General features: G+C 37.0%; 2 protein-coding genes and 1 pseudogene across 2 annotated transcripts in view; 1 reads left to right on the top strand and 2 right to left on the bottom strand.

The window, feature by feature from the left end:
* Positions 1-23922: 23922 nt before the first annotated feature.
* On the bottom strand, positions 23923-34057 carry LOC149239187 (strigolactones hydrolase CXE15-like; annotated as a pseudogene).
* Positions 34058-37765: 3708 nt separating this feature from the next.
* Positions 37766-39301, bottom strand: LOC149239186 (putative carboxylesterase 6). The gene has a single exon (XM_089367086.1). The coding sequence runs from the start codon at positions 39187-39189 to the stop codon at positions 38158-38160; it is 1032 nt and encodes a 343-aa protein (XP_089223212.1). The 5' UTR covers positions 39190-39301; the 3' UTR covers positions 37766-38157.
* Positions 39302-67457: 28156 nt separating this feature from the next.
* LOC149239185 (uncharacterized) overlaps positions 67458-72089 on the top strand; it is a 12021-nt gene continuing 7389 nt past the window's right edge. Inside the window, exons 1-2 of the mRNA XM_089373336.1 lie at positions 67458-67591; positions 67688-67757. Of these exons, the coding sequence (XP_089229462.1) occupies positions 67573-67591; positions 67688-67757 (89 nt within the window). The 5' untranslated portion in view covers positions 67458-67572. The remainder of the gene's footprint in view (positions 67592-67687; positions 67758-72089) is intronic.

Below are 72089 nucleotides of genomic sequence, written 5' to 3'. Positions count from 1 at the left end.
TTTCTCTAACATATTTGGGTTTTTGGCAATGGTTGTTGTTATATCAGCTTCTTGCTCAAGATTTAAAGATTCTAAATGAGATGGAGAAGTCGGGGGAGATGGTGAGGGAAATTTACTCTCAGAATGGTATTTAGATTTAGATTTACTTGCCATTCATAGTTCGGGGCCCTCCTTGTAGTGCCAAATATGTTGAAGCCCCGAAAATCGGGTCTACAACAAGGGGGATACCCACCCGGTTCAGACCTTGGTTAGCAGCTCCTTTTCTGTTTGGTGTAGTGGGTCCAACTAGGGATATGGGACCAGCTTGCCAATTTATGTGTGTGTGTGTTGAGAATTGATATTTCCTTTCTAATAACTTCTAAGTAAAATGCTTTTATTCTAAATCTAGTTTAATGACATGCAATTGTATTCTGATAAACAAAAATATCTAATTCTAAAACTACCCCAGGATTTGATCTTTCAATTATGCGATCTAAAATAGTTTCTACAGCGATTGGTAATAAAGATCATTCAATCACTATAAGAAAAGAATTCAATAAAGATGAACTTTTTCGTATAAAAAGTTAGCCGAACAGTTGTGAAAAGCATATCACATAATAAGTCACTCATATATTAAGCATAAATAAATAGCTATCACCGTACAAAAGTGCCAAATGATAACTCAAGAATTCAGGCATTCATACATAAATAACTGAACATGAATATCACCATAACACATAAGCAGAATTTGTTCAACATCTACTAAGAGTACAAAAGTAAAACATCAGTAGTAGATATTAAATGTAGATATCAATAAATCATGTTCCATTCATTCATCAAAACCTCCTCGGAGGGTGCAAAAGTGCATGTTCTAAGGACAAGTTTTTGATAAATTTCAGGACCCTTCTCTAAATGCATGAGAAGGGTTTAAATACTACTAACTAAATATAAAAATAATTTATTACAAAAATATAGGATATGGTTTAAATGTCCGTCATCATTTTAGGCAAAAATAAATAAAAACTAAAACTAAATCTAAAACTAAAACTAATAACTAACTATCTATGTATCTATTCCTTGTAGTCGAAATCGTTCAAGATTTGCTTGAGGAGAGTTGGCAGGCCGAATTTCGACTTTAGCTGTCCTGCGAAAACGGAATTAGTAAGAGCTGGTGCCATCTTCTCGGCAAAATTAATGATACATTTTAGAGTGATGCACTGGCTGTGTGGTTTTACCAAGTACGTCCAGTAAGAATCCCAATTCAATTTGGTTAACCTTTTGATGGACTCTACTTTTTCTTGAGCCTTCTGTCTCCAGCTTGTCTGTAGATGTTGTACATTTGGTAGGTATTCTGGAGTGGTTTCTGATATTATATTTTCCCTGTGCAAATTTTCATCGATGCAGTCAATGATATTATTCTTTGTTGTGGCTACTTCTTCTGTCGATTGTTCTACTTTCCTTATCTGTGCATCCCACTTGTTAAAGAGCATTTGGTGCGCCTACCTTTTTTCCTTCTTCTAATTCCTGCCAAGCCAAATATTCAGTAACTCTTTTATCAATTAAATCATAATCATGTCGCAAGTCCACGACTTGATTAGTAATTCTATCACTTATTTCGCAATAAGAGCTCCATTTTGATATTCTTTGGCACAATGTTTCTTGCTGCTATAGTAGTTGATCATTTAAGGAAATGGATTCTGTGATGAATTCTGTAATCTTAGGATCATGCTTGTGCATCTCTTGTATAACCTGCAACTGTTTTTCTCTTTTGGCCAAACTGTTCTGGTATCCTAGGTGCATCTATTGAATGTCCTGTTGTAGTTTTTCAAGTTGTTTCTATGCTTCGCTGTTGGCACTAGCTTGTTGTAGCTGTTGTTGCAAAACCTGTATTTGATCTTCTTTTTCTTTCAATATTTGTTGTACCTCAGATGCTTTATCAATGGTCGCAGAAGCATATGCTCTTGCGATCTGAGATAATTTAGTGAGAATTTTAGTAGGATCAGTGGTGGGATCTTGCCAAAGGATGTCTAATTGCTCTGCATCATGAGAGAGAACGTTTTCCAATTTCCTCTTCTTTCTTTGTCTTCTCACCACCGCCTTATGTTGCAGACTGTAAAATACATCAAGAGGAGGAATTTCCTCTATTTTGAGCATAAGTTCAGAAGAAGGGGTAATGGGAATATGTTCCATTTTTGGGACATTGTTGATTGTCTCCATGACTATATCATTCATTGTCTGTACATTTCTTTTAGGTGTCTTTGTGCTCTGTCCTTCAGTATTGATTAAGTCATTGAATGTCTCCCAATCTTTACCTAGCTCAGTTCTGATTTTTGGTGGCTGAACGATGAGAGGGGGAAGATTTACTTGTGGAGAGGTCAAAATCTATTATTCTAAGTGCTCCTTAGACTGGGCAGTATCTCTTACTGACCCTTCATTTTTATTATGGTCACTTTCGGACTTCTTGGAGTGTTCTAACATTTCTCTCCCAAACTTAGATTTATACCTGTTTGTGCTTAAATTTCCACTGAGACTGATACTGGGAGTTGTTTCCCTCATGGGTTCCAAGCGTAATTTATCCAGAGGGATATTAGCAAACCTCCTTTCCCTGTACATTTTGAACTCTTGAAATTCTGCTGGAGGAAATCGCATTTGGGCCAAATGCAAAATTTCTTTAAGTGTACTTTTCTATTGAAACATATCATCAAAAAGATCATCTTCTTTAGAAAAAACTTTTATTTTGACTGCAGTAGTGAAATTCTTAACGATATCAGAACGGTCGAACGGTCTTCCTGGAAATTTGAACAATCATAAACATAACATGTTGTTTACTTCTTTGAATGCATGGCCTAAATCAAATAGTGAAAAGGCCCCACATGCCATAGGAAATTGTGGCCAAATAGCCTTTTTCTTGTCCTTCAAATCTTTACTCATACCTCCTTCTCCGCAGGTCTGATAAGCAATCTCTCGTGCCAGTAGTTTATCAGGAACATATAAAGGTAGGACATGAGGGGAAGTGAGACTTCCGAATACCCTGACATATGTGAAAAGTTCTTCTACAAACTGTTAGCGCTTGAAATTTCACCTCAGGCTGAGAAAGGTAAACCTCAAGGCAACATCAAACCACTTAGCCTCTTAGCTAGCCCTACGGGGCAGGAGAGGGCTCTCTCCGGTCTATCTCGATAAAGATCTTCAATGGGCAAGATAACCAATAGGGTAACACTGATTTTAGGCTAGTAAACTGATCAAAAGGGTTGATTTGGGATTTTTAGGGTTTTTGGTGGAAAATTGGGGAAATGGCAATTTTAGGTGTGGGGATTGGACACAGTTTTCGCAGGGGGTTCTTTGGGGCGAGGTAGGAAACAGTATTGATGCCTTTAATAGAGATGGATGGATGAGAATGACCGGTGAGGAGTTAAAGAGAGCAAGCAATAACCTTGAATTCCCTTTAAACAGTCGAAAACATTGATATTAAGCAAACTTAAAAGCAGAGCATGACAGTCATGAGTTCTACTTTAAAACTTCATTTGCCTAATGTGCAGAAGGAAAAGTAAGGAAAAGTACAAAGAGAAACACATCATCAATACATGTGACCACAAGAATCCCAAAAAGGACTGCAAAACCCTGGTCTTCCTTTGCCAAAAATTGTAGAGATACAGTGAGTAATACAATAAGAGCTTCTCCCTCAAGAGTCCAACCATGAAAATGAGCAAGAGTGTACATAATATAGATCATCTAACATCTTTCCCTGCCTCTAGGGGTCGAGCTCACTATCCTAGGAGCTGTTTCAACCAATTCTAAACTAAGCACTGAAAACTAGGCAGTCAAAACAACTTGCCTCTATAAACTAGGAAACCAATTCATTCATTTAATTTTCACCTATCTCATGAATGAATCTTCCAGAAGAGATACATAAGTGTAAAAGTGTCATAAATTTACATCATTTACAACAAGAAGGATAAAAATCAACTCCAAAAATTCAAACACAGTCAAAACTGCGTTTTGCTGAGCTGTAGGCTGAAATCCTGAGCAATTTGCCTGACGGGTCGTGCGCCTTTGAGAGCACTTTTGGGGCACTTTCAGGTGTCCAAATGAGGCAAGAGTAGGCTTGTTGGAAAGGACTATGAGTCGACTTTCCAACCCAACTGGAATTTCTGAATTTGGTTGTCATTTTCCCCTCCAAAATTGCAATCTCCCAAGACTGCTTTCTGTGTGTCAAAAATGTGGCAGAAAGTCATTTTTTGCTTGTTTTTTGACTTTCAGGAGGCCCAAAACTTCATAAAATCTCTTGGAAATGGGTGAGCATGTGTAACTTTTCATGCCAAATCCAGAAATGCTGATTTTTTGAAAATAGAGTTGCCAAGTGAAAGGGTCGCGCGGGGGGTGAGACCCGTCAAGCGAAAAAACCTGTTTTTTGCCTTAAAAACCAAAAATCACCCAAAATGCTCAAAATTTCTTGGAATTTGTGCTGGGGCTGAGCTATTTAGTGCCATGCTCCTTCAAGGAAGCCTCGGCCAAGATGTGGAGGGGGTTGGACCTTTTTCTTTGTTTTTATGCTTTGACCAACTGCCTTTGGAGCACCTTCATCTTTGCCTTGCACACGTGCATCTGTGCCCAATAATGATTCTTCATGTTTCTCAACAATTTCTTATCTCGGTTGGCCTTAGCCAACAGCCTCTCTAAATGAGCATTGAGCCGGATAAGCATAGCCTCTCGCTCAACTTGCACTAAATCACCGGGTCTTCTTCGATTCAAGTTGCGGTCACTACGAATCCTCCACAACTCATCAAGAGTTTGCTCATCCTCCAACTGCTTGTTGCGTTGTTCTAGATATAAGATTGTCCATTGTGCTCCTTCTAATCTCTTCTGCAATGCATCATTTTCAGCTCTAAGGTGCTGAATGATCTCCTTTGACTCTAGGCTAGGAGAACTGATATCAAGATCAACAACCTCTATATCTGGAACACCTGATGACCCCTCATCAATCCTGGGCTGTTTGCCCCTCTCTGATACCTGTGCTGCTGTCGGAGACGAGGCCCCTTCCACCTGGTGTGGGGATAACACTCGTGGTGCTGATGAAGAAGGCGAGACCCCTTCAACCTGGTGTGGAGAAAATACTCGCCTAGCTGCTGCAAATAAGGCCCTGTGGCCTCTCTGATAAGTGACCAATGGAGAAGAGCTGACATGGCTAGTCCCGGGGATATCATGCTGCTGTGATGGTCCTCCCTCCTCATGAACAATCTCCGGATGTGGTGGTGGTGCTGTAAAGAACTCACGAGAAATGAACTCCTCCCATGTGATGCCTTGCTGAGCCAACTGATGTCTGACCACAAGCTGAATCAAACCGTAATGATAGAGGCTCCTATACTGCTATGCTGGGCTCTTCCTCTACATCAAGGGCACCATCCTCTCAATGTTCTGGAACATGAAAACAGGGATGTTCATCATCCGTACCCGTGTGAAATGCATCATCAGGCGAATATGGTACGAATATATCTGTGAAAATCTGCCCTCACAGGTGAAAAAGAGCATGATAAACCTCATCATGGGAGCATACTCACTCCTCAAAAATCTGAAGGGAAATACACCCGTCAAATGTCTCATGAATGCAGGTCTAATGAAAGGCTCAAACTGAACACTGTCCAACATCCTGCGCTTGTTCCACACCTCTCCGACATTCGGTATCCCTGTGGCTTGAGCAATCATCTCGGGTGTCAATGTAATATCCACCCCAGCAAGGTTCACATGTCCATCATGAAAATGCAAAACAAATAAGCGAGCCAACTCCCTGTGATGCTGAATCCGAGAGATCCTCTCGCAAAACTCATAACAAGACATATAACGGAAACATGATACTGCCATTGGACAAGCCTGCAAATCGGTCAAAGAGGTGGGCTCCTCTCTCCTATGATGACCGCCCTTTCCACCCTTGTGAGGCCTCCTCTGTTCCTCAAACTCTGAAGCTGATGCATGGTCATCACTCTGCTCATAATTGGTTTCGGTTTCTGTCATTGTTTTAGGAGCAAAGTGGCTGAAATGTACTGTTGTTTCTGCTCTGCAAACTGCTGATTAAAATGTTGTTTCAAGGGGACAAGGAGCACAAGGGAAATGTTAGGGAAGGGATATTTTAAAGGGAAACTGGGAATAATAATGAAACAGGGAGTTTAGGGAAAGGATTATTGCATATACATTATTTTCCAAATTTATTTACAATAATGATATGGGAGGAAGGGCTAGGGTTTAATTTTTCTTTTGATTTCTTGGGAAGAAGGGTAGGGTTTAGGGCTCTTTAACAAATTTGGAAGGGAAATTTACATAAAATGATAAGGAAAATGTAATGGGAGGTGGAAAAAAATGAGAACAATGGGATACCTCAAAACAGCATAATAAACCCTAGCAATTTTTACAACTTCAAGCCAAAGCATAATAGAGACTTCTACTTGCAAATGGAGACCTTTACAAATATAATCATGACCTTCTTGAACTGTAACAAGCAATATTTTTTTATGATGGAGGGCCTACCTTGCACAATTTAGCAATTTGTGGCTCCTTGGCAAATTTGCTGGCAGTTTTGCAGAGAGAGCGCTGATGGGTCGCGTGCCTCACCCAACGGGTCGCGCGCATTGTAAATTAACACTGGCGGAGGGTGCCTGACGGGTCGCGCGCCTGGTTCGACGGGTCGCGCGCCTTCCCAATTCACACAATTCGCTCAAACTCTCTTGGAAACAATTGCTCTATCACTTGAATGCACAATGAGGCTTGATAGAGGGAGATTAGGGCTTTTATAGCCTTGTTTGAATTAATTTCATGTCATAACCCACTTTATAATGTTTTTCCATGACACTTTATAAACTTGACTTTTTTTGTTTCCTTTTGTCCTGAAATTGATTGATTTGATGCTTTTCTTTGATAATTTTTACAGGGATAGCATCTGAGGGATCTTGACAAGGGAGCCAGGGTTACATGCTGTCCTTTGAATCATTTTGAATTTTTACAATTCTTACAAAATTTTGAGAAATGACCTTGGCTTTAAAAACAGGGTTTTTAAATCCAAGGTGAAAATTAACTGTACAAGATGAAATTTTTCGAAGAAACACTTTGAAAATCATCCCTCTGGCTTGCTGGGCACTTATTGACCTTCAGAGACATGACCTTGAAGACAAATTTGACCTAAACCCTAGACCTAGAAATTTTGACCTCAAGACAAGACAAATAACCTTGAAAAAGTTTAATGACTGAAACAACTTGATCCAGCAGTGCCAAGAGGGGAATAAAGACACCAGCTCCTCCATCAGGGTTATGGCATGCCTAATGGAATGCAATAAGATGACACTGATGAGACACCTACTTATGCAAATGCAAAGAGCTTTGATCGCTGATGGAAGGCTACTAGACCGACTCTAACATTGGCTCCAATGGGGATGGTAGCTCCTTGGAGGTACCAAGAACCTTAGACCTCTGGGAGAGCAGACCAGTGTTTTCAACCATTGGGTGATGGAGTCATTATTTTGGCAAATGACACAAGACTTTGACTCATTTATTGAATGAAACTTGACCAAAAACTGACTAAAACTTAACTGAAACTTGACTCAAACCGACTCGATGACAAATTGAAATGATGGAAAAAACTTGATTCTAACAAATTAACTCAAGACCTAAACTTAAAACTTGATGGCAGTACATATCCGCCTAGGTTACAAGACAACATACCATCAAACTATATCATAATGCCAATGTAACCAATCAAGCAGATGCCTTCTTGACTGATTCTCCCAATCAGATCTCATGATCAACAATAGACACTGGTAACTGGGCATCCAAAAACATAGCTGACCATGATCTCCTTCATTACTGAACCCAACAATAATCACTTTCACTGCCGACTGTAACAAATCTGCCATTGGATCCTGGAAAACATGAAGACTTGACATTGCCACCTCCTGCTGAAAGAACAAGGTATCCTTTGTTTCAAATTCTGATCTGCCTTCATCATGTGCTTCGGTAAGAGTATGTTCCTGGTCCTCAAAAAATTGTGAACAAGTAGATGAGCAGATCTCCTCTTGAAATAACATTTCAAAACATGAGACATATGAGGAAGAATCTGAAATGGAATCCTGAATGGTCTGATTTTTTGTAGTTTGAATATATGGTAAGTCATCCTCATATGATATGATAGCCAGATTCTCATTACATTCATCAATCATGAGAAAAGAAATTTCAGATGTTTCGTGAAACCCAACACTAACATTTCTATCAGCTATCATAGATTCATCCAGAGAAACCTTTTCACTTACTTGAACGAAGATCTTGTCTTGTTTTTCACAGAGGCAATGAACTACCTCCTCATGAAGATCTAGTGCTGGTGAGATGAGAGCATTTAGGTATGCTACTCCATTTTCTTCATTTGAGGCAGCCACGACAATACAACTCTTTTATATGAGATCCGGAACAACATGTTTTGCCTCATCACAATTTATTTCCCGATCTGATTTATCATCATCACTTTTGAGATTGGAACATTACTTTCCTGCGTTACCTGCATGCTGTCTTCTTCTATTGACAGATCTGAAACATCATTTTCTCTTTCCTCATTTTCAGCCATATGGAAATCTTCAGCCTGTTGATCTTGACAAGTATCCTCTAAGATTTCTGTGTGCTGCTGAAACGGACTTTCATACAGAGCCTCCATGATCTCAACATCCATAAAATTATCATCTTCATAATATTTCTCAAGGATTTCAATAAAAGTTGAAGCATGTTTGCAACAGTCATGAACTAAATTTAATGATGGATAAGATGCTTGATATCTTTCAATAAACAAGGCATGAAAATCCTTTAAACAGTAAATACAAGCAGGCGGCAAACTTTCATACCATGATTGGGCTTTACCTTCCAGAGTGGCCAAGAATATCTTCATCAAGCAATCTTCAGGAAAATCCACCTTCAATTTGCGAATATGCATATGAAATCTAACTAGATATAAAGCAGCATCCTTCTTACCATCATCATTAAATATAGGCAGATTCCTTAACCAATCTACCTTCGGAATTTTATTTGGAAAACTAGGGATGTGATCTCGACTCAAGGGAGCATATCTTTTTGCAATCCGATCCTTCTTGAAAAGCTCAAAGCTACTGATCTCTCTGCAGTGAAGTCACCATGAAGCACTGATCGCTGGATTCTTCAGTGAAAAGAGTCGCCAGGTGAATGATTTCAGCCTTGTCAGTGTCTGATCGTTGTCCACTATCAACAATCAGATCTGAACTTGATACATGTACTAGGGTAAAATGCAAATGAAGTGTTGTATTCACAAGCTCACGGAGATTGACTGAAGCAGCGTTTATCTACTTGCGCTGATGCAAAGCAAGAGCATTTTCGAAGGCTACCTGGCATAACTTCAGGCTCCATCTAAGACTTATGAAACAAACACATCAATCCACAAACAAGTTTTTTCTCCCCAGTATGGTCGCCAGTATGTTAGCGCTTGAAATTTCACCTCAGGCTGAGAAAGGTAAACCTCAAGGCAACATCAAACCACTTAGCCTCGTAGCTAGCCCTACGGGGCAGGAGAGGGCTCTCTCCGGTCTATCTCGATAAAGATCTTCAATGGGCAAGATAACCAATAGGGTAACACTGATTTTAGGCTAGTAAACTGATCAAAAGGTTTGATTTGGGATTTTTAGGGTTTTTGGTGGAAAATTGGGGAAATGGCAATTTTATGTGCGGGGATTGGACACAGTTTTCGCAGGGGGTTCTTTGGGGCGAGGTAGGAAACAGTATTGATGCCTTTAATAGAGATGGATGGATGAGAATGACCGGTGAGGAGTTAAAGAGAGCAAGCAATAACCTTGAATTCCCTTTAAACAGTCGAAAACATTGATATTAAGCAGACTTAAAAGCAGAGCATGACAGTCATGAGTTCTACTTTAACACTTCATTTGCCTAATGTGCAGAAGGAAAAGTAAGGAAATGATTCACATAACACACTTACAAGTACAAAGAGAAACACATCATCAATACATGTGACCACAAGAATCCCAAAAAGGACTGCAAAACCCTGGTCTTCCTTTGCCAAAAATTGCAGAGATACAGTGAGTAATACAATAAGAGCTTCTCCCTCAAGAGTCCAACCATGAAAATGAGCAAGAGAGTACATAATATAGATCATCTAACATCTTTCCCTGCCTCTAGGGGTCGAGCTCACTATCCTAGGAGCTGTTTCAACCAATTCTAAACTAAGCACTGAAAACTAGGCAGTCAAAACGACTTGCCTCTATAAACTAGGAAACCAATTCATTCATTTAATTTTCACCTATCTCATGAATGAATCTTCCAGAAGAGATACATAAGTGTAAAATTGTCATAAATTTACATCATTTACAACAAGAAGGATAAAAATCGACTCCAAAAAGTCAAACACAGTCAAAACTGCGTTTTGCTGAGCTGTAGGCTGAAATCCTGAGCAATTTGCCTGACGGGTCGCGCACCAAATCCTGACGGGTCGCGCGCCTTTGAGAGCACTTTTGGGGCACTTTTAGGTGTCCAAATGAGGCAAGAGTAGGCTTGTTGGAAAGGTCTATGAGTCTACTTTCCAACCCAACTGGAATTTATGAATTTGGTTGTCATTTTCCCCTCCAAAATTGCAATCTCCCAAGACTTCTTTTTGTGTGTCAAAAATGTGGTAGAAAGTCATTTTTTGCTTGTTTTTTGACTTTCAGGAGGCCCAAAACTTCATAAAATCTCTTGGCAATGGGTGAGCATGTGTAACTTTTCATGCCAAATCCAGAAATGCTGAGTTTTTTGAAAATAGAGTTTCCAAGTGAAAGGGTCGCGCGGGGGGTGAGACCCGTCAAGCGGAAAAACCTGTTTTTTGCCTTAAAAACCAAAAATCACCCAAAATGCTCAAAATTTCTTGGAATTTGTGCTGGGGATGAGATATTTAGTGCCATGCTCCTTCAAGGAAGCCTCAGCCAAGATGTGGAGGGGGTCGGACCTTTTTCTTCGTTTTTATGCTTTGACCAATCGCCTTTGGAGCACCTTCATCTTTGCCTTGCACACGTGCATATGTGCCCAATAATGATTCTTCATGTTTCTCAGCAATTTCTTATCTTGGTTGGACTTAGCCAACAGCCTCTCTAAATGAGCATTGAGCCAGATACGCATAGCCTCTCGCTCAACTGGCACTAAATCACCGGGTCTTCTTCGATTCAAGTTGCGGTCACTACGAATCCTCCACAACTCATCAAGAGTTTGCTCATCCTCCAACTGCTTGTTGCGTTGTTCTAGATATGAGATTGTCCATTGTGCCCCTTCTAATCTCTTCTGCAATGCATCATTTTCAGCTCTAAGGTGCTGAATGATCTCCTTTGACTCTAGGCTAGGAGAACTGATATCAAGATCAACAACCTCTATATCTGGAACACCTGATGACCCCTCATCAATCATGGGCTGTTTACCCCTCTCTGATACATGTGCTGTTGTCGGAGACGAGGCCCCTTCCACCTGGTGTGGGGATAACACTCGTGGTGCTGATGAAGAAGGCGAGACCCCTTCCACCTGGTGTGGAGAAAATACTCGCCTAGCTGCTGCAAATAAGGACCTGTGGCCTCTCTAATAAGTGACCAATGGAGAAGAGTTGACATGGCTAGTCCCGAGGATATCATGCTGCTGTGATGGTCCTCCCTCCTCATGAACAATCTCCGGATGTGGTGGTGGTGCTGTAAAGAACTCACGAGAAATGAACTCCTCCCATGTGATGCCCTGCTGAGCCAACTGATGTTTGACCACAAGCTGAATCAAACCGTAATGATAGAGGCTCCTATACTGTTGTGCTGGGCTCTTCCTCTGCATCAGGGGCACCATCCTCTCAATGTTCTGGCACATGAAAACAGGATGTTCATCATCCGTACCCGTGTGAAATGCATCATCAGGCGAATATGGTACGAATATATCTGTGAAAATCTGCCCTCACAGGTGAAAAAGAGCATGATAAGCCTCATCATGGGAGCATACTCACTCCTCAAAAATCCGAAGGGAAATACACCCGTCAAATGTCTCCTAAATGCAGGTCTAATGAAAGGCTCAAACTGAACACTGTCCAACATCCTGCACTTGTTCCACACCTCTCCGACATTCGGTATCCCTGTGGCTTGAGCAATCATCTCGGGTGTCAATGTAAAATCCACCCCAGCAAGGTTCACATGTCCATCATGCAAATGCAAAACAAATAAGCGAGCCAACTCCCTGTGATGCTGAATCTGAGAGATCCTCTCGCAAAACTCATAACAAGACATATAACGGAAACATGATACTGCCATTGGACAAGCCTGCAAATCAGTCAAAGAGGTGGGCTCCTCTCTCCTATGATGACCGCCCTTTCCACCCTTGTGAGGCCTCCTCTGTTCCTCAAACTCTGAAGCTGATACATGGTCATCACTTTGCTCATAATTGGTTTCGGTTTCTGTCATTGTTTTAGGAGAAAAGTGGCTGAAATGTACTGTTGTTTCTGCTTTGCAAACTGCTGATTAAAATGTTGTTTCAAGGGGACAAGGAGCACAAGGGAAATGTTAGGGAAGGGATATTTTAAAGGGAAACTGGGAATAATAATGAAACAGGGAGTTTAGGGAAAGGATTATTGCATATACATTATTTTCCAAATTTATTTACAATAATGATATGGGAGGAAGGGCTAGGGTTTAATTTTTCTTTTGATTTCTTGGGAAGAAGGGTAGGGTTTAGGGCTCTTTAACAAATTTGGAAGGGAAATTTACATAAAATGATAAGGAAAATGTAATGGGAGGTGGAAAAAATGAGAACAATGGAATACCTCAAAACAGCATAATAAACCCTAGCAATTTTTACAACTTCAAGCCAAAGCATAATAGAGACTTCTACGTGCAAATGGAGACCTTTACAAATATAATCATGACCTTCTTGAATTGTAACAAGCAATAATTTTTTATGATGGAGGACCTACCTTGCACAATTTAGCAATTTGTGGCTCCTTGGCAAATTTGCTGGCGGTTTTGCAGAGAGAGCGCTGATGGGTCGTGCGCCTCACCCAACGGGTCGCGCGCCTCTGACAGGTCGCGTGCGTTGTAAATTAACACTGGCGGAGGGTGCCTGACGGGTCGCGCGCCTGGTTCGATGGGTCACGCGCCTTCCCAACTCACACAATTCGCTCAAACTCTCTTGGAAACAATTGCTCTATCACTTGAATGCACAATGAGGCTTGATAGAGGGAGATTAGGGCTTTTATAGCCTTGTTTGAATTAATTTCATGTCATAACCCACTTTATAATGTTTTTCCATGACACTTTATAAACTTGACTTTTTTGGTTTCCTTTTGTCCTGAAATTGATTGATTTGATGCTTTTCTTTGATAATTTTTGCAGGGATAGCATCTGAGGGATCTTGACAAGGGAGCCAGGGTTACATGCTGTCCTTTGAATCATTTTGAATTTTTACAATTTTTACAAAATTTTGAGAAATGACCTTGGCTTTAAAAACAGGGTTTTTAAATCCAAGGTGAAAATTAACTGTACAAGATGAAATTTTTCGAAGAAACACTTTGAAAATCATCCCTATGGCTTGCTGGGCACTTATTGACCTTCAGAGACATGACCTTGAAGACAAATTTGACCTAAACCCTAGACCTAGAAATTTTGACCTCAAGACAAGACAAATAACCTTGAAAAAGTTTAATGACTGAAACAACTTGATCCAACAGTGCCAAGAGGGGAATAAAGACACCAGCTCCTCCATCAGGGTTATGGCATGCCTAATGGAATGCAATAAGATGACACTGATGAGACACCTACTTATGCAAATGCAAAAAGCTTTGATCGCTGATGGAGGGCTACTAGACCGACTCTAACACAAACCATCTTGCGACAGGAGCATATCGACCTCCGCTTCGGGAGAAAATCTTAGAGGGTCTTTATCATACAACATTTTGTACAAAGGTAGCATGATTCCATGACAAATTTTGTAGAAATACAAAATGAACTTGGAATCCCATAATTCTTTGTGACCAATATGAATGGGTAAGGGGTCTTGAGTAGTCCATTTCCATCCCATTAGAGGAAACTTGGAAATATAATAGATTGCATCCATCAAATAAGCAGATAAGTAGAAAGGGGGATAAATCCTCTGAGCAGTAGTTCTTCTGGACTGGTAATTCAAAATGGATGTGGCTAAATTGTCGAACAATATCTTAGCCCAATCCACAGTAGTAGCATTAGTGGTGGCATCCAATAATGGCAGCCATTTAGATGAAAATTTGTTAATGTTTGGCTTTCCAAAGAGTCTACAAAGCATAGCAACAACAAAGTAATATGGGGAAGTGAGAGAACGAGTACTATACATACCATGCTTATCATTTTTTAATGGTTTGTCCCTTCTTGACCAGTCCTTGGTGCATTCTGCCAAATCTTCATTTTCTTTAGCGAAATTCTCCATGAAATGTTTGTTATAATTCGCCTATGGCTCTGGTAGATGATACATGAGCCTCAAATCTTGTGGAGTGAATGAGCCAATGAGTCCTTGACCCTGAGTCTTAAATTGTCTATTCGTGATATCAGCACTATCCAGTATCCGTTTGACCATGTTCGTGTATGGAAGAATTTTGGGCCTTTCCGCTATCCGGTGCAAGAAAGAACATGCTAGTTCTATAATAGACGCCTCAGACGACCCGTGTGAGCCAGCACTAGCTGTAACCTCCATTACCCTGGGATTTTCTTCCTCGAGTAGACTATACATGCCTTCCCAAGTAGTAATACCGACATATTTGTTACAGGTGGGCGTTATCTCTTTATCTTCAGAACTTAGAGCTTTACCCTTCTTTCCCATAATATTCTGAACACTACTATGTACACTTCTCTGCTCTTCGTTCCTGCAGTTTACAAATCAGGCAAGAGTAATGATAAGAAAAAGGTGACGGGAAAGATTTAAATGCCGAAGTCATATAAAATATATCATCCTATGTGAAATGGCTCCTCGATTATATCAAAACCATATTTCATTAATGAGTGCCAACTAACTCATTAATTAACATTAACATGCATGACTGGGCATCGATTTATGGAAAAAGATTTTTTGACTAACGAGCCCTATAGATCTGCGATAAGACGATTTTGTGATTTGCTTCACAATATCGCAGATCGCAATATCACTAATTCGTTGCGTGTGGCAATCATCTGTTACAATTTGTTTTCGGCGAAGTGTGATTTGCGAGATGCGCCATCGCATATCGATGGTTTGGAGCATTTTAGCTTAAGTGATATTTGAGGCATGCGATGCGATGAGGGTCTTTTGATGTGTGATTTCGCATCACAGTTTCGTAATCTTAGGATTCCGCTTGTAGGAAGACATCCATTACCTTTTTACGATGCAACACTTTCTATTAAGGGAACAGTTTTTTTCGAACTTATCATAAAACTCAGGTCTTTTTTGGATTTTTGGGTATTCTCCTAGGTTTTATGATAGTAAGATTTATTCAAAAAGGAAATAAAAGTCCTAATTTATTTTTTTGAATATTAAGGATAAGGGTCCCCACTTATTCAGTATTAGAAATAAAACTAAATAAGGAGGGGGGTTGTTGCTAGCCACAACAATTTATCATCACTGACCCCAAACTACAAGCCTATAGGGATCATATGGCTATTCATGCAGTGATATGCAAGTTCATGGGCTTTTGGCCCATAGAAAAAGCCTTATGTCAATGGATCAAGCAAACCTAGAAACCGAGAGGAAATGTCACACTCCACCTGGGGGCCAAAGATTTCTTTACGGTGGTATTTGGAAACCTTGGAGATAGAGACTGCATTTTTTATGGAGGCCCCTACTTCTATGCCTCGGTAGGCCTCTACATGAGGCCATGGAAACCAAATTTCGCACCAGAGCAGGAAACGTTCAAGCATGTTCCTGTGTGGATCTGCTTGTTTTCCTCCCCTATCGACTATTGGAGACCGGAGACTCTAGAGCAAATAAGTAATAAACTGGGCACCTTCATTCAAGCGTCGGAAGCGACCCTCCAAAAAATGTACACATCTTGTGCTAGAATATTTGTTGAAATGGACATTTTACAGGCTCTCCATGAGGGTCTATGGTTGGAATACAGAGATGAATTCTTCTTTCAAGCCATAGACTACGAACAAATACCTTTCAGATGTAGAAAATGCCATGAACATGGCCACCTAATCCGAGAATGTCCCATGCACAAGCCTATAGAGAAGGCCAAGGATCCCCCAAGCAAAAATCAGGATGGTTTCATCCAACCCATAGGCAGACACCGCAATAACAAAAGAAACCAACTAAAGATAGGAAACATCAACAAAAGGTCCATAAATGCCTTTGAGGTTCTTGGAGAAGAAACTGGAGCAAAGGACGATACCCAAACACTGACAACAGGGCAGAAAATCCTGGAAAAGAATGATCAGAACAACCAAAGGTCAAATTCAATCTCGACTGATGACTTTCTCTGAGAACCCAGATTGAGAAAATACACAGAAGGGGACGAGGAAATGACACTAAGTGAAGTGGGCACAGAGGATCAAGACCTCATTGACACTCTAGAACAAGAAGGAATGGACCTTAACACCATAGTTGAGCAGTGGAAACAAAAAGGGGTGGAGCACATTCCAGAGGAAGAGATTGACATATTCAACTTCCTTCTATCAAGGCAGAATGCAGCCCTGAGAGGGCAGAAAAGAGATCTGGGCACATCAAAAGGACTGGGAATCAAGGCACAAAACCTACACCAAACCTATTCTTATGCAAAATGCAAAAAGAAACAGGGCAAAAGAACAAACAATGAGGCACTACATGAGCTCGGCCAAATGCTCATCAACTCGGGAAAGATGAAAGTCCTGGATGCTTTCCCTCTCTCCTCATAATTATAGTTTAACTATGAAGATACTCTCATGGAATGTAATAAGGCTCAATAGCCAAACCAAACAATGATTATTGAAAAATAAAGTCACTCAAGAAAATCCAGACATTGTTTTCCTGCAAGAAACCAAATGCTCTAGGCTAAAGCTGGAAGGAATAGGCAAAAGATTGGGAAAGAGAATGGAGCATTTGGACGTAGAGGATAATGGTCTGGAAGGGAGATTGGCCATCTTCTGAAACCCCCACTCGCTACTCCTCCTTAATGCCAAAGCCTCTAGATCATACATTTCCATTGAAATGCAAACCCTAGGAGAACCTGGCACCTACTTATTCATAAATGTACAACCCTCAAAGGCTGGAGGATAAACTACAGCTACTGGACAACCTATCCAAGATGCAACAAAGGCACTCTCATGCTAAGGCCATCTATGGAGGAGATTTCAACATGATTATCTCTCTGGGGGAAAAGAAGGGAGGACTTTGAACCCTAAACAGAGATGCAGAGGCTTTCATATCTTTCATAAGAACAACTAACCTGGTGGACATCCAACCAAAAAATGGATTTTTCACTTGGAATAATAAGAGAGGAGGAGACAGGATGATCACGTCTAGGCTTGACCAGTTTCTAATCTTGGATACCATTCTCCTTGAAGGAATCACAGTGGAATCTGAGATTATTCCATCTGGAGGATTGGATCATTGGCCCATTTCTTTACAGGCAACCATTCTGAGCACACCAAAAAATAGACCCTTTCGTTTTGAAAAATTCCGGCTCAATCATCCAGCTTTCACTACCAACATCCGACTTTGGTGGAACGAGAATCTAGACATTAGAGGAACCAAAATGTTTCGACTCCAAGCTAGATTGAGGCACATTAGAGCTAAGCTTCGAATTTGGAACCAAGAGGTTTTTGGCAACATCTTTGAGGACAAGCAAGCCTTGGAGGATTAAATGACTATAATACATAACAACTGGGTCAAGGGGGACATATTTCAAATCTTCATTAACACAGAGCGTGAACTCCTGCAAAAATGGAATGATAGATGCAATTGGGAAGAGACTTTATGGAGACAAAAATCTCGTATTCAATGGCGGAAAGAAGGGGAGAAAAATACCAAATTTTTCCATCATTTAGCCATGGATTACAGAGGCACTAATAAAATAACCAAGCTTAAGGATGAAAAAGGCACCTCCTTTCAATCTCATCGAGAGATTGCTTCTATCCTCAGGAACCACTTCAGTCCTATCGTGACAGAACCAAAAATCAACAAACAAGAGACAATCAATACAGTCATTACCTCTATTCCCAAGCTAATCACAGAGGAACAGGATAGATCTCTAGACTGCCCGGTCACCCTCCTAGAGGTAGAAGAGGAAGTCAAAGATATGGCCAATGGCAAATCCCCAGGACCAGATGCATTCACCATTGATTTCTTCAAAGCTTGCTAGGACATAGTGAAGCAGGACATTTGGGCAGTGGTCAAAGACTCTAGAATATCCTCCACCATTCTCAAATCCATAAACTCCACTTTTATTGCCCTCATCCCTAAAGAAGAGGCTTCCTACTCACCTTCTAAATTTTGACCTATAGCCCTTTATAATGTGTTATACAAGATCATCTCCAAAGTCATGGCCAACAGGTTAAAGCCTATTCTCCCTTTGATCATCTCAAAAGAGCAGTCAGGATATGTGGAAGGGAGGAAAATCATGTACAATGTTTTATTAGCACATGAAATGATCCACACACTTCAGTCTCAAAAAAGGCTAGAATGAGCATTCAACTGGACCTCTCAAAATCATATGATAAGGTTAGTTAGACTTATCTTGAGGCAATTTTGAAAATTTTTGGGTTTTCCCAGCATTGGATCAGTTGAATTTTAACCATGGAAAAATCACCTAGCTTCTCTATTTTAGTCAAGGGAGCCCCTTCAGACCCTTTCTTCCCATCCAAAGGCATTTTTCAAGGAGATCCCATATCCCCCTTCCCTTTTGTTATCTTAGTGGAAGGACTTAGTTGCATCATCAAATCGGCTAAGGACATGAATATCATCAAAGGTCTTCAGCCCCTGATTCACGCTCCTACAACTACCCATCAGCAATTCGTGGATGATACCATGCTGCATGGTGCCCCTACAGTTAAGGATACCCAAGGTTTCAAAGCCATTTTGAGCATGTTCAACCGAGCTTCTAGTATGGATCTTAACTTGGATAAATCTTCTGTTTTTTTCTTCCATACGCACTTGGCGGTCCAAAAGCACCTCACTAATATCCTTGGTTTCAAGAGGCACAACCTTCCTTCTAAATATCTTGGCATTCCTCTCACTGGCAAGCCTTGGCAAAAACTCCACTGGGAGCATTTGCTCTCTAATCGAAAGGACAGGGGGAATTACTGGACCAGTAGAGTTTTAAATTTTGCAGGAAGACTTGTAATGACTAAGGAAGTTCTGCAAGACATTCCTCTCTACATGATCTCTATCCTCCCAACTCCAAAAATGGCTATACATAAAATTAGGAATATTCAAAGAGCCTTTCTTTCATCAGGAAAAGCAGATAAGCATAAGTGGGCACTTGTATCCTGGACTAAACTATGCAAGCCAAAATTTCTGGGAGGCTTAGGGCTACAAGACCTGGACACTATTAACAAAGCCTATGGAGCCAAGCTTTGGTGGAGATGGCTCAAGGAACCCCATACACCTTGGGAAAAATTATGGAAAGCCAGATATGTCGAAACATGGAGATCAAAGGACCTAATAAGAATGATAGATGCCCCCGAAAGTTCCCCTATTTGGAATCTGGCCAGAGCTAACAACCACCTCATTCAGAACCACTAATTCTGGGAAATTCAAAATGGAAATAAGGCTTTATTCTAGGAGGATGCATGGCAACAACTACCTAAACTATAAAACCCCAACTATCAAGCCCTTTAGAGATGGCTTCAGGCAACGGGCAAGATACGAGTCCATCAATATTGGTCTGATATCCACGAGAACCAGCACTGGAGGAAATGGAGCCTAGAGCCTCTCCCCCCGGAGGAAGACATGATAGTCCTCCTCAAGAACCTAAACTCTGATCTGAATAAGATAATGATCTATTCCACTCAAGAGGAGGACCAACTCAGGTGGGGAAAGTTGACAGAGGAACTTTCAACCTCAAGGAAGCTAGAATTTATCTTGAGCACCAAAACCTCAAAGACAAAGTAGCTTGGTACCCAATTGTCTAGAATAGTGCTCTCTGGCCAAAGATAAAATATTTTCCTTGGCTTATCATGCATCGTAAAATCCATACCTGGGAGAATTTAGTAAAAAGAGGTTTTATTGGGCTGTCCAGATGCCCCCTATGTGAAAAGGATGAGGAAACGATGAACCATCTCCTTAATGACTGTAACTGGACCAATAATCTGTGGGAATGGATGAAAGGAATTTTCAAACAACAGAAAGACACATAGACTCTATTCAAGACTCCATTGCAAATTGGCACACAAATTACTCCCATTGCAATACAGTCAACACCGTTTGGAGGCTCTATCCCGATTTTATAGTCTAGAATACTTGGAAAGAGTGGAACATAAGAATATTTCAAAAATAATTCAAGCAGCTTGAAACCATCAAAACAATCATTATGAACAGTTTAAAAGAAACTTCCCTTACCACCTGCAAAGTGGAATAGGACAAGACACTCACTCCAAATGACTCTCGCATCCTGTTATTGTTTGTCATGCATGGTCTGACAAGTCACAAGGCTCAAGATAACCACCTTCGACCTGCTCCCACTCCTTTGGCCTAGTTGCCCCCCACCTCAGGATTCTACAAATTAAATTTTGATGGGGCCTCCAAGGGCAACCCTAGCCCTAGAGGGCTTGGAAGCATCCTCCGAAATGACAAAGGTGAAATCCTCCACATTTACTGCAGATCGCTTGGGGAGGCTACCAACAATGAAGCAGAATTCACAGCCCTGGAACAGTGGCTGAAAATCCTCATCCAACTAGGTAAAGGTTTTGTTATAGTGGAAGGCAATTCCCTCCTAGCCATCACTACGATGAAGAGGTTGCAAAATGGAACTCGGCCGGAGAAAGTCACAAAGCATTGGAGATTGGCCATGGTAACAATTCTCATCGTGAAACATCTCTCCTCCCTCAGTAGCACTGTTCCACAAGAAGTCAGGCAGAAAGCAAATGGCTTAGCAGATTTCCTTGCCAACCATGTGGTCGATCATCCGATGGAGATCACTGACACTTGTTGGCAAGACGTCAAAGAAAATGATCTTGCACTCTCATCTCGAGGCAAGATCTTACCGGAACATCAAGAGTGGAAGAAGGGTTGTGGGTTACGGGTCATTAGTTACTTATGAGAATTAACAACTCACTTCACACCAAACAAGGGTACAATGGGAGAAAGTCCCATGGAGTACCTTGGGAAGGGTGGGAAATCATCCACAAGGACACATTTCATCAAACGAGGAGGACAATCAACAAAAAATATGATCGGCGCCATTAGTAAGACACAAGGGAGGACACATGGCTCTTAACCAATAGCCTCAAGCGTGGCAAAGTTAAGGCTCTGAATCAGCATCATGAGTAGGAGATGGGAAACCGTAATGGTAGTTATTATGGCAGGAACAACATATCTCCGATGGCGAAGTGGGAGATCTTAAGCCATACCTTACCACCCTCAGCTATCTCTAAGGCGTGAAACCAGGTGATCAAAACACTTCTTTCTCTTGGGTCTTTTCTTCACAATCGTAGTGCTGCTAGGATTTTCATTGTATCCTCGACCTGCAATTACAGTATGGCGCATGAGTGTAGTCAGAATGTCTCTGCTAACCGGGCCTTGCAGAAAGCTCGGGAGGTTTATGAGACACGGACCACTCAGAAAGAAAAATGCAAAATCGAAGAGCTTGAAGCTACGGTTACTGAGGAGGAAGAATGTTTGGACGCTCAGGCTCTGGAGAAGGAAATGGACTGGCTTTCTAATCCAGGTACAATGACTACAAGAGCAACACAGTTCGTTCGAACACAAGGAAAAATGTGGAGAATGAAGACCATGCTGGCTAAAGCGCTCAGCATGCAGGCTGAAGATATCAGGAGAGCTCACCAAGACATCTCCCTCATTTCTACAGAGAATGTGGCTAAGCTAGATGCCATGGGGTTCAATTTCAGTGCCCTGACTCAGGAAGTCAGAATCCTTTCGTAAAATCTAAGTGTCCTCATCAATCTCCTCAGGAACTCCATCCATTAGGGATCCTATGTTGCAGTGGAAGTCCAGCGGCGGTAACAAACAACAGCCAGGTGAAGCACCCCACTCTGCAAAGGATTCAGCAACCCGAGTTCGTGACTGCAATGGCCAGCCCAAGTGCACCCAATAAAGACTGTGATTTAGCTGTAATGGCTTCTCAGTTTCTTGTTTCTCTCTTGTTTTTGTATCTCTCTATTGTAGCTATGGAGGTCCTCCAGGCCCTCTTTCTTTTTGGAATTACTGAAAAGCAGCCCAGGGTGGTGGTTTTTTCTAGTTTTAGACCCCTCGTTAGGCAGCCCTGCATGGTTAGCCTCGGTTTTAGTAGATGTAGCTTCAGCTACTTACAGTCATTTTGAGCATATGTTGATGATTTCGCTTTGTCTATGCATACAGACCTTTTGTATCCTATGTATTTTTATGAATTAATATATAACTGCTGATTTACACAAAAGAAATAGAAATAGTGGAAACCTTGGAGAAATTCAAAAGCAGAGGAGATGGTTACAAGCATGGTTGAATCACTTGTTGAAAAAAAATAACCTCGACGGTACCGTCGAAAATTTAGAGGAGCGTGGGGTTCACAATTCAAGTAGGAGGAGTCGGTGGTGATCTAACAACCAAGGAATTTGTTCAAAGGATAGTTGAATTTACTGTTGAAGAAAAAGAACCCCAATGGTTGAAGAAGAAGTTGAAACGTGGAGGAGCACAGAGTCAGTTTACAATTCAAGTAGGAGGAGTCGATGGTGATCTAACACCCAATATTGTTTCAATCATCTAACACCTCATCGAACACTACAAACCAATACACTGTGGTATGTAGGAGACTTCTTTTCAAAGGGGAGTGCCTTAGGGTGTAATTATCATTTCATAGAAGAAATGGTTTCAGCACCATTAAAAACCCTTGGATATCCAACTTGACACCTAAAACTTGATTTTTCAAAAATTTCCAATAAATTTTCTCAAAATCATATTGAAATTTCTATTATTTTCCCAATGCAATTATGACCTAATTAGAATACACTTTAATAAACACTAAGTCTCCATGCTCTTTTCACCTTCCAGAAATTCTTTGAGTATCACCATGTGAGATTAATGCCATCATAAAACTTGAGTGAGTCATTCGATGGTGGATGAGGAAATAGATGGGTAGAATGTCCTTATATTCTGAACTCTTCTATGAGAAGGGCCCATGCATCATACATGTGCTCATCTCAAAGTTTGGCAGAGGAAATATATGGCTAGAATGTCTTCAAACCCCCAAACTCCAAAATTATAATGACACGTGTACATATAGATGTGTTCATCTCAAAGATGTGTCATACATGTGCTCATTTTAAATTCTCTAATCATGTTGATTGACAAGGGGACTGAAAAATTGTTTTGCAAAGCCAATGGTTTAGGATGGAAGATATCTCTTGCTAATAACATGCCTTCCACATAGATTTCAACCATAGGTTTCAACATAACAAGATTCAAGAAGCTATATTTTGGTTTAAAACATTTCTCGACCTAAACTTTAAATAAATTAGTTTGGTAAAAAAAGGTAATATATAGATCATAATGATTGTCTACTAAAGGAAAATCAAAGACGCAATCTAAGAACACTACTTCAAATTACAACTTGTCAAAATCAGGAGCTAACAAACAATACTCATCTAGAAATAATTTAGTCCTTCCCTACTTGTCTATGTATAGTGTCCATTCTCATTGAAACCTTACTATGTATGAGATTCTACCTTAGGCAACACATACTACTTTCCCAAATCTAATGGCAACAATGGATGGGTGCATATTATAATATGCATCTGAATGTGTAAAAGCTATCTAGAAGCAACTCCTAATAAATTGATCCATGACCCAAAGAAGATTAGATGTTTCCTAGACAATGTATAGATCACCTCTTATAGAAATCTCATTGAGATAGAAACTATGGCAAACACTTTCAGAAACAAATACCTCTACCTCATGCCCAATGATTTTTATAACCTCGCAATACTTCAACTATGTATCACGAACAAGGTCTCCATCAGCGATTGCCACCAGCATGCATGTGTTGGAAAGGCAGAGTGGAGAAACACAAAACATGACAAACACAAACAATATGATTTGCGTCTCTTCAATTAATCACACAAAAAATTGATGGTTATAATGAACTCGATGAGGGTTATTTAAACTTTTACTTCTAGTAACTTGCCCAGAATAACTTCACAAGCACACACACTCTAAATTCAAATTTTCCCAAAATATGACTTAACTCAAACTGACCCAACTTGACTCAATTAACTGGCTCTCCAAATTTCGCCAACTCTTTCTTGCGGGAGTAATTACAATTTCCAGCACTCCCCCTTAATTACGACTGTATGACTCAACATAACTCAACTATGCCTACTAGGATTACAATAATAATTGACTTAATCATTACTAAAACATATATGTTGGTCTATGTCTCAACTAGGCCTACAATGACTCAAAAATTTAACACTTTTTCATTTTCTTTTTCTTTTCTTCTAGATTCTATAGCCTCAAAATTGATTCATCCTTTGTTGTGCGTTGTTGATGTAGGTTCTACATTTCATTACTTTTTGTTGTTGCAATTTTTCTTTCACTTTTCTTGTATTTGTTGTGAATCTTTCTACTATAGCTTCCTCTTCAACAATTTGTTCAACCATGGACTACTTTCATAACTCTTCATCTTCAACTTATCTTCTTTGATCTACTTATTGTTCTTCATATTCATGACTTTCTTTCTGCCATATTACTTGATAGAAGAATATTATCTCTTCTTGACTCCATCACTGAAAAATGGTTTTATTTATTCTTCCTTGTTTTCAGAAACATCCATATCCTTTTCTTCACTTTCATCATTAGGTACTACTATTTTTTTCCTATAATTTGTGCACTCAAGATCATCATTCACCATTTCATTCAATTCTTTTATTCCATTTGTCGTTTTAAGACTCTTGCCAATTTTTTCAATTGACTTTTGAATCCATTCTGAAATGAGCTTCAAATCTACATCAAACTTATTTGCAAATTTGTTTTTAACTTCTACTCCCATGCTATTTTGAACACCTACATATTCAAAAACAATGTTGAAAGAATCTTTGGTATTCTCTTCACTGAGAGCTTCCAACTCTACCTCTTCTTTCTCTACCTTCTTTTGTTCTATCATTGCATCATACTTTTTATTTTCTGTCTTTTTACCAACCTCTGCTGCTGCAAACATGTTGCCTTCCACATGGCTTGCAAACACAAGTGGGCTTCTTTCACCAAATAAAAACATATCAATAAAAACTTTATGTTGCTTCATGTGCAACCAATTATCATGAGTTAAATTATCTTCATCAAATTTAACATCAACAATTCCAATTGTTGGATCCACCAAATGACTTGCTGCTTTATTGATGGCCTTATCTATGCCAAGCTTAGTTGTTTCTTGTTCACACACCGCTTCATGAAAAGTTCCAATTGTTTCATAACTTGCTGCTACATTGGAAACTTCAACCTCAAATTCTTCATCAAACTTGGTTCTTTCCATATTGCCACTATTAATCCATTTTTCACAAATTCTATTACCATAATGTTCATCCACCTTATGGTGGGATATCCAAGCATTCATGTGCTCATTGACAATTCCAAACTGATCAATTGCAATTGGATTCACCAATCCACATCTCACTTTGTGGTCATCATCCACATGCGTTTTGTCACAGTGGAATTCACCATCATTTGCACCATCCACATTATAGTGGAATCCTCGACATTTATATGCTCTTGCTTTGTTTCACACATAGTGGCTTCAACTTCTTTCCTTGCAATCTTTGTTTCATCTTCTTCATCCATATGTATGTTTGCACTACGAGTTTCACCTTTATAGCCTTCACGACCATCATCCACTTTTGAGTGGGATTCTCCAAGCTCTATTGTCCTCCAAGGGTCTTACTCATATACTCTCGGATCCATGAGTGACTTCTCTACATGTGACAAACTTGTTGGTACATGTCACTACCCCTTGCACCAAATTCGTCTTCCAAGATCTTTCATGCTTCCTTGGAAGTTATAGATTTTGCTATCTTGCACAAAAAATTCTCATCCAATACCTTTTTTATAAAATCCAATGCTAAAGCATCACATATTTCATCATATGGGTTATCAGACCAGTACTCAATTAAATCTTTAACTCGAAGGAAAGTTTGAATCTTGATAACCCAATAATCGAAATATTTACTAGTAAACAGAGGAGGTGATATTATATCAAATCTACACCAATCAACCTCAATTTCTTCTTTGTCTTCTACTAGGCTTTTCAGTTCATGTTGAAAAGTGTGCAACAAGAAATTCTTGTTGAGAATGCAACAAGATGATGGAGCTTAGTGAAAAGAGTCGCCTTCACTAAGTGGGCCCGCAGGCAAATTATGGAGCAAGTTCTACTTTTGATCATAGTGTGGATGATCACAGTGTGGATGATCACAGTGTGGGTGATCACAGTATGAGTGATCACAGTGTGGGTGACCACAGTGTGAGTGATCACAATGTGAGTGATCAAAGTCTATTTTTAGACTGGCTGTCAAAAATAGAAAAGTCAAATATTATTGTCTCATAATAATATTTGGACTATAAACTTGATCTTATTCTCTTAGAGCACATCAGGATGAGCTACGGATGTGGTACATGTAGATCCCAGAGGGAAATACGTGGTTACCTATGGGATGACTAATGTTTGCATGTAGGACTTCAGTTAGAACTCAAGTGAGTTGAGTTTAGTGGACTGGAGGTGCAGTTGATGGAGTTGTGTTCAGTTTAGCTTTGTTAAACTGGTTGTATTTAGTCTAACTGATCAATAGACTAGAGATGAGTTGGGTGAATTAGTTATTAATTAATTCACAAGTTATTAACTCATAATGCAACTATAGAATACATCAGGTAACTCAGTTGCATGTCAGTGCATGTTCAGTTCAGCAGGGACAAGTGTTAGAGGATCAAATTGCTATCAGTTGTGACTATAGCTGTGCATGATGATTTGCACAATCAGAGGGATTGAGTATGCCAATGAATTGGCCAATATCAAGAATTTTAGCTTGTGCTCATGTCCAACAGAGTGTGAGTGATTCTTTGGAGGTGAAATACGAGTTTGGTAAACCATTCTCATCAGTTCTTGAGCAGGTATTGAGCTATGGAGGCAGGCAAGCAGCGGGGGAGATTTGGAGATTAGATCTGAGCTGTATTGTGTGTAGCATGTGGAGATAGTACTGAGTACTTGTGAGGAGTATTGTACTATGTATTGTTACATGATTCAATCACTATAATATACAGATAGTTGGGGTTTTAGCGAGATGCTTTCCCCGGGAAAATACTGTGTTGATTGATGCTTCTATGTGCGCCTGTAAATGTTTCTGCTTCTATAAATTGATGATCAACATAGAGGAGCTTATGTATTGTGTATGTATTCTGCAATAGTACATGATCAGGATAATCTCCATTGAATATGTGTCATATTATTCAAAATTTCTACATGGTATCGGAGCAACTTGATTTGTAGAAGAGATTTTTACAGGATATCAAGTGAGGATTGATCATCAGATCTATTATTCAGAAAGTGTTTACATTTTATTTCTTCAGGCAGAGTCTGTAATCGGGCCAGGTAGCCTATGGATTCATCCTTCCTTTGGAAGGTGAGATATCCGGTGAATGCCCATACAGTCGATCTCTGTACAAGAAATACTTTGTTCTCATGAATTCTAGATCAGAAGCGGTTGAGTTTTGAGCTGGTGGAATTCGAATTTAATTCCAAAGCAAGAGAGAAAACTCAGAAACATTCAGTGTGAGAATGGAGACAGTATGCCCCAGTATCTCACGAAGTTCACCCAATGCCGGGATGAGCTGGGAAATTTGGGGGTGACTGTCGGATGAGGATGGTGAGTCTAGCACTCCTTGACCTTCCTAAGAGTTGGCATAGCTACCAGGACTCGGTGAATGGAAGGGAGAAACAGCCAAATTGGGAACGAATATGGTCAGATTTGATGCAGGAGGAGATTAGACGGAGCACCAAAGATAGTTCTTCATCTATGCATGATGAGGAGAACTGTGCCTTAGCGAGTAAGGCGAAGAAGGGGAAGGGGAAGGTTTCTCTTTCCGAATCCAATTCTTCCAATGATGGGAAGAAGGTTGAAAAGGCGAAGGTGAGATGCTTTCGTTGTCATGAGTTGGGTCATTATGCTACTAATTGCCCAAAGAAGAAGTCCAAGAAGGGATCTGGGGAAGGATCTGAAGGTGAGGCACTTGCTTCACAGTTTGAGTTGGATTTCACACTCTTCGCATGCATGGTTTCATCCATGATGGGAAGTGGTTGGTTTCTTGATAATGGAGCTTCTTTCCACATGACCGGTGACAAAAGTTTGTTCAGTACTTTGGAGGAGAAAGATCTCCAGATACGCATAAGGATGGGTAATGATGAGAAGTATAGTGTCTCAGGTGTAGGCATGGTTATTTTTCAGAGGGAGCATGGAGCTCGCCTTACCTTGACCGATGTCAAGTATGTACCAGGACTGAAGAGAAACTTGGTGTTGATCGCGATGCTGGAAGATAAAGGGTATGATGTAGTCTTCAGTAAGGGAAAGGCTTTCCTTAGACAGATCATCACTAGACAGGTGAAGCAGATTGGTTCACGGGTCTAGAACCTGTATGCTCTTGAGGTTCAAGATGCATGCAAAGCCTTGAGCAGCGAGGCAATTGATGGAGAATTGGTGGTTGAGAGGGAGCGTATATTACCTCTCAACATGCAGAGCCAGAAGAAGTCTCAGATGATTGTGCAGGAGCCATGATTGGTGCAGCAACTTCAGGAGGTTGTGGAGCAGCCACAACAAGGGAAGCTGAGAGGAGATCGAGTAGAGACATCTACTCATCCAGAGACCTCCAGTAGGGGGAAACTTCGAGCCAGGTGGGCTGAGGGATCGCATGCAGCCATACCTCCGGGTAGGAGGTGGGGTGATGTGGATTGATAGTCCCAAGGAGGAGGGGTAGGATCCTTGAGGTACCCAACCTCTTGGATGAGACCTTGCTACGGGAGCCTCAATGTGTAGTAGCAGGAACTGATTGATTGGGTAGAGATAGATGCGGATGGAGCGGCAGAGAGAGTGACAGTGTAGGGAATCCCAGGACAGCACATAGCTAGCAGGCTGCAGCAATGCGAGAGGCTCAAGTGTTTTGCACAGTGCTAGGTGGCACAAAGAAGTGTACAATGGTGCGAGATGCATGGAGATGTTGCAGTAGCGCAGATGTCAGAGAGGGAGAACTTGTCAGCAGCAGGTAGAGCTTCAGCATCAGAGGATGTTTCTAGCCCAACAGGGAGGTCAGTTGGGAGGTGCAGTGCGGATGCAATGTTGGGAGATAGAACCAGCAGCAGCACGGATGCAGTCAGAGATCAAAGTGACAGAGGCTAGAGCAGTCAGATACTAAAGAGCACAGAGATGCAGAGTCTTCAATCGACAGAGGCAATAGCAGTCAAAGACTTTGATGACAGAGCAAGTGGACCAGCCAGATGTGTTGCATGGAGAACATTCCAGAGTTTGAGGATCAGGTTTGAGAGGAAACCTTTCTTGTTGAGAGGGAGTGTTGAAAAGTGTGCAACAAGAAATGCTTGTTGAGAATGCAACAAGATGATGGAGCTTAGTGAAAAGAGTCGCCTTCACTAAGTGGGCCCGCAGGCAAATTATGGCGCAAGTTCTATTTTTGATCACAGTGTGGATGATCACAGTGTGGATGATCACAGTGTGGGTAATCGCAGTATGAGTGATCATAGTGTGGGTGACCACAGTGTGAGTGATCACAGTGTGAGTGATCAAAGTCTATTTTTAGACTGGCTGTCAAAAATAGAAAAGTCAAATATTATTGTCTCATAATAATATTTGGACTATAAACTTGATCTTATTCTCTTGGAGCACTTCAGGATAAGCTACGGATGTGGTACATGTAGATCCCAGAGGGAAATACGTGGTTAGCTATGGGATGACTAATATTTGCATGCAGGACTTCAGTTAGAACTCAAGTGAGTTGAGTTTAGTGGACTGGAGGTGTAGTTGATGGAGTTGTGTTCAGTTTAGCTTTGTTAAACTAGTTGTATTTAGCCTAACTGATCAATAGATTATTAATTAATTCAAAAGTTATTAACTCATAATGCAACTATATAATACATCAGTTAACTCAGTTGCATGTCAGTGCATGTTCAGTTGAGCATGGACAGGTGTTAGAGGATCATATTGCTATCAGTTGTGACTATAGCTGTGCATGATGATTTGCACAATCAGAGGGATTGAGTATGCAAATGAATTGGCCAATATCAAGAATTGTAGCTTGTGCTCACGTCCAACAGAGTGTGAGTGATTCTTTGGAGGTGAAATACGAGTTTGGTAAACCATTCTCATCAATTCTTGAGTTGTGGAGGCAGGCAAGCAGCGAGGAAGATTTGGAGATCAGATCTGAGTTGTATTGTGTGTAGCATGTGGAGATAGTACTGAGTACTTGTGAGGAGTATTGTACTATGTATTGTTACATGATTCAATCACTATAATATACAGATAGTTGGGGTTTTTAGAGAGATGCTTTCCCCGGGAAAATACTGTGTTGATTGATGCTTCTATGTGTGCCTGTGAATGTTTCTGCTTTTGTAAATTGATGATCAACGTAGAGGAGCTTATGTATTGTGCATGTATTCCGCAATAGTACATGATCAGGATAATCTCCATTGAATATGTGTCATATTATTCAAAATTTCTACAGTTCATCCGCTGTGGTCTGAACCTCTCTAAACATGGCAATGCTCTCTGCCTCATCTTTTTTATTCCTTTTCTTAATATTTTTTAGTTATGCTTTGCGACCCATGACTATTTTATTTCCTTTGTCTTATAGCTACTTTCCTGATTACATGAGGCTAACTTCCATATCATGCTTGAAAAAAAAAAAAAAAATTCAATATGCACCCCTGTAAGGCAAAAATTTCACCCAAAACATTGTCATGCTAGAAAAAACACCAATTTTTTTTGTAGACCAACAGACCTTTGCAAAGCCCTAAATTCGTGTTCAAATAAACCATTTTTTTTTAATATATAAAAATCTTTGTGTCAAAAAAGAAACCACACATATCATCAACACTTTCAATTTCACCAAAATCACCAGCTAATGGTTCTTCATCAAATTTAAGAGAGGAGAAACACAAAAATTGGCACACACAAATAATATGAGTTGCAGCTCTTCAACTGATCACACAAAAACTTGATGATTACAATGAACCCGGTGCAAGTTCTTTAAACTTTTTCTTCTAGTAACTCACCCAAAATAAGTTCACATGCACACACACACTCTAAATTCAACTTTTCCCAAAATATGACTTAACTCGAACTCACTCGACTTGACTAAGTTCATTGATTTAGCCAACTCTCACATGCCAGAGTAATTATGATTTCCAATAGTACAAAAACTTCAAATTCTTTAGAGGTAGAACATGAGGTCCCATCGGGTTTGTGATGGGATGATCTCTGATCGTGAACTCCTATGGTGTAGAGTCAAAAGCGCAGAATCATACATAATCTCCATCTTTGATTTGCTTCTCTCAGATGTCACATATACAGGGTGTATGGAAACACTTCCTTGCAAGCAAACAGGATGCAGGTAATGAGGTGGATTACCCAAAGTGCAGAGAAGCACCTGGTGAATGAGGTTCCTAGTGTTGTCACCCATCAGAACACATCGGCTGAAATCGGCATGCCGACCAAGCCATGACTCCTCTCTCCCCCCAAGGGCCACAAAGTGAAGCCATAGAAGAGATCTGAACAAATCATCGCAAGCGGCAGGAAGGCAGTGCTCTAGTGCGAATCTAACATCCACCAATACTCATATCACATTGGATGGATGTAGATGTGACTAGCATAGATCGATGTAAAGTACATATCTAGAATGAATCGAGAGGGATCAAATTTCTTTTGTTGCAAACATATTTTAGAGTTCAAAAAACAATGTGTAATTTTTTACTCTCTAAATTGAGTTTTTGAATGTCATTGAGATTATATAACATTTGTATTGAACCATTTTATATTAATTTATATTTAAATATTTTATTCATAACTCATATTAGATATTTTATTCCATAAGACTCATTAACGAATTTTATTTTGACATTTTTTTCTATAAATATATATAAAGTTTGTATCAGGTATTAAAATATTTTTGAAAAGCATAAGGTTTAAATATCTTACTCACATGTTTTTTTTTTTTTTTTTTTTCTAATTACTTTACATGATATTGGGTGATATGGACAACTAATTAAAAATGCATAGCATATATATTTTTTATTTTTTATTTTAGGTGAAATTGTTTTTCTATTTAGATAATATTTTAAAAGGGACGGACATGGATATCGAAATATTGTATTTATTACTTGAAGAGTGAAATTGGAATATCAAAATTAAGTGAATTGGTGTGTTAATAGATTTTTAATTGTTTATTTATATGGTTATTTAATTTTTATGAGCCAATATGAACGAAATTATTTTTATTATTTTTTTGAAAACATGACATACTTACACATGTCCCTCTAGATTGTAAAATAAACCTCTCAAGTCAGTGAGACTCTTAACTCAATAATACATTTACCAATAAACATAAAATTTATAAAATTTTATAATTATTATTTATATTTTAATACATTTACCCATAAACATAAGATTTATAAAATTTTATAATTATTATTTATATTTTAATGTATATAAAATAAATTACCCTATTAATGAAGTCATTATCGCGTTAGGCCATTGCTATCCAATTTATATTTTTATTAAAGATTATTATATACTTTCTAATCATTTAAACCATTCGAGTTACAAACTTACATTTTACTCCATCAAACTCGCTTTAACATATTTTTTAATGTATATAAAATAAATCACCCTGTTACTGTCACATTCGTAGTCATTATCACATTAGGCAATTGCCATCCAATTTATATTTTGATTAAAGATTATTATATTTATATACTTTTTAATCATTTAAACAATTCAAGTTACAAACTTATATATGAGTCAATCAAACTCGCTTTCACAAAAATAGTTTTTTATATTTATTAAATATTTTCATGATTATTGTAAACGAATTTTACGGAGAAGAAAGTGCTAAATATTCTCCAGGATTATTCCTTATTCATGTGGAATCTAACGCTTAGAGTGGATTGATAGCCAAAGCGAAATGATTGATGTTACCATTATAAAACGTACAACCATTTACAAAAGTGTGCTGCTTAATTATTAATTTACATTTTTAAGTTGTTTAAAATTTTGCAAAACAATTTTCAATAGATTGTGATTTGTATTTATTTAAAATAAAAACTTAGCCTTTTAAATTGTGATTTTTAATTATTTAATAAAATATATTTTTTTAAATATGACTGAATTCATATTTGTGAATTTGTTTGAAACACTGATAATATAGAACTCTAAACTAAAATACCAGCACATTTTTACTAAATTTCAAGCAAATAACTTTCAAAACTTAAAATAATTAAACTACTAAAAAAACAACAAAATATTTAAAATACCTAAAAGCTTTCTACACAAAACCTTACGGACAAATTTTCTCCACAAAACCTTGACCTTGACTACCCGAATCCTTATACAAAACCATGTTCTTCCGTCGACCAAGACCAACTAGGCAAATTTTCTGCATAAAAGCTTGAGTGACCTTGATTTTGCTTTTTCAAATGGCCATTTTTGAGACCAACTTTCTTCACATCGCCTCAATGTTTTAAAAAGGAAAACCCTAATTATTAGGCAATTTTATGCAGACAGCCTTAATTTGAACTTTATTTTGTTCAAACCTTTACAAATATCATATTTTTCTTGAGAACATCAATGTCTGCTTTCTCCGTCATCAATGATATTGTCAAATTCGCTTTTGAAAGTGCATTTCCTACCATTACTTTTTTTAAGAATGGTCAGTATATAAGGCGCCCATTTGTCCTTAAACGCACCATTGTCGTAGAGAGAAACGACAGAATCTTCTGAAAATAAGTTGGGGATATTTGCACTTTCAATGTTGCCCAATGACTTCGATGCATCGCCTTTTTCACTGACCATGAAAGTTCTTTGGTTTTTCCCTTCACAAATTTGGATGCTATGATATATATTTAAAAGAAAATTGCTCTGCTGTAAGACTTTTTAATAAAATTGAAGGCTACGATTATATATATATATATATATATATATTACGTGATGTATTTTATTTTTTTAATAATATATATTATATAATGAATTTGTTTTTTTCAATGACAGGGAGGTTGTTTCAGCTTATTATGGTAGAAACAATATAATATTTTATAAACATTTTAATTTGATCTAATTAAGTAAAATTAAATATATAAATAAAATAAAATTTAAAATTTAAAATTAAATTTTTTATTTATATTTATAATCAAAATCAATTATAATTAATAATTAAATTAATTTAGATCTATTTTAATCCTGAATTTACCAAAAGAATCTATCAAGAGTGATTTTAACCAGAAAAATTAAATAATATGATATGTAAATCTCTTTTAGAGTGGAGAGAGATTTGATCTTGCTTGATATTTTCTAAATTAAAATGGATCTAGAGTAGTATAACTTTTTTGTGAACTAATATAAAAAAAATTTATTAATAACAAAAAAATGATATATACATAATGTAGTATGAGATAAATTAGAAAATTATAACAAGATGACATAACAACCCAATCTTAAGATGATGTAGACAGAAGTACCAAAAACCACATCAAAACTTTCAAAACCAACATTATAAAAACATGATCATTATAAACCAACATTGAACAACAATACTTAAACAAAAACCACATAAAAAAATCATCATAAACCAACATCCATCCACCAACTGTACAAAAACTATGAATTCACTGCATACAATCAAAGAAAATTCTAGAATTTAAAAGCACAGCGGTCCTCTCGAAGTTAATGCCAAAAGAAACTAAAGTGAACAAGTCCATGAAAGGCCTACTAGAACCACGTTTGAAGAGGCAAGGGAATTGCTTCCAACCGCTGAACAATACCAGGTTTGACCAGCTCTATGTTAGTTATGGTTGTATTAGTCTTAAAAGGATATATTTGACTTAATGCTCCTAGACCTTTATGAAGTTGAATGCAAATAACTTTATGAAGTTGAATGCAAATATGAAATGCAATTCCTAATCTAAAAACTAGAAAAGTTGTTTTTGCACTGTTTTTAATAGTTTACTTCCAGAGATATGTAATTTTTTTTAATGTTAAACATAAAATTCACATGTAATATTTGAAAAAATTAATATAAATAGATGTTACAATTTTTATTTTAAATAAGATAATTTTATATCAATTTTTTATATATAAAGAGCGAAAAGAAATTATATATATATATGTTATATGGATATACAATTGGTTAAATTTTTAATATAGAGTTAATAAGTGATATTTAAAAAATATTAATAACAAAAAGAATTTTAATGTTGATCATAAATAAAATGTTTCAATTTCAATTATATATCTACATATAAATAGATAGATAAAACAATTGAATTTAAAGGATTTCTCATGCTTAAAACATTCCAAATTTATTGTGCTTGGTATGAGGGAGATGTGGATTTATCTTGATGATCAACATCTGGGTGAGAAGTGGCATATAAAGTATGAAGTCATATCCATCTTGAACTCTTCATTTTTCATGCATCAATAGGGATCAAAATTTGAGGAAATGTTTGCACCTCAAGGGATTTGATCCCATCTTGGCTCATGGTAATTCAAACATTTCAATGGTATGTTGCTCGATACCAGGGAGAACTGTAAATCCTTTCATGCATATTAAGAACCATAGTAAATCCGTCTTAACTTTAGATATATCATGTACTAAGAGGGATCAAAATTTGAGAAAAGATTTTCACATCCAAGGATTTGATTCCTCTTAAAATATGATAAATCCAAAGCTATTGTGTATCTATGATGATGTTAATAAAATAATATATTGTACACATTTTAATTTATTTTCGTAACTACTAGTAAACCTCTAGGGTTTATGACCTGTGTGCCTCTATGTAAACCGAGTCTATGTAAACCTAGTCACAACCGAGGGATTTTTAACCTTGGATCTCTGAGGTCACTAATTGAGTTGGCCCCTAGAACCATATTGTACATATTGGTTCAAAAATAAAATTATATGTCATATAAGTCTTGGGATCCAAGAGGTTAGGATTAATAGTATTAATGTCACACTGTTCAATTCTAATCTTGGCTAAACCTCCAAGTATAGTTTGTTGGCTATTATATTGAGTGAAGGGGTTCTAGTGATAGGGATGCAATGTGTATGTAGTGGTGTGGATGAAAATGTGTTCAAGTTTTAGATTCCCCTTTTATATATATATAAACTAAAAAAAGATATATAATAAAATTTCGTAAATATAAATATATATGTATATCTATATATGTGTGTGTGTGGATGGCTATGGAGCTATATTTTTTACTATAAATTTTGTAAGAGATATTCTAATTTTCAATATAATTTTGCTTTGAATGATGAATAGATATCCTACTGTTTATTAAAAAAAAAAAAAACTATTAGTAAAGATATTCCATGAATATTTTATGAAGGTAAATCTCTATCACTGATATATTAATTATTAATAATTAAACTAAAATTCTCAAAACCTTATTTAAAATAAAGACAATTGTCCACATAATAATGACTCAAATATTTTCTTTTACTTTAAATTATTTTCTCTTGATATTTTCCTTTATATTCTTGTATTTTTTCATGAACACATGATAATGACTTTTAGAATAATTCTTTTTTCTTATTTTTGTATTTTTCTTTGAATGATAAATATTTAACAGTGTACATATTAAAGTCTTACACCATTAAATATACTTATTCTACACCATAATTTTGATAAAAATGTGTTTAAATAATATTTTTATAACAAAAATAGATTCAACACCATCAAAAATCTCAAAATATCCAAAATCCTAAATATAACAGATTTTTTGAAAAATTTCTACCTTATTTGAGATTCCTATATACAATGGAGAACTGAACTGTTTAGACGGCTAACTGTTTAGACGGCTCTTCTATCTGCAATTGAGAACTGTTTAGACTACTCTTAATAAACACTCAGTCTCCCTCCCCTTTTTCCCTTTCATAAATTCTTCGACTATCGCCACGTGAAAATGATGCCATCATAAAACTTGAGCCAGGATATCAGTCGTTCAATGGTGGAGGAGGAAATAAATGGTTAGAATGTCCTTATATCCCGAACTACGCTGTGGGAAGGGCCCATGCGTCATACATGTGCTCATCTCAAAGTTTGGCGGAGGAAAGAGATGGCTACAATGTCTTTATGCCCCGAACTCCGCTGTGAGAAGGGCCCCTGCGTCATACAGATGTGCTCATCCCAAAGTTTTGCTTACCCCACTTTCAAACACTCTAATACCGCTAACTTTCAAACACTCTAATACCGCTAACTGACAAGGGGACTTAAAAAGTGGTTTTCCAAAGCCATCTCTTCCTAGTAACATGTCTTCCTCATAGATTTCAACATAATAAGATTCAATAAGGATAAGATATCTCTTCCTAGTAACATGTATTCCACATTCAATAATCTATATTTTGGTTCAAAAAAAATTGGCATATAAAATAAAATAAATTATTTTGGTACTTCAAAAAGCAGTAACATATAGATCATAATGATGGTAGGCTACAGGAAAGGAAAGACGCAATCCCAGAAGCCTACTTCCGGGAATCTGGAGGTAACAAACAGTGCACATCTGGAAATAATTTATGTTTTCCCTATTCTTTCTATACTATGCAGGAAATGTTACTTTAGGTTTCTCTTTTTTAACCATAGTAAATAGATATTTTCTTGGACTAATCTAGGGGAGTTGGACTAATCTAGGGTAGTTCCATGATCAACTCGCTTAGTCAACACATACTGCTTTCCCAAATCTGAAGGCTACAATGGATGGGTGCATATTCTAATACATCTGAAAATATAAAAGCAGTCTAGAAGCAACTCTTGATGAACTGATCCACGGTCTGAAGCAGTTTAGAGGTTTGCTCGGCAATGTGCGGATCACTTTTTATGGCAATCTCGTTGAAATAGAAACTGTGGCCAACACTTTCAGAAATAAATACCTCCACCTCATGCCCACCCATTTTCATAGCTTCGCAGTACTCCAGCTGTGTATCACGCATAAGGTCTCTGTCAGCAATTGCCACCAACATGCACGGAAACTTCAAATCCTTTAGAGGTGGAGCGTGAGGCCCCATTGGGTTTGTGATGGGATGATCTCTGGTGGTGAAACCCTCTGGCGCAGACAGTTTCAAGAACTTATCGACCATATCCAAAGTCAAAAGCGCAGAATCACAAGGAATCTCCATCTCCGATTTGCTTCTCTCGGATCTCACATATCCAGGATGTATGGAAACACCTCCTCGCACGCAAACAGGATGCAGGAAATCAGGCGGATTCGCCAAAGTTCGGAGAAGCACCTGGTGAACCAGGTTTCCCCCAGTGCTGTCCCCCATCAGAACACATCGGCTGAAATCGGCGTATCGACTCAGCAACGGCTCCTCTTTCTCCCCGAGGGCCACGGAGTGGAGCCACAGAAGAGCTCCAAACGCATCGTCGCAGGCGGCGGGAAGGCGATTCTCAGGTGCGAGTCTGTAATCCACCGATACGCATATCACGTTGGACTCCCTAACGAAGCGAGTGTAGAAGTGATAATACATACGCCAGTCGGCGTGGGATATACAAAACCCTCCCCCGTGGAAATGGAGCACCACGCCCAGTCTTTGGTTTTCGTGTTGCTGTAGCGCTGTCTGAGGCACATAAATTCGTGCCCACACGCCGGTTTCCTGGTTGAGAACCACGTCTTTGGTGGCCACTCCCTCTACGAAGGCGTCGTTGGAAGGGGACACCGGCATGGTGAGGGGCAGGACCTGGTCATCAATCCCAGTCCAGCTCCTATCAACGGTGCCATCGCTGAAGACCCTAAACCATCCAGACACTTCCTCAACAACCTCTTTACCCATTCTCAGATAGACGCACCGATCTTGGAATCAGATTTACAGGAAGAGGATTTCTGCTGCCTATAACATGCAGTGGATGCTTGGTGGGTTGCGCGTGATCCATGACGCCCAACCTTTTATGGACTAGCGATTCTACTTTAGGAAGAAGTTTCATCGCGTCATGATTGCAAGTGATTGGAAACAACGTCACCAATTTCCATGATAGTGTACCACTACGCATTGTGATTTTCGTTGGGTCCATCCTACATATTTTGTTAGGTAATAAATCTCGTAAAGGGAGATTCAAAAGAAATCTCGTAAAGGTCATTAATCAAATGAGAAATTATATATGATCTTATAGATGGCAGAAACTAAAGAGAAGTAGGTAAATTATTGAATCAGATCAAAAAAAAGTAGAGTGGAAATTACTAAGAACTAATATTGGCGGTCTGGAACTAATATTGGCGGTCCAAGAAAAAGACAGACAAGGCCAAGATAGAAGAGAAAAGATAGATTAGACTAAGAAACAAAGGCATCCCCAAAGAATAAAATAGAGAATCTTCCTGTACAATGCCATCAATTGGGAGTTCAAAAAACATAAAATAAATTACCTTATTATTAAAATGTTTAGTATTCATTAGACCATTGTTATCCTATTAAAATGTTTAGTATTCATTAGACAATTGTTATCCAATTTATATTTTTATTAAAGATTATTATATATTTTTTAATAATTTAAACATTCAATTTACCTGTAGAGTTGTCTAACCAGGCCGTAAATTTGTTTTGGAAATAGTAAAATTCTGGAATAATTTTTGGTAAAATCTGGCAAAATTTTTGGGAAATCTAGATTACACTTGTCAAATTTCATGATTTTGGGTGTGCAAGGGTTGTTGATGGTGCTGAATGAAAAGCATTTCAAACTCCTATGATCAAAATTTTGAAAAAAACAGATTACCAGATTCCAACAAAAAATATCTTTCTAAACAAATTTATAGCCTCAATAGACATACCAAGCAAAGTTATAAGGAGTTGCTTTTAGTGCAACTTTTTGGAAGCTTTTCTGAGGGATTTTTCCTCTCTAAATTCTCTAAAATCCAACAAGAATTCATTGAAATCACAAGCTTGATGAGTAACACCTACACAATATTAGTGCCCTAAAAGTCTTTTAGGGTGTGGAATCCATATATAGAGTCAAAAAACTACTTTAAATAACACAAATAAAGATTTCACCTCAATTTTTTTCACAAGCTTGATGGGTAACCCTTACACAATAGAAGTGCTCTAAAAATTTTTTAGGGGGCTGAGTGGAAAAACTAGTTTAAATAACACATTTCACCTCAATTTTTTTCCCTTGGAAACTCCAAAAATTCACACCAAAAATAACTCCAATTTTATTATCTATAATTATTCCTTATGGTTATTTATGTGGAATCTAGGTTATTTATGTGGAATCTAACACTAGTGGAATGATACCCACCGTAAAATGATCGATGTTACCATTGTAAAACACAAAACAATTTACAAAAGTGTGCTGGTGAGCTATTTTACATTTTAAGTTGTTAAAAGTTTACCCAAAGTGATTTTTACTTATTTTTAAAAGAAAATTATCTTTTTATTTGGGAATTTTTATTTATTTATTTCTAAAAAGAAATTATATTTTTAATTGTGATTTTTTATTATTTAATCAGATATGATTTTTTTTAAATATAAATAAATTTAAAATTTTAATTTTTTTTAAATATTTATATACCAAAAAACCTAAACTACCGAAAAATTTTCTATACAAAACCTTGACCTTGACTAGCTGAATCCTTATACAAAACCATCTTCTTCCGTCTTTTGGAAAAGAAACCATGATCAAATATGATGAAAAAAATTCTGCATAAAACCTTGACTGACCTTGGTTTAGCCTTGAAAAAAACTATTTTTGAGACCAACTTTCTTAGCATGACCTCAATATTTTAAAAAGCAAACCCCTAATTATTAGGCAATTTTATGCACACAGCCTTAATTTGAACTTTACTTTGCTCAAACCTTTACAAATATCACATTTTCTTGACCACATCGTCGTCAATGATATTATCAAATTCGCTTTTGAAAAAGAATGGTCATTATACCAGGCGGCCATTTGTCCTTAAACGCACCATTGTCGTAGAGGGAAACGACAGAATCTTCTGAAAATATGCTGTGGATATTTGCACTTTCACTTCGATTCATAATTTTTTTCACTAACCATGAAATTTCATTGTTTTTTCCGTTCACAAATTTGGATCCTATGCTATCTTTTATATATATATATATAAAAAGCAGAGTTCAAAGGCTACGACTAGGATTACATAGAGATTATTATATTACGAAATGCTTTTATATTATTTTAATAAAATATATTAAAAATATAGTTGGGTAGATATTGTATTGTAATGTAATATAATATTTTGTAAATGTTAAGAAGAGTGTTTTAGTTCTTAAATGTGTTGGTTAAAGTAAAAGAGCGGGTCCTGCCATGTTTGATGTGAGCATGCAGTTCAAGAATCTTTTGATTAGTCAAGCCACCAGTCTCACCAATGTAGGGAGTCCCAAAAGAGCAAGGGATAACATAAACACTTTTCATATTTTTGGGGTCCAGAGGGTCTTTAACGGATCTTAGGGAGCTTCGTATCGTATTTAGAGATCTAAAGGTTGAAATAACCTTATGCTTCTTTAGGATCCTCTTAGTAATTCCTTGGATAAAATTTTGACTAGCTCAAACTATATAAAATTAAAAATGAAATAAAATTAATAATTATATGTATATTCATAATCATAATTAATTAGATTTATTTATTCTGATCTACTAATCGTGAAGAGGGATCAAATTTCATAGAAAGGATTATATCATTTAATATGCAAATGCTTTTGGGTAACAAGAAATTTGATCTATAGATCGAGAGGGATCAAATTTCATAGAAAAGATTATATTATTTAATATGCAAACCACTTTTGAGTAAGAAGATATTTGATCTAGCTTGGTAGATCCGGAGTTAAGATGGATCTAAGCTAATATAGTTTAAAATAAGATAGAAGTAATTGTTTTTATATTCACTATAAACTTGACATATGATATTTGAAAAATAATAATAACAATAGACTATTTTAATGTCCATTTTAAATAACATAGTTTTATATCAACTTTATAAAAAGATGGAACCATTTTCTACTTTTTTTAATACAAGAGAGATGTATTATTCCTCCACTAATTAATATAATATGGAGTTGATACATAACATTTAAAAATATATTAATAAAAGAAAACTATTTCCATATGATTCATAAATAAAATATTTTGTTATATACATACATATATAGTAAAATATTTATTATTGAAAAGATACTTTTTCATTTATTTTTTTTTACAGTGAATATAATTCTTTCCATATTCAACCTAAAGTACACATATCACATCTAACATATATTAATAACAAAAAAATTATTTAAAAATATTTAAAGATTAATCTTAAATAATATAATTTGAAATATATATATATATATATAAAGTGATACCAACACATAATTATTTCCCCTGGATAATTATGAAAATTCATTGTTAAGTCTTTGTTTTGTCGTATAATTATCCATCACTAAACTTCTATGTTCCACACGATCAAGTGCTATAACCATCACCCAAGAGATATCACTAAGGACGTAAGCCACCACACAACCAAGTGCTATATCCAAGCACTTACTAGAACCTCGGGCCACTAGAAGTTTTATAAATAACAAAATTATTTATGTCCCTGCGTAAAGGACATTACTTGATAGAAAACTCTATTAATTAATGCCACTGAGAGTCAATAGACCTTTATATTAGCAGCCAATGTACTAAAATATTATGATAATCCCGCTATGATTATGTTCTATAAAATAGACTTCAATTGATGATAATGACTCTGTTACCTTAGCATAGTAACTAACAACAATATAACACCAAAATATTGTAAAACATGTGACTTGCTTCTGTTGTGAATTCTGAAATGGACAAACTTTTAGTTGACAATATTTTTCGCATTGCAATTCTTCACTGGTTAACAATAGTGGACACCAGAACTTTAGAAAAACATGTGTTGATCATGCTTATTTTATTCTCCCGATATGTTAAAACTTTGCATTGGAACTTCACTGCAGTTATTTTTAGTCTAATATGGACAAGTTTCAAGAACTTGCTCGATGTTGGGGTTGGAACCACTAATTGGAACCTTAATTAGTTAATGTAAACAAGCAAAATATTTTTTTGAAAGAATAAAAGAAGCCCGATATCGCTTGATGCGATTATAGTACTTTTAACAAAAGGACATAACTTAAGAAACAAACACCATTATATCGTTTAAGTGGAAGTATGTAAAAATTTAAGGTTTTATTCAACACTAAAACATAGAATAGAATGGATGATTACAATTTGTAAATTGCATTGTCACATTCTATCTCACTCATACCTCTACGCACACTCTCATCTTTTTTTCTATGTCTCTCTTTCAGTTAATTACATTGAGATCTTTTTATTAACAAACTTTTACTCTCCTCAATTTATCTAACAATTTTTAGCTAATTTGTTCCATTACACTAAAAATTGAATGACACTTGTCAAACTTCCTCTCTCTATATTTCTAGAAATATTAGTAGACACTAGATATCACAAACATAAATGAAAATTTGAGGAAACTAACTTCCTCTAATAAATATTTTGATGTATGAAGGTTAGCGATTAGTTTGACTTGTAAGATGCTCCTACATCATACTCCTGGGGAAGAAAATAAAATTTCATGGGGTTTTCATCATAATCTTTTCAATACTTATACCATACTTGGAAAATTATGTTGATGTCATCTAAGTAGAATTTCTAATGGGCGATCCTTCCACTAAATCAGATATTGAAACTACTCCTTGTCCCTTGTTCTTTCTACTACCTTTTGATCCAATTCTACTTCAATTTCCTTCTGAACTATTCTCGGAAATAGTTATTTCTCCCATCCAATGGTTTTTTTTCATTACTAACGGTGCATCTATTGAAACATCTTATGCTTTCCTAAAAGAGTATAAGTCTGTAATATTGAAGATTGGAGAAATACCAATGTTACTTGGGATTCTTGGTTTATAGGTATTGGAAGAAAAATCCCTTCAAACTTTACATGATCCAACACTTTTGATTTTTTGATTGTTATATGTCCTTATAGGAAAACTTTCTCTTCTTTGGTGTTCCATAACTAAGTAATCAAATTCAAAATTCACCTATCTCCTTCTAATTTTTTCTCTATATTTGTACTTTTTACAACTTGTCTAAAATTGTTGCTTAAATCTTTCCTACAATTCTTGCATATTTGAGAAAAATCCTCACCATCAACACTTCTCAACTCTCAATTACCTAAAATACTCAACTCATAAGCTCCTATTGGAGGCATTCCATAGAAAATTTTAGAAGGAATCATCATTGTATTTCTATTAGGTGAATCATTGTATGAAAATTTTTCTCATACAAGTACTTGAACCCATTATTTAGGATTTTCACCTACCATAATTATTAAAATGTTTCCTGAAATTCTATTTACGACCTCTATTTTACTATGACTCTATGAGTGGTATGTTGACTGAAATTGAGATTAGTTTGTAATTTATTTCATAGATTTTCCCAAGAATGACTCAGAAATCTTGTGTCTTTGTTAGAAACAATGATTTTTGGCAATCATCCAACATTACTATTTCTTTATAAAAAAAATGTGCAAAATTAGTTACATCACTAGTTTTTGCACATGCTAGAAAATTTTCCATTTTGAGAATCTGACAATCCTAACAAAAAAATCATACTTACTAAATCCCATGTCCTACCTAGGATTCAAAATGGTTGATATAGACATGCATTCTAACATTTGCCTTTCTCATAGTAACATATCCTACTTTTTTCAAATAACCTTGTTACATCAATCTATATATTTGGCCAAAAATAAAAATATTTAACTAAGAAAGAGTCTTTTCCTATCTAAATTGTTCATGTGTCCTCCACTCTGCTTTTTATTCATCATATTTTCTCTCAGTGAACATCTTGGTTTGAATAGTTTATTGTATTTGAATAACATTCCCTCTTGCATCATGTAGTCCAACCATGAAATTCTATTTCTACTTACTGGATTTTTCACGGGTTGTGTAAGCTTCATTAAAGTCTACATCATGCGTATAGGTTTCTTTTAAACCATCATATCCAAAAATATTGACCTGGGATTCATGTAGAATTAAATTAACTCTACTTAGTTAATCTATTATCTTGTTTGATTGACCACTTATATGCTTGATAAAATCTATGAAATTTTGCAAGAACACAACCTATTTAGCACACCTTTAGTTCAAATTTGGTTGAGTATAGATAAATTTTCAAGAATGGTTGTCAGTATAAAGAAGAAATTATTTAGGCATGAGGTAATGTGTCAACTTCTTCCTTTCTTGAATAATAACATAAAACTCTTTATCATATGAGAAGTATCTTTGTTTTTATTCATTCAATTTTTTACTTGAATAAGTAATTGGCATTTCTTATGGGCTTAAAACAATTCATATTAGTCCCTACCTCCACCAAAGACTATATCAATTGCCTTGCGGGCAACTTCCCTCGATTGTGCATTAGTTTTCCAAGACCCCCTATGAATTTTGACAATTTTCATGTGCATAACAAAAGTTTTTGGATTTTATTTTTATTTATGGTTTTTCTTAAATTATTAAAACAATTTTATAATTTGTGAAAAAATAATTTCTCATTTTTTGAATGGCCTAAAGAACTTTCATGGAACATAATACCCCTGGTGCAATGATTTTTATTTTCATATTTGTTATTTCCTGACAAATCATTTTAAAATGATAAAAAGCTATCTTTGTAAATGGTCATTCCATTGGTGAGTGCTCTAACACTCACTCTGATAATGACATTGTTATGTATGATATTGCTAGTGTTATGCCTAGGTCTTTTACGTAAGAAAGGTGGGGGGTGGGTGGTGGGGGTGGGGGTTTCATATGGAGTAAAGGCGGTATCATGAGTTAGCATGGCTTGTTTAGCCATACCTCAGAACAATCATATGAGGCGGTATCAATCATTGGGGAAAAATGATTTTTCCTGATATATTTACATCTCAATATCAAATGAGATGTCACCACATAAGCAACATATTTTCTTAATTTTAGTAATGCATGATAAGAAAAACATTAACCATCTATTTAATCAGTTGTCTTGGGAAAATCAAATTGAAGTAAATAGCTAAATCATTTTAAAATGAAAAAATGGCTAATTTTGTAAATGGTCATTCACTCAGTGAGTGCTATGACACTAACACTCTATAGTTCATCATTGTTGTAGTAGTGGTTGACACCATTACAATCAGTGGCTTGTCCCATCGCAATCTGGTAATCTACATGCATTCAAGCAAAAAGGTATTTAACAACGCGAGTAATCAACTAGATTTCTAGGATTTGACTAGCCCACAATCTCCCTATCCCCTGTTGAAATGATTTTGTGGGGATAAAAAACATGCATCAAGCTAAGAATCAACCAAAGAAACTACTATTTCAATTTCTTCTTCTATGACTAGCTCTAGCTCTAAATCTCTTAATTGTTTCAAGTGTGATATATATGTTCTAGGTTGGCTCTAGCTTTCCATGTAGTTTCTTGATAACTTCCACCCATGGATCCACAAACTCAAGGAGCTTAACACATGGAAATGAAATCTCAATACTATCATCAACCACTGATTAAGGAAGGACCTAGGTGCTTAAATGTGTACAATACACACAATTTAAATGTTGATGGGTGTTGGAATTGTATTTCAATCCACAATACTTACTTGTCAAACCAATGCCTCATAGACTTTGAGGTGTACCACAGTCAATGCCAAAAGAACTTGTTGAATTTTACAAGACCTCTCTCTATTCCAACAATCAACTTTCCAAATTCTATAATAATAAAAAAATGAAAAACCCCTTACTTATATTCCTGCACTACTTGCACCACAACACCAAGATCACTCTAGATGTTGACCACCTTTTAGAGTATCAATAAATACTTTAGACTAAATTATTTCTTTCAATAAAAGTGAACATAGGTTTAAATGATGACTTGAAAAACATATTGAGAGAAAAAAAAAAAAAAAAAAACAAAACAAAACAAATCACTAAATTGTTCTTGTACTAAAAAAAAAATTTCAATCACTCTTGTTCCTGCACTACTTCAAATCATCAATCTTTTGAAAACTGCATGAAGAAGATACAATTATTATGGTGCATTCAAAATGTAAATAGAGGAAGCCTTCCTCAATTCAAAAATCACTCAATATTCCAAATGAACTTGTTAAGCACGATTATGTTAAGCATTAACAATTATGAGAGTACACTTGCCAATACACTTTATGGGAGTACACTTTCCTCCTCCCTTATAAACATTAACACAATTTCTTGTTTCAATTTTACAATCCCTTATAAACGTTAAAACAATAGATTTAATTTTTGATTAACAAATTATGAAAAGATATTTCACAATCCCTATTCATGTTGATAGACAAAAACATACTAAGTTTGTCCAATTCAGTTAGTAGAGCGCAAGGCTTTTACCATGGGTTCGAGCTCCACGGTGGTGGTTTTATTCGTTTATATCAAATATTACGATATATAAAATCACTTATGTTCACAATAGGAAAGAAGAAAATCATGGGTTCAAGCCGTCTGGGTATTTTAATCTTTGTATGTTTTTAGCGGGTTTGATATAAGGGAGAATGTCATGACCCTATCCTAGCGGTGGTATTTCAACCACACATAGGTAGGTGCGGCACCGCTACCCGGTTTCTTTTCACCAGTACTCTCAAGTATAGACTACACCTAACATTCAACGCTTAGATTATTTTTCACTTTTTACTAGGCATTCATCTTTTTAACACAACGGAAATGCATTCATCATCATAATTTATAAACATATTCGCAATAGATACAATCTTTAATGGGAGGGGCAACTCCCTGTTTAGAGTGTGCCCAAATAATGATAATAATAATCTTTTACAAGTATTTTTAAAAACACAACCTTTGCCAAGAAACCCCAAGTTTCACCTTGACAATCTGTCCAAAACACTTCAACTCGACCTGCCCATTCAACAGTGCCCAAGTCTGTCGTTCAGGGTGGCCCACGCCTATTGTGCATCTTGCCCTTGGTTTGTTTAGCTAGTCGTTTAGGCCTTCATTCTCCCTATCATTCAGACTTCCATTCATCTTGTCGTTCAGACTCTCGTTCGACCCCGTCATTCAGACTTCTGTTTAGTTTGGTCATTCAGACTTACGTTCATCTCAGTCATTCAGAATTTCGTTCTGTCATTCAGACCTTTGTTTGGTTTGTCGTTCAGACTCCCGTTCGGCCCAATCATTTAGACTCTCGTTACCCGTTTAGGTCTTTGTTCGGCTCGGTCGTTCAAACCTTGGTTCAGCCCATTCAGACCTTCGTTCGGTCCGTCATTCAAACTCCCATTCATCCTGTTTAGACCTCCGTTCAGCCCAGTCATTTAGACTTTCATTCAGCCCATTCAAACCTCTATTCGACCCGTCGTTCGAACTCTTGTTCAGACCTCCATTTGGCCCGATTGTTCAGATTTTTGTTCGGTCATTCAGACCTTCGTTTGGCTCGATCATTCAGACCTCTGTTCGGCCCAGTCGTTCAGACTTTATTCCTCGACTTTGTGCTATGGTCTAGAGCTACCTACACCTCGCCCTACTACGTTTGCCCTTCCTTTAGCTCGTCCACCATCACTTGAACTCACACTTGGAATGTTTGAACCTTGAATGATGCCTTTCCTCCACCCATGCGTCCTCCATATATATGCCTCCACCATGGATGTAACGTGGGTCAGCCTGCCCAGGATGACCTCTCAACCCAGCCAACCATGCCCCAATTTTATGCCGGCTTGCCCATCTCGTCGCCCCGGCGGGTCCACTTACCTAATCGTGCATTGTATAAGCTCACCATCACAAATCTCCATACTTAGCCAATTTTTCGACTCTTCAGTTTTTCAACCCTCCATGTTGGCTTGTCACAACTCGTGTCTCGAGTGCATTTAACTGACCACCCAACTCGTCGAACGCTAACTCGTCGCACCAGCTTGTCGCCCACCGACTCATCACACCCTAGTTCAGCGCGTTTAATTGAGGGTGCGTCGCCCCACCTCGTCACACATTATACACACGACTCACGAGCGTGACATACTCCCCCACTCTAAATGATTGTATTCCTCGACAACACCATCATACGATATCACAAAGTGTCGTTAGCTCCAACATCTGAAATGTCCATGATGCCCACCTCTACTCTGCCATCGCACAAACCATCAAGGTTCATGTCTCCATGAATATGAAAGTCTCCAAATGGCTGCAACAATATCAAGTCATCATAAGCTTCATCTATCCAACTCGTTGTTCATGACTCAAGCTGTCCATGTTGTCCAACTAAGTAGATCCATCACAACATCGATCATCTCATCCTAGACCTCAATTAGGTCTAGTGTCCTCGGTCACCCAAACCATATATATCATCAAGTAAAATCACATTACATAGGTCCCTTCCATCATAGCTCCCCCACTAAAGGTCCACCAAGACTACCTTTTGGTCTTCAACCATGAAGAAGTCCACCCAAGTATCATCAAACCCTCAAGTGTGTGCCCTTCTCCATCTGTCCATGAGTCATGTCGAGCACTTAGCTAATTATCCATATGGCTAAAGCATGAACCATCCTCCACAATGATCATCATGTTCCCCCCTTCTCACGATAATTTGCACCCCTTTCCATGAGGTCAAAAATTGATCCAACAAGCTCTGCAACAATCAATGTTCCTTGCTTCTCCACACAAGGTATCATCGTAGACATACATGGTAAGGTTGTCCATCACATCAACAAACTCACTTTTCCCTTCACTGCATATTGCTCGTCCTCCAAAAGCTCCAATGAAACACAAGTAATAATAGGAATACTTACTTCATCATGAGGATCTTCCATGTGAGTGTCCTCATCCATCAATGTCTGCAAACTGCATGATCCTGATCCAATTTGAGCAATTGGAGGTGTCTCAAGTTCTTCCTCCATTATTATCACATCTGCAACAACTTCATACATCGAGACTTCCTCTTCTTCATCATCGCAATCTATAGTTACATCCTACTCCATTGCCCAACCAAGTTGAAGAAGTTCGTCTTCAACATTTCTTTCCAAGACTTCAAGTTCATCTTGAATCCGTGGGTTCTCTTCTTTCATCCGCGTCAACCTGTATAAGGTTAGAAAGAGCCTCCCTTGGCATTCTTCCCAACTTTCCATGTCTTGTCGTTCATCTTGGCCCAAGCACAATGCTTCACCTCTGCTAAACCTGTCATGAAGTGTAGTAGTAACACTTCACTTCTGCAAACCTCGATTCTCTGAATCAAGCTCTGATCTTTGTCACGAAGTGCAATGAGATCAGCTTCAACTCATTCTCTGAATCAGGCCTCTGATACCACTTGTCATGCCCCTATCCTAGTGGTAGTCTTTCAACCGCACATAGGCAGGTGCGACACTGCTACTCGATTTCTTTTCACCAATACTCTCAAGTACAGACTATGCCTAACATTCAACACTTAGATTATTTTTCACTTTTTACTAAGAATTCATCTTTTTAACACAACGAAAATACATTCATCATCATAATTTATAAACATATGCACAATGGATACAATCTTTAATAAGAGGGGTAACTCCCTGGTTAGAGTCTGCCCAAGTAATGATAATAATAAGCTTTTACAATTATTTTTACAAACATAGCGTTTTCCGGGTAACCCCAAGTTTCACCTTGAAAATCTGTCCAAAACACTTCAAATTGACCTGCTCGTTCAACAGTACCCAAGTCTGTCGTTCAGGGTGGCCCACACCTGTTGTGCAACTCACCCTTGGTTTGTTTAGCTCATCATTCAGACCTTCATTCGGCCTGTCATTCAGACTTTTGTTTGGCTCGTCATTCATACCTTCGTTCAGCCTGCCATTCAAACTTATGTTCGGCTCGTCGTTCAGACTCCCGTTCGACCTCATCATTCAGACTTCTGTTCAATTCGGACATTTAAACTTTCGTTCAGCTCGGTCGTTTAGACTTTCGTTCTGTCATTCAAACCTCCATTCGGTTTATCGTTCAGACTCCCATTTGGTGTAGTTGTTCAGATTCTCATTCATCCTGTTCAGACCTTCGTTCAGCCCGGTCGTTCAGCTCGTTCAGACCTCTGTTAGGCCCATCGTTCTAACTCTCGTTCAACTTGTTCAAACCTCTATTCATCCCGGTCATTTAGACTTTCGTTCAACCCATTCAAACCTTCATTTGGCCCGTCGTTCGAACTCTCGTTCAACCAATTCAAACATCCATTCGGCCTGGTTGTTCAGACTTTTGTTTGGTCGTTCAGGCCTCCATTCGGCTTGGTCGTTCAGACTTTCTTCCTCGTCTCGGTGCTACAGTCTAGAGCTGCCTACACCTCGCCCTACTTCATTTTCCCTTCCTTTAGCTCGTTCACCATCACTTGAACTCGCACTTGGAATGTTTGAACCTTAAATGATGCCTTTCCTCCACCAATGCATCCTCCATATATATGCCTCCACCATGGATGTAACATGGGTCGGCCTACTCAGGCTGACCTCTCAACTCGGCCAACCATGCCCCAACTTTATGTTGGCTTGCCCATCTCACCGCCTCGTCGGGTCCACTTACCAAATCGTGCACCATATAAGCTCACCATCGCAAATCTCCATACTTAGCCAAATTTTCGACTCTTTGGTTTTTCGACCCTCCGTGTTGGCTCATCGCAACTTGTGTCTTGGGCATGTTTAACCGACCGCCCAACTTGTCGCACACCAACTCATCCCATTATCGCAATCGACTCACCCGCTTGCCTACTTGTCACACTGGCTCATCGCCTGCCGACTCGTCACACCCCCGCTCGTCGTGTTTAACCGAGGGTACGTCGCCCCACCTCGTCGCACATCGCACACACGACTCATGGGCATGACAGAGAAGGTCATGAGTTCAGTTCGTCTGGATTTCTTAATGTCAAGATCACTGTAATTTTTGGCACAAGAAAACGTAAGTCGTCTAAATTTCTTAATACTCCTTTCAGTTTTGGCACAACAAATCACAAGTCTTATGGATTTCTTAATCTCAAGCTCTGTATTGTTTTGGAAAAATACAAAGCAAGCATCACTAATTTTGGCAAAATACAAATGTCGTAGGTCGTGGGTTCAAACCCCACGATGGAGGTGATGATGACTACTTGGATTTCTTATTGTCATGTAATATTCTTAGAAGTGAATCCATCAAAATCATGTTCAACTTTTTAGTTTGGTGGAGCTTTATAAAGCATTTCGATTTTTTTTGTGTGATGAAACGCATAGTCTAAACAGGCCAAATAAATCCCCAAATAAAAATGGTTGGGTTTCAAGAAAAACATGTAGAGACAATTACAAAGCTCTATACTCCAAATTATCTAAAAATCATGCTTAACATAATTATTAAAGCCCACAAACTTTATGGGAGTACACTAGCCTCATCAAAATAAAATTTTATTTAGGTACATAAAGCTATCATACTTCACTCATAGATATATCACGTACATTCTCAAACATGACACCTTAGGCTTGTTTAGAATTATAATGTGTGACTTTGAGAAATCACAAAATTTCGCCTTTGATTATCCATCATCATTTATTTTCCTTTGTCGCCATATTCATTGATGCTACAATATTTTCTCGTGTATTGTCACCAACTTTTTTGCTACATTTAGGAACATATCAATATCTTCACTTGGGCTATCTTTTTCATTCAACTTTCTTCTATGACTTTTTTTTTAACCACATAAAACTATTTATTCCATGAAATTTCTACTTCTTCTTACAACCATTGATAATTAATGTCCATATAAAAGCCTAAACCATCTATCAATATACGTGGGTGCCATCTATTGTACCCACAAAATTTCTAGGAATATTCTTCTCTTACGTGATTCATCAACATGTTAAACTTGGTACCAGCTTACTCACTTACTGCTATTATTGTATCTCACATTCCCCTCTAAATTCCACATCAAGCTTGGATACATGGCTACTTTCCACCCTTCTAACTATCTGAGTGGTTGATTCCACAACTCGGCATCTTTTCCTCTCTATTGAAAAGAGGAACATGCTACATGAGTACGTTTTCTATCACTTGTATACATGTAGACTTGACTCAATATGTCTTACAAAACACCTAGGGAATTCAACTTGTACAACTTGGACCAACATTTTTGTGATGTTGATTTGAACTAATCATGAATCCCCTATACAATTACATCATATCAACCCATTTACTTATGGAGATTTGACTCACATGAATTTACCTTCACAAAATGGTTTTTGGTTTACCATGAACCATTATGACTTAAAGAAAGGACAATGTCTCACTACATTTTGAAGGATGAGATGACTCATCAACTTTGAAATACTTGACCTTATTTAGTCCTTTCAGCATAAAAGTAACTCTTTGTCATTCTTGCATTTATCCAACCACAATGTACATGAATGTGATTCTTTGATATTTCATGTTCCACCACTTAGTTTGTACATGCACCTTTCTACTATAGAAATTATAATATTGTTCCTCCTTCTACACTTGGTTTGTTGAATTGGTACTTGTAGATTCACCTTATATCAATGTCTTTGTTTTCCTAAACTTGATAGCTTCACTAATTCTTTGACCTTTATAACCAAGACCTTCATATCTTTACCTTACATGTATCTAAGCTGGTTTTTGGATACCTTGACGATTTATGCCCAAATATTTCCCATCAAAACCCATTACATACAAAAGATTAGAACCAATTCCTTTTGTGTACATTTCAAAAAAACATATTTTATTGTATTCTCTATGATATTCATCTTTATAAATATCACCATGATCATAATTTTGTAACTCAAAGCATGAGGTAGGCACATCAACATTATTATCTTCAATCAAATGACATGTTTCATAGTAAGTATCATTCTTTTGAATCAATTCACTTGTATCACAAATTCTATCACTCTTTACTTTGTCTTGTTTTAATTGCTTTACTTTAGCTTCAATTGCTAAAAACACAATTTCCTTGGCTAATAGCTATTGCTACAATGACTCTATCAATTTGTCCCTTTGATATTAAATTTTGAAAATATCAACTACCAGTTGATTCATTGATTCCAACCTCTCTACTAATGTTGTGTAGTGAGACCAACACATTCATGATAACATTTATCATCTCATGATCTTGGCTCGGCTACATTGCTAATTATGGAATCAATTTTCCATTGTAACCTCTCTATTTCTTCCAAAGCATCGTCAAGATTTTATTATAGCAGGTAAGTTTCATGATCAACATTTTGAAGTATTTTTTCTCTTTTTCCCATTTAAAAATAATTCTCACCTTTTAACAATAAACACAATAGATAATGTTAAGTATTAAGATTCACTAAATTTCTCTTGCACTTATAGCACTAAATTCTACTTTGCATCACCACAATTATTTATATCATTGTTGGACGTATTGAAACCCTCCACACCTTATCTTCTTTGAGGGATATTCACACACAATGAACATGGTGGAACCTCATGCTCCTTTGATCAAATTAACTCAACTCCACATTGTGCCTTCAATCTACTTAGTGAACCATGCCTTAAAGAGTTTCTCTTTTGGGGATTTTGGGTTGGCCTCTTTGTGCCAAAAAAATGTTCTTTAAGCTATGTTGTTTATCCCAAGAGAAGAAAATGCTCCATAACTTGTACATCTTACAAGTGTGATATAATATTTTTAGTGGCAACTAGTGCAATTAAGAAAATACCAATTGTCGCTTATTCTTCCAAATAAACAAATAGTTTGAAAAATCCACCAAGTGACTTTGAGCAATCTTTAAGAATAAAGTATGCATGCATTGCACCAAAAAACACAATGTAAATTTTGAAATGAGAATTGATACTGTTACCTGTTTCGTAGAGATAGCAAAAAAAGTGACCCTATTTTGAAAAGGGGCGATGCAGAACACACATATTTTTTTAGAGCATAGTTTTTGGCACTTTAATTTTTTTTATGTACATTATGTTTTATAATGTTAGTGATTTGCATGTTGATTTAAAAAAGTGGTGATTCTGCATTAGGCCCTTTTTTTAAAAGACCTATTTTTTAACTTTAAATTTTCTAATGTATGAAATGTAAATAATTATTTTCTAAATTTAACAATTTTTGACACTTTAACTTTTTTAATATATTAAGTGTGGATATTTTTTTTAAATGTTACTTTTTTTACGCTTTCAAATTTTCTATGAATTTTTTTTTTACATAAGAAAAGAATATATATATATATATATATATTATCTCGTAAACCAAAAAAAATAAATTAAAAAACTATAAAATTAAGTAACTAAAAATAGAAAATTTTTAAAAAGCATTAACAAAAGACTAAAATAAAAAAAAAGCAAACTAGATTAAAAAAACAACAACAATAAAAATCTAAAAAACTATTAAAATCAAGATTAAAAAAAATGTAAAAAAACCAAAATATACTCGAACAAAATAATAATAATAATAATAATTTAAAAATATATATATTTTAAAATAAATAAAATAATCTAAAAACATTTTAAATTTTGAATATATATATATATATATATATATATATAGGATTAAAAAAAGGCCATATATTTTTTATTTTTAAAAAATAAAAAGCAGTTAAAACTTCAAAAAACATATATTTACGATTAAAACTTTAAACGCATATATGCACGCAGCTTTGCCACCCAAGGTTGCGTCTCGAATGGCAGTCGGGTAGTGGCTATCCGATTCCGATAATCGAACAACCACCGCCCGTCGTGCCCCCATGGTCGGGCAAGCGGTGGCTATCCGATTTCGAGAATCAAATAGCCATGACTTACCCGCCCGTGGGGGTGGCTATCTAATTCGGAATCTGATAGCAACCGCCCAGCTGCCCATGGGGGTGGCTATCCGATTCCCGGAATCGGATAGCCACCACAGCGCTGCTCGTGGGGGTGGCTATCTGATTCAGAATTGGATAGCCACTGCCTGACCGCCTGTGGGGATGGCTATCTGATTCTCGGAATCAGATAGCCATCGCCTGGCTGCCTGTGGGGCTGGCTATTTGATTCTCGAAATCGGATAGCCACCGCCCGACCGCCCGTGGGGGTGGCTATCTGATTCCGAGAATCAGATAGCCACCGCTCGGTCGTCGGTGGGGGCGTGGCTCTGGGCGGTGGAGATGCACACAGCATCGCCGCCCAGGGCCGTGCCTCCACGGGCGGTTGGGCGGTGACTGATAAAATTGTTTTTTTTTTTAATAAAAAACATATTTTGTTAAATATATTAATTGTATTTTAAAAAAATAAAATAAATTTTAAATGTTTTTTTTTAATTTTATAGATTTGTATAATATATATATTTTTAAAATATTTTAAATTTTATTAGAAAAAAAATAAAAAATATATTTGGACTTTTTATTTTTTAAATCAAAATTATAAATCAATGTCAAATCCAAATTTTTAATATAAAATTTGATATATATATATATATATATATATATATATATATATATATATTTTTAATCAAAATTATATTGTTTTTTTTTTTAATTTCAAATGTTTTTCCTTTTTTGGGTTAATTTTTTTTTTAATGCTTTTTAATTTTTTTTTTTTTTTTTAATACTTAATTTTATAGGTTTTTTTAAATTTTGTTTTGTTTTTTTTCCAAATCTTTTTATGGTTTATGGTTTACTAGATTAAAATAAAATGTTATTATTTTTTAAAATATGTTTTTCTTATTTCTTTATATCTTTTTAATTTTTAATTCTTATATTTCATAGGTTCATTTTGTTTTTTTTTTAACGTTTTTATGATTGATTTTTTTTTTTATTATATTTTTTTAATATATATTTTTATTTACGTTTTGCTATTTTTAAAACTTTTTTTGTTCGGGTTTTTTTATTGTTTTAATTTTTAATTTTATGTTTTTATTATTTTTTGAAATTTTAACGTTTTTCGGAGTCATGATAAAAACTTTTACACCATTATTTCAAAATATTGAAAATTTACCCCAAAAAAAATGTTATTCCAGCATCAACACTTCTAGTTTTGAGGGTGTTTTTTGCACATAAAAAGTCGGTTTTACTGGCATTTTTAAAAAATGTTGAAAATTGACCCTAAAAAAAAAGGCATCGTTCCAGTATCAACACTTTTCATTTTTAGGGTGTTTTTTGCACAAAAAATTCGTTTTTATTGCCATTTTTAAAACATGTTCAAAATTGACCCTAAAAAAACCATCATTCAAGTATACACACTTTTTGTTTTTAACACTGTGTTTAATGTTTTTTTGGGGTTTTTTTTTCCAGAGTTCCTGTTTTGAGTTTATAGTTCCTGTTTCAAAGTTTACATTGTTAAAAGTCTTCCCATAATTTTCATAGATATATATTAAGCTTCATGCTATATTTGTTTTTTGATTTTCCAAAATATAGATAATGCTTGTGCAGGTTTGATTTACAATAACTTAAAATTTTCCTAGATATGTAAGGCTATACAAATTTATCTATAAACATGCATCGATCTGCTAGCACAAGAAGCAATTTGATGATACCCAACTTTACAAATTCATGTTTTCATTTTCTGGTTGACCTATACCCTTTTGATATTGGTTTCTTTTTGTTCTTCTGCCTCAAAATGTACCTCCAAACTTGTAGAGTTGAAAAAATAATGCAAGGATATATTAGATCTAGCAACATCTACCCTTGCTTCGACAAATTGCTTAGCCTAAACTCAACAATGGCTGTCCTTAAATCTATGATTTTTTTTTGCCAATATAAACTACAAAGGAAACTAAAGAAGTGATCCTTAAATGAAACTATGTAGCTATAATTCACTTCTACATTGGAAAATAACAACATTGTAGATGACTACATTAGAAATATGATAATATATAAGAATGCATTGAATAATACATTTCTCCCATTAACTCTAACCATTTCTATAATAAAACTACAATGTTGATATATTGAAACACACACACACACACAAATAAAATAAATGAAATAAGGTAGATAAATTAAATGTTGTCAATTTCTATCCAATCATTTTTTTGTATCTTTTCATCTAATTAAATTGAGCTTAGGTCGGGGTCATCGCCAATGTATAGCATTGTCCCCAAGATTGAGTGAGGCTCGGTCAAACTTGGATGCCCATATAACTTATATATATGATTTCAAGCTCAACCTCTCTTCATAATATTTTAACAAATGACCTAACGGAGACTAAAATACACACATATCCGTACCGACCCGTCACCCTCCGTCCTCCCCCACACACTCACAAACAATCATAATAATCAAATTTGACAATCAAATTCTAATTAAGCTATGAAGCCTATGTCGCTAAACTTTAGCTACATGATTGTAATGCCACATAAGATGTGACATGCAATGTGCAACTCATTGGCTATTGTACCATCGTCTACAAATTATGACTATTGTAAAGTGACCTACTTGCTATCACTATTGTAACTCGCACAAGGGTTCCTTAGTGGTATTGTATTTTCAATCCCAAATTTTGAAATTCCAACCTAATCTATGCTCCTATTACTACTATTTATAATGTGTTCTATTATTATGCTAAAATTGACACCCTAATTCATCTACTTATTAGACAAAAATAATATGTCACATATTCGAGTTTTAAATAAAATCTCCAACTTTTTAAGAAAAGGATCTACCCAAACCCATTATTTTCTCCTAATTAAGAGAAGGACAATTTTAAGGTGGTCAAGATAAACTTGACTTGATCAAATTGTAAATTTAACATGGTCGTTAATGAGTTTACTGTTGGTGGTTTAAGGGTGCAAGGCTTCAGTAGCCTATAGTTTTTCCCAGGGTAATTTCATGTAATGTAATGTAGCCTATTTAAAGGCATGATGACTCATAGGCATGATGACTCCATTGTAAGATGCCTTTAGGCCAAATCATAATAGATCTATTGTTAGGAGTTGGTTTACCCACATTAGTTTCTAGGATAATTGATGGTGTTGATCTATTGTTTCCATTATCTATTGGAATTACGGTTTTTTAATACTTATTTTTATAATAGTGGTATCATATTTTTGGTTGTGGTTTAGTGAGGCTTGAGTCTAACATTGCTCATTTAAGTGGAGGGCCTAACAATGCATTAGAGTGGTAGCCAAATGTTGTGTACTATCTACAGAAAGAAGCCATTATGCGAGAAGGATAAACCTTGAGGACCTTGAATCAAATGTAAGGCAATGGTATTGTAACACAGTCCTCCCACATCTACTCAAGTAATTGTCCAACCGGGGTAAACATGTGATGATAAGTTACTATGATATGATTTGATCTCCCAAGTCACCTTAAGGAAGTGGAACTGACAGAAAATGTTGACACCTAATCCGAAACGGATGAGGTGAAGCCGGACAGTCATCTAGAAGATGAACTGATCCGTTTTGTATTTGTATAAATAAAGTACTAGCTAATGAATAAATATCAATTAGTGTTTTCTCTCGTTCAATTGCTGGAGTTACCCTGGCCTGACATGTTATCAGAGCACAGGTCCCAAATTGGTTGTAACTCCTGGTCTGTTCTGTCCTGAACACCTCTGAGACTGACACTGCCCTCTCATGAGACTGTGCCCTCTGTTCTGACATGAAGACTGCGCCCGTTGATGCGTTTCTGCTCAAACCTACCTCATTCCATTCAAACGAAATGGTATGCGTTTCCAGGTAATCGCTGGTGCCTTCATGACTGCGTTAATGGTGTATTGATGCAAGCTGAGACTGCGTTTTTTTAAAAAAAAAAAAAGAGCTGTGGGTATATACTGCGTTTTTTATGATGCAAGAAGACTGCGTTTTTAATGGTTGTATTGATGCAAGCTGAGACTGCGTCTTTTTTTGAGCACGGTCTTAAGGAAATGTGACTGCAAGTATGGTGACAGTGTTTTTTCATGTGATATATATATTGAATGTTCACTGTGTTGGTGCGTATCAGAGCGTTATTCTGGAAAACATTTAACATTTTTGGTATCAACTTACAACGCATTCTTACAACGTTTTTGGTATTCTAACGGTGCTATTGATTGTATGAAGTGAGGCGAGCGTTCAATGAAGTGAGCGTTCGATGGAATTGTGACACTTCAATTGTTGATTGAGAACCACAAATACATTTGTGCATTCATACCAATAGATGCCACAATGCGTTGTAATTTGCAACATAAACCAAAATGGCTGCAGAATTTGACATTAGCCTTGAATATATGCAATGGTATATGGTGAATATATATTGGTGACTGCATGCACTGTGATATATTGAGCGCCCTCATTTTTTTTTGATTAAACAGTGATATATATTGATATATGGAAAAGCAGTGAGCGCCCTCATTTTTTGTTAAACAGTGATATATATTGATATATGGAAAAGCAGTGAGCGCCCTCATTTTTTGTTAAACAGTGATATATATTGATATATGGAAAAGCAGTGAGCGCCCTCATTTTTTTGTTAAACAGTAATATAGTGATATATGTGAGCAGTATTTGAGCAGTGAACACTATTTGAGCGCCCTTTGATTTTTGAACAGTGATATATGTGAGCAGTGAACAGTGTATTGAGCGCCCTTGTTTTGTTGAACAATGATATATATATGTGAGCAGTGATATATATATACTGTTGGAATGTTAGAAGAAAAATAAAGTTGCATAAGGCAATCATATAAGGATTTTTTTTTTTTCTCTCAACAGAAGTGTTTTTGGCAGAGATAATTTTTTTACAGAATGCATTCAATCATTTCAATGGTCGGAATAGTTCTCACTGGCAAGGAGAACTATCCTGAATGGTCTCGGATGGTGAAACACACCCTCATCTACAATGAGCTGTGGAAAGGTGTGTGTGTCGGAGAAGAAGACAGAGACCCTGTGCAGCCCACATCAGACAAAGAACTCGCCATTTGGGAAAACAAGAACAGCAAAGCCTTTGCATTGATCGCAGCATCTGTAAATGAGGAAGTAAGTCGTCATATTTCATCCTATTCCACTGCCTTTGAAGCTTTACAAAAGCTGAAAGAACTCTATGATACACATTCTGCACTTGAAGTTGTTCAACTCATGATTAAACTCTTCACCCTTGAACTGAAAAATAATGATCCTCTTACTCTTGCTTCTGAAATAAAGTCTATAGTGCATGATATTAAATCCACTAAGGTTGAGCTGGATATCTCTCTTATTGCCTTTCTCAAAGCACTCTATCCTACCTACTCTAACTATCTTGAGTCTTTACAAGCAAATGGAAATCTTAAAGATATAACCTTTGACACTCTTGTGAAAAAGTTTGCTGAAAGAGAGAAAGCCTTTGGAAAGAAAACAGTCCCTGAATCTTCTGAAGAGACTGTTTGCCTTGCTCATAAAGAAAAGCATCCTGCTCAAGATTCTACAAGAGGAAGAGGTGGACGAAGAGGAAGAGGAAGATACTTCAGAGGCAGGGGGGGCAGACATCCTCAAGCAGAAAAGGCAGATCTGCATTGCATTCGCTGCAAACGAAATGGATCACATGATGCTTCTACATGCAAGCTACCATGGGACAAAGTTGAGCAGAGAAGAAATCAGCAGAAAGGTAAAACTGATGACACAGACAAAGGTAAAGCACCTGAATCCGCTCACTATATTGAGGCACAATGTAACATTGGAGTAAATGAAGACTTGTTTAATGCTTCACTTGCTTCTTCGAAAAATGACTGGTTGCTTGATTCAGGAGCAACCTGTCATATGACTTATAGGAAAGAATTTTTTGAAGATTTCACTGACAATGTTGATGGAGCAGTATACTTTGCAGATCAGTCAAAAATCAAGCCATCAGGGCTTGGCACAATCAGGCTTAAACTGCCTGGTCTTCCAGACTTTCTTCTGGATCATGTTCTATATCTCCCACAGCTGAAGAGAAACTTGCTGTCCCTGGTCCACATCCGCCAGCAAGGTCACTCCATTCACATGTTTGATGGCAAGCTTGAGGTAAGAAAGGCATCTGACCACTCACTTGTCATGAGGGGTATAGAAGAAGAAAGACTCCTGAAACTGCAAGGAACCTCTGCTCATGCACAACATTTTTCATATGTTTCTCATCATGATGAAAGTACACTTCCATCAAGTTTATTATGGCATGCTAGATTTGGACATTTAAACTATGATAGTCTCCGCTTATTGAAGAAAAATGGTGTTGCTGGTTTGCCTACAATTCATAGAAAACATAAACAATGTGATGCTTGCATTCTAGGAAAGCACAACAAACAGTCTTTTCATGATTCACATTCAAGAGCACATAGGAAGCTTGAACTTATTCATTCAGATTTATGTGGTTCAATGCCTGTTCCTTCTGCAAATGGAAATAAATATATCATGACATTTATTGATGATTACACCAGAATGTGTTGGGTTTACTTATTGAAGAACAAATCTGATGCTTTTCAAACATTTAAGAATTTTCATAAGTGGATTGAAAATGATGCACAATCTCATATTGGGTCTATTCGCACTGATAATGGAAAAGAATATACATCAAATGAATTTGAACACTATCTTCGCCAACATGGGATTAAACATCAAACAACTGTGCCTTATAATCCTCAACAGAATGGTGTAGCTGAAAGAATGAACAGAACAATTTTGAATATGGTACGATCCATGCTTTTCTTCAAAAATGTAAAGACAATGTTTTGGGCTGATGTTGTTCTATGTGCTGCATATATAAAGAATAGATGTCCATCTAGTGCTATAAGAAACAAGACTCCTTATGAATTGTGGTATGGACATGTTCCTTCGGTAAAACATCTTAGGATATTTGGTTCCACCTGTTATGCTTTAATACCAAAGGTACATAGAAACAAACTTGGTGCTAGAAGTCGTAAGTGTATCTTCCTGGGGTATTCAAACACATCTAAAGCATACCGCCTTTATGATGAAGTAAATAAAAAGTTTGTTTTATCTAGAGATGTCATTTTTCTTGAATCATCCAAATCTGACAGTGTTGTTGAGCGGCAACTTGATCGCTTGGATAGATTCACAAAACCGAAATCATTTCAAGAGTTTGATAATCAGATTCCACATCTTGAAGGGGGGATTCCTATACTAGATCAACATGTGGAATCTTCTTCTGAAGAACAACCTCCCCTGCATGACACTCCAACAACAGATGATGCTTTAAGTGATGTAATTGATAGAATTGGGAGACTCAATCTTGATTCAGACCCAACTCAATCAACAGAACAGCCTGGACCATCTCAGAAAGGTCCCCCAAAGTGGCTGACAAAGACACTTGAAAGTGTTCATCCTGATGAAATTGGAAAAACAGGAACCCTAAATTCAAACCGACAAGATGGAGGTGATGTAGATAACTCTAATTCACCTGTTGATATGGATGTTACTTATGATTGTGAATTGAACTTGTCTACAGATTTTGAACCAACTTCCTTCAAAGAAGCTGCTTCTCATGATGAATGGAAAGAAGCGATGAAGAAGGAGTATGATGCCCTCATAAAGAATGGCACTTGGAAGCTGGTTGATCTTCCATTTGGAACCAAACCAATTGGCTGCAAGTGGGTCTACAAGAACAAGTACAAAGCTGATGGCTCACTTGACAAGCACAAAGCTAGGCTTGTGGCAAAAGGTTTTGCACAGAAGGAAGGGGTCGATTATGAGGAAACTTTTGCTCCCACAGCAAAATGGGCCACCATTCGGACACTCTTTGCACTAGCTGCTCAGAACGGTTGGAAAGTCCATCAAATGGATGTAAAAACTGCATTCTTGAATGGAGATCTAAAAGAGAATGTTTTTATGTCCCAGCCTGAAGGATTTGCTGTGAAAGGACATGAACACAAAGTATGCAAACTTGTGAAGTCCTTGTATGGCCTCAAACAAGCACCACGAGCCTGGTATGAAAAACTAACTGAGCATCTTCTGAAACTCAACTTCAATCATTTTGATCTTGATGATGCAACTTTATTTGTCAAGAAAGTTGGCAAAACAGTGGTATATCTTGTGGTATATGTAGATGATCTTTTAATGACAGGGAACAATGAAAGCTATATTGCATCCATAAAGAAAGAATTAGGAAAAATTTTTGAAATGACTGATTTGGGCTATGTTCATTACTATCTTGGCATTGAAGTAACCCAACACCCAAAGTCCATATTTCTTTCTCAAAAGAAATACATTGGAGATTTGTTATACAGATTTGGCATGACAGAGTGCAATCCCCTTTCTACTCCAATGGAACAAAACTTGAAGCTCACATCTACTGAAGGAAAGGAATTTGAGGATGCAACTAAGTATAGACAGCTTGTAGGAAGTCTCATCTACCTCACTACTACCAGACCAGACATTTCATTTGCTGTTGGAATCCTCTCCAGGTTTATGCAAAGGCCTTGTGAGGGACATTGGTCTGCTGCAAAAAGAGTCCTAAGGTACTTGAAGGGAACTCAAGACCTTGGAATCAAGTATACACAGGTGGACGACTTCAACTTGATTGGATACTCTGATTCAGACTTCGATGGAGACAAAGAAACTGGGGTATCTACTTCAGGATATGCTATGAGTCTTGGATCAGGAGCTGTCTCCTGGAGATCACGCAAACAATCAGTACCAGCAGATTCCACAACAGAAGCAGAATACGTGGCAGCAGCTGAAGCAACGAAAGAAATTGTGTGGCTCAGGAAAATTCTTGAAGATTTGCAGGTAAAACAAATACAATCAACTCCACTCATGATTGATAACACATCTGCAATAAAGTTGGCCAAGAACCCAAAGTTCCATGATCGTACTAAGCACATCAATACTAAATATCATCTGATCCGACATCATGTTGAGGCCAAAACAATCCATCTCCGTCATTGTTCCACAAACGAGCAAATTGCAGACATTTTCACCAAAGCGCTTGGAAGAGAAAAGCTTGAAAGATTCAGAATGATGCTTGGACTCACCAACATCCCTTCAGATTAAGGGGGGGAATGTTGACACCTAATCCGAAACGGATGAGGTGAAGCCAGACAGTCATCTAGAAGATGAACTGATCCGTTTTGTATTTGTATAAATAAAGTACTAGCTAATGAATAAATATCAATTAGTGTTTTCTCTCGTTCAATTGCTGGAGTTACCCTGGCCTGACAGAAAAACATCATACAAACCTTCCACATCAGCAACATGACTCCGAGGAACCATCCAACCACTTAAGTAACCATTCCCTGGGTCCCACTCAATTTTTAGACCATTAAACCCCTGGACGCTCCCTTGATATGGACAAGCATGTGTCTGTAAGGCTACATACTCCCTTGATATGGACAAGCCTGTGTCCGTAAGGCTACATACTTTTCCACAACATGGGTATGCATGCGTCCAGGGACTTTTCTACCTAGTTCTGTGCTTGCGTCTGTGGGCTTTAAACCACTTTTTTAGGCCTAGAGCCCAAGTCACTGCCTAAAGTTGAAGTCACGGACCAAAGCTCAATGACACTTTCATAATCCATAATTTACATAATGACAAGACTTACAAATCAAAAACTGAGTCCAAGAATAGGCCCAACCATCCCCAACCAGCACTGACAATTTGTCAAACACTTGGTATCAATGAAATCAACAGGAAATGAATACAAGACATAACATAAATCACTGATAACTCATATGGAACTTGAAAAGAAGCATCACCACTCTTTACCCTTAACTGTTTTGATATTTATTAGGTCTTGCATCCATTATCCTTTGAGTTATAAGTAAATACATGAAATAACCATGACAATAAATAGTCATATAACCATGCTTATAACCAACATTAGACCATGAAAATAACAATGAGATAACAACCATTAAAACCACATATTAACAAGTACAAAAGAAAAAGAACTTAGCTTTCATTAAACATTGGCAAAACCAACCAAGTTCTGATCTTCCACATACCACTCGATGGTAGACATGGTTGAACCAAATATTTCTTTCAGCGAATCACCCCGTGCCATATTCCAAGCATGAATGTGAGATCTCATGGATAAACCAATATAAAAAACAACTAAGGGAATCTAGAGGTTAACCCACCTCCACCCTCACCAAATTACACTTTCGGTTTCTATAAAATCATATTCCGAGCATGAATGTGGGATCTCATGGATAAACCAATCCACAAACAACCAAAAAAATCTAAAAGTTAAACCACCTCCACCGTTAAACCACCTCCACCCTCTCTAAATTACAATTTTGGCTTATGTATAAGATTCTTACTCCGTTCGGTTACATGTCTGCCAACATACCTCCTGTTCGCAACAAGTTGTTGGGAAAGTTACAGGTTCTTAGAATCAGACAATTCCCGGAACCCTACGACTGGTGCATAAGTTAGCAGTTGAGGTAACCACAGGGTTTCTCCGGTGCTCATTTGTGTGTTCCCTACCGTCAGCAGCTCCGTAAGACGAGCCTTCCTACCTTGCAATTTACAGAAAAACTGTAGCAATGTGGGTTTCAAACGGTAAGTGTTCTTTCCCCCTTCAAATTTTGCAATAATATTGGCTTACCCAGTTTAATTGGCAATGCGTTGAATTGACTCTAAAAAAATTACAGTTTGGGTTTATGCAGAGGATTTTTGGTCGGTCCGGTTACATGTCGGCCAACATACCTCCTGTTTACAACAAGGAGTTGGAAAAATTACAGTTCTCAGCCTCGGATAATTCCCGAAACCCTGCGGTTGTACAGGCATGGCTTTCCTCCTCTTCCCCTTACCAATTTAACCCCGATAACTGGTAACGCCTTCTTTTACTCTATCATGTTTAAAGTGAAACCCTCACTTGTGCTTTGTGTTGCATATTTGACAGGGTTTATGGCCGGTAAACTCCTGCTAGCATCTTGTGTAAACCCTCTCTTATTATTTGTTTGTTCAACTCTGCTCGATTATGCTCGCAGCATCCATGGCTCACAGTGGCCGATCCTCCGTCTCTCCTTCGACCCACAGTTATCGCATAGAGACCCTCCGCCTCTGCTTCGACCCACAACCATAGCGAACCCTTCGTCTCTACTTCGACCCACAGGTTTGGAATAGAGACCCTCCGTGTCTGCTTCAACCCACAGCCATGGTGGGTTGTGGCCGAACCTCCGTCTCCGCTTCGAGCCTCCATCTCCGTCCTCGTCTGCTGCAAGCCTCTTTCCGCCGTGGCTGCGCATGAAAGGGTTATCGCACAGCCACCGAAGACGGAAGCAGGCGCTCCCTCTCTGCTTCGAACCAGCGTATTCGACAATTGTCACACATCTCCACCGCTTTGCGCACACTGTGTTTCAATGACAACCATCTGTAGAGGTAAATGCCTCGTTCTATTTGCTTTTCTTTGTCACCCTTCTTCGCAGGCATTGTAAATACCGTGCCCTGACTTTCTCTCACAATTTTATTATGCAGACCAACAACGACGACCGCGCAGAAAATGTACAGATGTGGACGGCCTGCAAACATGCTGGCGACATCCCAGGTTTTGTAAAAACCCACGATATGTTTCTCAGCATTAGGGTTTTCGCACCGCATTTACATTCCCTACGTTTTCTATGAACAATTTCCTTTCCTATGGTTTCCCTCCCAAGGTTTTGTCCAAAGGGTTTTTCTGTGTCGACGACAGGCAGGGTTGTGTCATTTTGCCTGCAAATATTGACATTGTATATTTCTATGATTTGTCTGTCTCTCGCTGGAGAATGATAGCTAGATTCGGTTTTTTTTACAGTGTAAATAAATTAATATTCGATGGCTTCTACATAACTTTCAATGGCGTCTACATGTTGAATGGTGTTTACATAACTCTATTTTTTCTCGACCTGGATATTTTCGAAATCTGTCTTTACACACTCGTGTTCAGTGTGTCCTGCACTATCTCCAATCTGCCCTGCATACCACTCTGTTTTTTATGCATACCACTCTGCTTTTTATGCAATTTCCCAGTTTTCCTCCTAAAATATGGTTTCTTTCCGATAACTAATGTATTCACAGAATCTGCCCTGCATACCACTCTGTTTTTTATGCATACCACTCTGCTTTTTATGCAATTTCCCAGTTTTCCTCCTAAAATATGGTTTCTTTCCGATAACTAATGTATTCACGAATATGTCTGTGGCTTTTCCTTATAAAAAAATAATTTTCTTTTTTTCCATGGAAAAAAAATAAATTGGACTGTGTTTTTTACATGGTACTAGTTAAAAAAAGTATTTGCATAATTTTTTATTTCCTAAAAAAAGAAAAGTACAAAATGAATTTTTTATTTCCACCCATACAAAATGAAGCTATGTAAGTTTTCTCAACAAATACATTTTGTTTTTCCTTTTTGGAAAAAAAATCAATTCACGTCAGTTAAATTTATATTTTTGTATCAATTAAATCTGTTTTTTTGTTAAGTTTAACAAGATTTTTTATTTTCTATTTATAATCCGTAAATTTACACCACATAGGTTGGTTAGGTGGCTTCAACTTGCCCTGATGGGAAACCAAATCTGCTGGCCACCTATCTTCGTTGTAAACCATCTAAAAACAGTAGAGTTCCAATCTTTCTAACCAAGCTATGTATGTTTTATTTCATGACTAGACTTTATATATCTATCTATCTATATGTTACAAAAGTAAACATGGTAAACTGACCGGCCATTCTAGTCATTCTACGCCTCAGATGCCAATTTCACGATGCATAACCAACTACCTATCTTCGTTGTAAACCATCCAAAAACAATAAAGTTTCAATCTTTCTAACCAAACTATATATGTCTTTGTTTCATGACCAGACTCTATATATCTATCTATCTATATATTACAAAAATAAACATGGTAAACTGAGTAACCATTCTGCTTAACGAACTAAATCTATCCCAATTCCACAATGCTTAACCAACTAAATCTATTTAAAAATAAATAAATAAGGGTTTTTCTTTTAGCCACAAATTTTTGTTAAAGATTTTTCTTCCCAAAAAACACACTTTATTTTCCTAACTTATTAAAACATCTTTGCCTCTCTATGGTTTCCTCTTAGCAATAAAAATCTGTCTAATTTTTTTTTTAATCTTTTCTTTTTGCTCAAAAAAATATGTTGGTTTTATTTCGCTCATTTTATTTATTTCTATGAAAATTACGATACAAATTTGTGTGATTTAATTCTTCTTTCGACCCTATATTCCCCTCTATGTTTTCTCTGTTCAATTTTTTTATCCGGTTAAGAAATTCCCTTCAACCTTTTTCCTGTTAAGCTCCCGCCACTTTTATCCTCTTGTTAAATTTTTATTTACAATGCAATGAGGCGGGCCTTACTGCAAATGTTAAAAAAAACTTGTTTTGTTCGCAATTCATATCGCAAAACAAAAGCGTAAGAATGCTCGTTCGCTTTTTTATTTGTTTAGTCCAAGCAAGAGCAAAAGCAAATCTCTGAAAACCAAGCCACTGTTCGTCCGACTCTCACAAAGTGAAGTATGCCATACGAATATGCACAAAAATGTTGTTCCAAGACGACACTCTGCCAATACGAACACGCACAAAGATGTTGTTCCAAGACGACATTCTACCCATATACGTTGCTACCATCTCAATCGTTTTTGTTTCCACTTCCCTTCCCTTCCCTCCACCTCCACAAATGAAATGGAGCCATCTTCCAACAAGGCAGAATCAACCCTTTTTGCCTGCGCTACTTCCTTTTTCTCTTTTCCAAAAGAAGGTAACGATATTATTAGCAACTTATATTCAAATGTTTCAATTTGGAATATCTATAATTTTCTTTGTATTTTAGAATATATTTTTTCGAGATATATTTTCTCGATATGTAATTTTAAATATTTCACATTCAATATCTCAATGTTTCGATTGATATATCATTTTAATAAATTTTTAATATATATATATATATAATTTTAAATATTTCTTATTTAATATTTAAATGTTATATTTCATAATTAATTATTTCATATTTTTCATAGGTTCCAGTTAAAGCCTGCACATCAAAAAAACAAACACACAATTTTATTCATTCCATAAAGAAGTTTATTCCTCCAGACCTACCCTCCAGAAAAGTAGTGAAAATGAAGGAAAGAAGGTAGATCTATATTATGATAAATGAAGAAGAGAACAAATATAACAATGTGCCCCAGATTTGACCTCACTGTCAAAAGTAGGTGGTTTGACTTTCCTGAATTCTCCCTGAAAGTTATCTCTATAAGGCCTCTTTCTCTTTTTCTACCTATGATTTTTCTACCTATGATAAGAAGATCTCGAACTGCTCAATGAATCTCCAGAGGTAGATGATTCACTGTTCAAGGCAGATGATTCACTATTCAAGAATGCTAAACACTAATATTTCACATTTTTCATATTTCTAATTTCGTGTGCCATTTTAATATTTTTTCAACATATATTGTTTTTATATTTATTGTTTATAGTTTTTAATATTAATTTTAAATATTTTATATTCAATATCTTAATTTTTTAACAAGTGTGGTTTATTTTAAATATTTCTTATTTTTTGTATTTTTTGGGGTAGCTTAATTGGTAAATTGGTAATGGTGGTGGAAATGAAATGTCATTGTACTAGTAGTCTTGTGTTCAAATCTTATGTTATCTCCTATTTAATTTTAAATATTGATATTGCATAATTTTCATATTAAAATATGGTATTTCAGGGTGTTGAATCCATATATACAGTCAAAAAATCAATTTAAATAACACAAATCAAGATTACACCTCAAATTTTTCTACGAAATTCCAACACCATTTCACCTCAAATTTTTCTACGAAATTCCAACACTATTTCACCTCAAAAGAATCACACTAAAAACAACTCAAAATATTTCTATTTTTATTAAATATTTCATATTTAATATCATTTTAATATTTTTCAACCATTTTTTTATATTAAATTTTAATTATTTCATAATTTTAAAATATTTCTTATTTATTTTTTCATAATCCATCTTTAATATTTCAATGTTTATGTTTAAATCTCGAAATTTTTTATGTTTATTGATGTTAAATGCTTAATATTCAAATGTTTTCGTGGGCTGACATTGCCTCCTGACATGGGCAGGGTGAAATTTATTTATAGTTTCCCCAAAATTTATTTCCATTCCCATGCTTCATGCTCCTTGTAAGGACCTGCGGTCCAAGACATAACCGCCGGTGCGAAGTACGAGCTCTACGACCGAAATGTGTGAAGTGAAATATGTGAAATGCGCATTAGGAGGCTGAGCGAAGGTTGTTTATAGCATGGGAACATTTTAACATAACCCAAAGGCCGACCTTATATGCATAGCAACTTGGGCAAGAATTCTTGGTCGACCAACAATCGAAGTGAAGTTTGTGATGATAGAAGGGTGTTTGGCACACAATGGACGAGTCGGCTTGGGCGGTGCGACTCACCCAACCGATGGTATAAGTAACAAAGGCGTTGGAGCATTTGGAGCATCACTCGACAAGCAATTTGAATGAGCCTTCGGTGAACGTAAGGGAAAAGTGCGAAGTAGTGGCGCAGGTCGCAAAAGAGGTGCAGGTTGTATGCGCCTGATCTTGGGCAGCACTACACGGTGATATGCACAGGTCTCGGTTATTGGGTGAAGGCGCGGGTAAGAAGGCGCCCGTCGTTCCGTGTGACACGGGTGACTTCGGTCACACGGGTAGGTCGCCTGCCCGTCGTGCAAGAGGAAACATGGTGGTGTCTCGGGTGACTCGAGTAGGTCGCCCACCCGTCATGCAAGAGGAAACACGGTGGTGACTTGGGTGACTCGGATAAGGTCGCCTGCCCATCGTGCAAGGGTGAACGGGTGACTCGGGTGAGGTCGTCCGCCCA

Source organism: Pinus tabuliformis, chromosome 8 (assembly GCF_031772625.1).
Source record: "Pinus tabuliformis cultivar Carrire ecotype Pingquan chromosome 8, CPIR1, whole genome shotgun sequence".
Lineage (NCBI taxonomy): Eukaryota > Viridiplantae > Streptophyta > Pinopsida > Pinales > Pinaceae > Pinus > Pinus tabuliformis.
Note: the sequence above shows the minus strand (reverse complement) of the source record. Positions and strands in the feature narration are given on the sequence as shown.

Bases quoted from the DNA above. Each gene is read 5' to 3' on its own strand.
- LOC149239186 (XM_089367086.1), bottom strand. From the start codon at position 39,189: ATGGGTAAAGAGGTTGTTGAGGAAGTGTCTGGATGGTTTAGGGTCTTC.